This window comes from Schistocerca gregaria, chromosome X (genome assembly GCF_023897955.1).
Source record: "Schistocerca gregaria isolate iqSchGreg1 chromosome X, iqSchGreg1.2, whole genome shotgun sequence".
Taxonomy (NCBI): Eukaryota; Metazoa; Arthropoda; class Insecta; order Orthoptera; family Acrididae; genus Schistocerca; species Schistocerca gregaria.
In genome coordinates, this window is record NC_064931.1 from 140,642,760 (window position 1) to 140,705,126 (window position 62,367).

At 44.3% G+C, this 62,367-nt stretch overlaps 1 protein-coding gene and 1 long non-coding RNA gene across 2 annotated transcripts; one reads left to right on the forward strand and one right to left on the reverse strand.

The window, feature by feature from the left end:
• Nucleotides 1-15,199: 15,199 nt before the first annotated feature.
• Nucleotides 15,200-15,505, forward strand: LOC126297577 (nuclear transcription factor Y subunit beta-like; the record flags this gene model as incomplete). Its single annotated transcript, XM_049988543.1, has 1 exon — nt 15,200-15,505. A coding segment is annotated over one exon (306 nt), but the record flags the coding sequence as incomplete, so codon positions are not given.
• Nucleotides 15,506-21,349: 5,844 nt separating this feature from the next.
• Nucleotides 21,350-59,658, reverse strand: LOC126298795 (uncharacterized). Its single transcript, XR_007552681.1, has 3 exons — nt 59,433-59,658; nt 45,856-46,467; nt 21,350-21,774 (listed from the first exon to the last, which is right to left on the reverse strand). It is a non-coding gene; the product is annotated as an uncharacterized LOC126298795 (long non-coding RNA).
• Nucleotides 59,659-62,367: the final 2,709 nt, after the last annotated feature.

Below are 62,367 nucleotides of genomic sequence, written 5' to 3' on the forward strand. Positions count from 1 at the left end.
ATGCTCGCAAATCAGTCCCCGGTAGGCCAATATCTAGAGATGGTTTACTGATGGCCTGTTTGGCCAGGCGGTCAACATGTTCACTGCCCGGTATCCTGACATGGCCTAAAGTCCAAATGAAGGTTACTGAGCGTCCACTTGTGCAGAAGGCATAGAGAACTCCTATATTAACAGTACCAAAGGATGCCTAGGGAAGCATTGGTCGAGAGCTTGTAGGCTGCTTAAGGAGTCACTACAAATGACGAAGGACACACCAGAGCACAAGCGGAAATGTTAAAGAGCGTGATAAAGGGCAAACAAATCTGCAGTGTAAACGCTGCAGCCATCCAGCAAGGACGGTTGTTCCGTATGGCCAACGTGAGCACAAGCGAAGCCAACAAGGCCGTCGACCAGTGATCCATCTGTGTAGATTATTTCTGAGCCTTCAAACTCGCCAAGAGCAGAAATAAAATGCCGGCGGATGACCTCAGGTGGGACTGAGCCTTTGGGGCGTTGCTATAGCTCCTGCCAAAGCTGTAGCCGAGGTATGGACCATGGAGGTATACGGAAGTGGTCCTGCAGGGAAGGTGGTGAGGGGGAAGCGTCGAGTTCATGAAGAAGTGACCGGACATGGACAACGAAGGGATTCCCAGTTCTTTGCCGCTGTTGTGGGAGATGGGCCACCGTGTCGGGGAAAAGAAGACGGTAATTTGGATCGCGAGGCGAACTATGTTTGAGGGCGGTATAATGTGCGAGTAATATTTGCCGCCGGCGCGCAATGGAGGAACGCCAGCTTATACAAAGAGACTTGTCACGGGGCTAGATTGGAAGGCTCCCATTGCAAGGTGAACTCCACAGTGGTGGACGGGGTCTAGGAGACTCAGTGCAGTGGGGGCAGCTGAACGGTACACCACGCTCCCATAATCGACACGGGACTGTACAAGGCTTGGTACATTTGGAGCAGTGAACGTCGATCAGCACCTCAATCGGTGTGGCTCAGGCATCACATAACATTAAGGTGCCGCCAGCACTTGTCCTTAAGCTGACGAAGATGGGGAAGCAAACTTAAGCGGACGTCGAAGACCAGTTCCAGAATGCGGTAAGTGTCCACTACATCTAGTAGTTGGTCAGCGAGGTAAAGTTCTAGATGGGGATGGGCGAAATACAAAAATTGTTAGAGTATAGGAGGGGAGAGACTGACGATCATACTGCTCATGCGAGGCCATTGACGGCAATTAAAAAGAGTGGGTCACTCAGGACAGAACCCTGTGGGACCCCATTCTCTTGTATATGGGGTCACTATGGGGAGCACCGACACGAACTCTGAAACTGTGGTATGATAAAAAAAATTCTGTATAAAAATCTAGGAGGGGACCCGAAGACCCCACGCATGCACAGTAGCGAGAATGTGGTGTCGCCAAGTGGTGTCATAGGCCTTCGTGAGATCGAAAAAAACGGCAATGACGTGTTTTCGCCGGGATACAACTGAGCGAATGGCAGGCTCCAGGTACACCAAGTTGTTGATGATGAAGCGTCTTCAGCGTAAACCGCCCTGGGACGAAGCCAGAAGGTTCCAAGACTCAAGGAAACAACACAGTCGCCAGCTCACCATAACTTCAAGCAGCTTGCGCAGAACGTTGGTGAGGCTGATGGGACGATAGCTGTCAACATCTAGTGGTTTCTTCCCAGGCTTTAGCACCGGAATGATAACACTTTCCCGCCACTGCCGTGGCAAGTCGCCATTGCACCAAATCCGAAGACAGCAAGGAGGTGGCGTTGGGAATCCACTGACAGATGTTTCAGCTTTTGCGAATGGATGCGATCTGGATCGGGGAATGTGTCATAAGGCTCAGGGCGGCGTGGAGCAAAAGAGAGGAGTTGTCGCTCCACCCTCTGTCTGAGGAGACGAAAGGTGGGAAGATAATTATCCGACGCAGAGATGCGAGCATACGGCTCAGCAAGATCCTCTGCAATTGCGTCGGGATCGGCGGATACAGTTCCACTTTTGTACATTTCAGGTACACCTGCTGGGTCCTGATAGCCAGCAGAGCTTGATCCAAACCTAGGAGTGGGAGGTTCTTGTTCCAATGGTGGAAACATAGTGTTCCCAACACTCCTGCTTCCTTCGTTTGATGAGGAGGCGAAACTGCGCTCAGAGCCGTTTGAAGGCAATAAGGATTTCCGGGGAGGGGTGCCGCTTATGCCGTTCAAGGGCCTACCTTCGATCTCTAATGGCCGAAGCGATTTCAGGTGACCACCAAGGCACTGACTTCCGCTGGGGGCAACCGGATGAGCGAGGGATTGCTGATTCAGCTGTGGAAAAAATGGTATTAGTGACGACATTGATCACTTCATCGATGGTCGTTCAAAAATAGTTCAAAAGGCTCTAAGAACTATGGAACTCAACATTTGAGGTCATTAGTCCCCTAGACTTAGATCTAGTTAAACCTAACTAACCTAATGAAATAACACACATCCATGCACAGTTCATCATTCGAACGTGCGACCGTAGCAGCAGCGCGGATCCAGACTGAAGTGCCTAGAACCTCTTGGCCACATCAGACGCCTATCAATGGTGGCATGCAACGGATATTCTATGTTGATAGCAGATGTGAAAGTGTTCCAGTCAGTCTTGGGAAGAACCCACCTGGGCAGGCGTCGAGATGAGGGATGTGGCTGTAGGGACAGGGAAAGTGGAAAATGGTCACTACCACACAAATCGTCATGTGCTCTCCAGTGTATAGATAGAAGGCCAGGACTGCAAACAGAGGGATCAATGGTCAAAAATGCGCCATGTGCCTCACTGAAATTTGCGGGGGCACCTGTACTTAGGAGGCTAAGGTCGAGGCGAGTGTGTAGGTCCTCAACATCTTTGCCGCAGCCAACCTTGGCTCCATCCCACAAAGGGTTATGGGCGTTAAAATCACCCAGGAGCAGAGAGGTGGTGGAAGATGTGAAATGAGTGTAACCAAAACACGGGGTGGTGATTCACCATCTGGAGGGAGGTAGATGTTACAGTTGGTAATTTCCTGCAGTGTCCTCACCCTGACAGCCACAGCTTCCAAAGGTGCTTGAACGGTCATAAGCTACAGCCAGAGGTGAGGACGAATATACACACTCCACCTGACAGTCTGTCACAGGCAGGACAGTTTTTGTACTGCCCCAGTAGCCGTGAAGGGCAGGGGTCCACATTGCGAGAAACCAGATCTATTCAAGGATAATGCAAGAAGCAGGTGTACTGCTTAAGAGGTGATGTAACTCAGCAAGGTGAGAGAAACAACCGCATCAGTTCCACTGGAGAATTACTCTTTCTCTCGTCTGGGGTGGCATGGAGTGACCAGGGATGCAAATTGGGTCTCAGCATCACCGCTCGCCACTGGTTGAGTGTCGTCATCCAGTACCATTGCATCCGAGGCATCAGCGAGGTCTAGGTCCTCAGGGGACGCCAGAATCTCTACCTAGTCCTCTGACGCAGATCTGTTGGGGTGTGCTGGTGTAGGGGCCAGTGGAGGCTCCCTTTTAGTAGTAGATTACTTCTTTGAAGTTTAGCTGTCTCGCTGATCCTTGGGGGCTTGCCAGGAGGGCTTCTTGGAAGTAACTTCAGGGACAGAGGACGACCTTGAAGCCCTTCGACCAGCAGCCAGTGGCACTTTCAACCCATGGCTGGTGTCCACAGGGCCACAGTTGGGGGGGGGGGGCGACTTTGGAAGGTAGAGGCGTCCCAAGGGAACCCTACTGCATAACAGGAGCTGGAGGAGGCTGTTGCAAGTCGTCCCAAGGGAACCCTACTGCATAACAGAAGCTGGAGGAGGCTGTTGCATACATGGCTTGGGGGAGGGGAAAGATGTCCTCGGCATTTGGGGGGTGAGATGCTCCCAAAATAGATGCTCTGAGAGTAACAGAAGAAGATGTCCCCCCAGCCTGCTGCACGGGGGAAGGAAGGTGAGCAGACCTGAGGGCCAGCTGGAGGACATGTGCCCAAATTTCCAACATTTAAAGCACCACGCAGGGGGAGGGGCATGGGGTTTGACGTCACACTGGTAAACCATAACCTTGACCTTTTCAGGTAATGAATCATCCTCAAAGGCCAAGATAAAGGCACCAGTGGCAAATATATTGTCTTTGGGTTCCTGTAAACGCGATGGACGAAATGAACACCCCCACTGTACTAACTTGGCAAGTAACTCGTCAATCGGACTGTAACAGGAGGTCGCGATGAAAATTAATTCCCTGGATCATATTGAGTCTTTTGTGGGGACTGACCAAAACAGGGATATCACCAAGCTTGTCACAGGCGGTTACCGCTCGGAACTGGGTTGGGGATGCTGTCTGAATCAAAATCGACCCTTGGCGCATTTTGGATAATGCTGTCACTTCCCCAAACTTACGTTCCAGGTGCCCAAACAAAAACAGAGGCTTCGTTTCCATAAAGGAGTATCCATCAGTTCTTCTGCAAACTAAGTAATGTGGCGAATAAGGACCCAGTCGCTCTGAAGACCTACGTCCCTCCCAAGGTGTTGCTAGGAAGAGGAACGATTTAGGGTCATATCTGTCAGTGTTGTAATCAACCTTTCCTTTCTTAGAGACTGCTAGGGCCATTCGGTCTTCAGCAAAAGATGACTTAATCTGCTTCATAATGGGTCATCTGCCCTGATGCCACTCACTCTGATAAGGGGCGCTCCCCACGAGCTCCTACCTAGCCACAACAAAGGCCATCTGGCAACGATGGCCATTGCCGGGAGTCGGGATACCCCAGGTCGACAGGCATCTACTCCTTGACATACATGCCGAGTTTACAGCTCAGGCATCAGCTGTGCGATCCCTGTGTGATTAGGAAGCTATCATTAATTGGCTACATGACGGTCCCAGCACAGCGGGCTGGCTATTGTGCTGCATATTAGGCGCACAGAAATCCACTATTCTCATTGGAGCGAAAGAGGACAGGAGACGACGGAAGAAGATGACATACCACGGAGAGTGTCCTTGCCAAGACAGTTGATTTGCAGGTGGAAATGGAAAGCCATGGCAAGAGGTTCAGGAGAACCAATCTAAGGGCACTATGGATAACTCATGCATTACATTGGGCGTCCTTACATATATGGACCGCACTTCTGTAGAATTTGGAAAAATGGAGGACAAACCCTACAGGGGACCAACACATAAAGGTCGAAAGATGTACGACTCCTTTCAGTCACCTTTTAGGACAGGGAGAAATTCCTCGGGCCTATTCGAAAAACTACACACCAAGACGGAAGTGCAGTATTAATCTCTTGGAGATACGGCAGCAGCGAGTCTTTGTATATAACCGCGAAGCAATTTCTGTGTTTCATCCTCAGTGTGAGGGTGAGAGGATCACCGAAAGGGGCACCAGCTTGTCGATTATAAGCTACTACAGTGTTTAGGGCGGTATTAGTCTTTTGGAGATACGTAGGCAGGGAGTCAGTAGTATGCAATCGCCAAGCAATTTCAGTGTGCCATGGTCAGCGTGAGAGTGCAAGAATAACGGTTACAAGCTACTGGAGTCCTGACGGCGGTATTCGACTCTCTTTACATACGTTAGCAAGAAGCCTGTAGCATGCAATCGCGAAGCGATTTCTACGTCGTTTCGTCAGTGTGAGGATGCAAGGATAACCGTAAAGGGGCAGCAGTTCATCGAGTTCATCGGTTACAAGCTACTACAGTCCCGAGGTCGATATGAGACTCTTTTTAGATACGTCGGCAGGGATCCTGCAGTAATCTATCGGAAAACACTTTCTGTGTCGCATGGTCAGTGTGAGGGTGCGAGAATAACAGTGAAGGGGCAGTGGTCATCGGTTACGAGCTGCTAGAGTCAAGAGGGCATTATTTGTCTCTGATCCTCGCACCCTCATACTGACAATGCGAGACAAAATACTTCGCGATTCCATGCTACAGGCTCGCTGCCGACATACGTTGTTTGACAACTGTAAATTGCATAAAACGTGCACTAAATGTCGAAAATATTCTCGAAATTTGGACTGTGCGTGGAATTTTACTGTATTTCCTTTATCACTTTCGGCGTGATAAATATGAAGTTAGGTCTCATCGTTTATTTTGGTCATGTATAAATATTTTGTCTTAATGTAACGTAAATGTTATGCTTTATTTGTAAAGTATATGTTCTGTTGTCTCATGAACATGTTGACTGGAATGTACCCGTGTATTTACAAATGCAGTGGTACTTTTACGTACACGAATTTCATTTTTCGATGTATAATAAACGTTTCTAACTTACTTTCTCATAAATAAAAATATTAGGAAATTGTGATCAGATTGTGCTAGCTTGTTATCGAGCTCCAGTATTGTTCACTTTCATTTTCCGAAGATGTTTACCGATAAGTATCCACACGTAAGTAAACGCTGCACCTAGTTAACCTACTGCTGGATGGTCAATCTTACGTAAGATTGTTGTGGTAGTTCCAACAGGTGTGAATGTGTCAGGATGTATGTGTGTTATACAGCGTAGGTTGGCGATAAGTACTTTTCCTTCTCAACACAATTTTCTCAGATCAAACTGAACGGTTTCGCCAACTGAGTTAACGACCAACTAGAAAAAAATATTTACTGATTGACGATACTAGATTTTACATACTATATCATCGACTGGGCAATTTTATTGAAATAAAAGCTGGTAATTGAAAGCGTCGAAGCTGTGAGGTCTGCCTTCTACATGTGGTACATTAATATTCAGTCTAGTTACACGTTTGATAAGCAGGTTAGGAATCTTGATTCTCAAAGTACTTACAATTTATCCAATGGAATTTGGGGAAACTGCGTGGAAACTATTATCATTTACTAAGTAACGACACTGATTTAATACGTGATTTATTTTCTACTGTGTTGATTTGTGTACTTGTATGTAGTCATGATCTTTACTGTGTACGGCGAACTGGGTTAGTGTCGGAGCGAACAGCACATTCCTATTCCTCCTCCTCCTCCTCCTCCTCCCCCCAATCACCACCAGGCTTAGGAGGAGGGGAGGGGAAGTGGCATGTACCGGTTGATCTGGATGGTACAGAGCCACACTTTGCGCGCCACTTGCTTCCTGGAGAGACGCATGTCAGGCAGTTCAGTCTTATGTTTTAGTGCTTGGACATCCACAAAACGTCTCTATGGCAAGGAGTATTCCTGAGCAGAATAGCCTGTTTTTCTGAGTTACTCTAGAGAGCAACTTTCAATACTCAAATATATGTACAGTTTCTGGAAATATGTTCACACAGGTCGAACGACAGATTGATGGTTAGTCCACAATTTTCATTTTGTGTTGCCATGCTAGAAAATACACCAGAAGCTCTAAAATGTAAGACACACGTAGGCTGGAACATCGATCTAGACACTATTGCAATAGCCGCTTTTTTCCAGCTTTTGTGAGAGTATAGTACCACCAGTTTAAATACACTCCTGGAAATTGAAGTAAGAACACCGTGAATTCATTGTCCCAGGAAGGGGAAACTTTGACACATTCCTGGGGTCAGATACATCACATGATCACATTGATAGAACCACAGGCACATAGACACAGGCAACAGAGCATGCACAATGTCGGCACTAGTACAGTGTATATCCTCCTTTCGCAGCAATGCAGGCTGCTATTCTCCCATGGAGACGATCGTAGAGATGCTGGATGTAGTCCTGTGGAACGGCTTGCCATGCCATTTCCACCTGGTGCCTCAGTTGGACCAGCGTTCGTGTTGGACGTGCAGACCGCGTGAGACGACGCTTCATCCAGTCCCAAACATGCTCAATGGGGGACAGATCCGGAGATCTTGCTGGCCAGGGTAGTTGACTTACACCTTGTAGAGCACGTTGGGTGGCACGGGATACATGCGGACGTGCATTGTCCTGTTGGAACAGCAAGTTCCCTTGCCGGTCTAGGAATGGTAGAACGATGGGTTCGATGACGGTTTGGATTTACCGTGCACTATTCAGTGTCCCCTCGACGATCACCAGAGGTTACGCCAGTGTAGGAGATCGCTCCCCACACCATGATGCCGGGTGTTGGCCCTGTGTGCCTCGGTCGTATGCAGTCCTGATTGTGGCGCTCACCTGCACGGCGCCAAACACGCATACGACCATCATTGGCACCAAGGCAGAAGCGACTCTCATCGCTGAAGACGACATGTCTCCATTCGTCCCTCCATTCACGCCTGTCACGACACCACTGGAGGCGAGCTGCACGATGTTGGGGCGTGAGCGGAAGACGGCCTAACGGTGTGCGGGACCGTAGCCCAGCTTCATGGAGACGGTTGCGAATGGTCCTCGCCTATACCCCAGGAGCAACAGTGTCCCTAATTTGCTGGGAGGTGGCGGTGCGGTCCACTACGGCACTGCGTACGATCCTACGGTCTTGGCGTGATCCGTGCGTCGCTGCGGTCCGGTCCCAGGTTGACGGGCACGTGCACCTTCCGCCGACCACTGGCGACAACATCGATGTACTGTGGAGACCTCACGCCCCACGTGTTGAGCAATTCGGCGGTACGTCCACCGGGCTTCCCGCATGCCCACTATACGCCCTCGCTCAAAGTCCGTCAACTACACATACGGTTCACGTCCACGCTGTCGCTGCATGCTACCAGTGTTAAAGACTGCGATGGAGCTCCGTATGCCACGGCAAACTGGCTGACACTGACGGCGGCGGTGCACAAATGCTGCGCAGCTAGCGCCATTCGACGGCCAACACCGCGGTTCCTGGTGTGTCCGCTGTGCCGTGCGTGTGATCATTGCTTGTACAGCCCTCTCGCAGTGTCGGGAGCAAGTATGGTGGGTCTGACACACCGGTGTCAATGTGTTCTTTCCATTTCCAGGAGTGTATATCGTAGGGAGGAGACGACATGCAACTTATCTTAGTCGCAATCGCTAACTGGAGGTGGAAAAACGTTCACTCTGAGCTCTGCTTTCAGGTGCAACACAGTTTGGCTCTCAGCAGACACTTTGGATTCTGCTCCGAGTTTGGGCATGTCGGTCAGGATCATTCAGACGGAGACTCAACACGTACTTCTGCTTCAGACCTCGTCCGAAGAAGGCGCAGCAGCTGTGCGCAAACAGGCGTCCTGGAGCGTCACAGACACCACCTGCAGCCAACACATTCGCACTTTAGGGATCTTTAAATTCGCAAGCAGTGCCAGCAGTATACTCACTTATACCGAGCATGATGATTACTTGTCAAGTTGCAGATTTTAGTAAATTTTTAATATGTTCGTGTGTAAGGTGTCAGGCAAATCCAACACCTTACATGAAAACCCTGACGTGATAAGCAAATCCAGTAGTATGTCACATAGCTCCGAATAAATCGTGACATTAAATTAACCAAAGTAATACGAGTAACGAGTGAGCAAATGGAATACCACAGACTAACACAAGAATGCCTAAATGCATGTCGTACCTCCCCACCGTGAGGCAGACGCAGTTCCGAGGGGAGAAACGAGGACAGAAGCCGAGAGCAGAACCGTGTTAAGCTAGGAAAGAGAGGGGCTGGACACCCACGCCGTGAGCCTACCTGTACAACTATACAACCCGCACGTTTTAGCGTCAGGCTTTTTCGCGTCTCAGGTATGTCAAGGACAACCCCCAGCCCATGTTAAAAGCTAGAGCCCTCCAGAAAAGCAGTATAGATCTTACGATAACACAAAAAGGGCCACTACCACCCGCAAGTTTTAGCGTGAGACTTTTGCGCATGTCTGTTACATTAGGATCACTCCCCAGCCCATGTTAAAAGATAGAGCCCTCCAGTAGAGCAGTATAGATCTCACGATAACGCTAAAAGGACCACACTAGCTGCAGGTTTTAGCGTGAGACTTTTTAGCGTCTCTGTTACGTTGCAAACTTTAAAAACATTGCCCCACCACGAAAAGTATAACGTTTCCCATTGGATAGACAGAATTTTTGTAGGCGGAGCGTAAGGTTAACATTGAGACCCTGATTGGTCAGATGAAAACACAGCCAGATAGCTTTTTTAAACTAACTTCGGTAAATTGTAGTAAGGAGAAGTTAGTGGAGAGTTGGTTCCGAGACGGCGAGCTGGATGGCTGCTGCGCCGGCCGCTGCCGCCCTGACGCTGCTTAAACACCGACAAGGTAATGAACGCACGCGATGCCGCATTTTTGAGCGCATAAGGCTTCACTCAGAACTGCAGAAGTCTCATCTGTTACACCCCCTTTTTGCGTAATACTAGTGTCGATCGTTAATTAAAACTCATGGTGTTCACATTTGCCACTTGAGGAACAGATCTGAAACGCGATGATTTTTCTTTTATATAGTTATTGAGAAGCCACATCAGCCACTATAATTTATGACAAGTTAAATAAGTAATGAAAGATAATTGAGGGTCACTGTAGACCATTTTTATAGTTTTCTCTTTTGTGAAACTTAAATTTAAACCTAGATTATAGATGTGATATGGCATAGGTCATCCTTCGGTCGATTGTAGTACTTGGAAACCCATTTAGGGAATATTCGTTCACATTTTTGTTGAACGCTGTTGGTTTTTACCATCCTGTATTAAAGCATTTCCTTTTATCAATAGTGCAATTTGTAAACGATGTTTTGTGATTAGAATAAATTTCCAATGGTAAACTTAACTGCTTTTTCGACGTTATTTTACCAGCTAACTAAAAATAGGAAAGCCTTGAACCCTTTCCACTAAATTTAGTTAGTATTAAGATTCTTTTACAGGGAGTGCAGTGGAGCTGACGCTGAGATCATTTAGTACTTGGTTATATCATCGCTAGTCTCACTGAACTCTTCTGAATTCTACATGTCATGTGTGGTCTGGCGTCTCCTTACCAGCAGCAGGTCCCAGGTTCAAACTAGTTAATTCCCTAAAAAACACGCTCAGAGCGTCGTTGCGCGAAAGTGGTAGGGAGACACGATATAGTACAATCAGACACCACCATGAATGTTTAGACGTGAGCTGAATATACGAAAATTTATCTTTTCCTTGAACTTTGCCCTTCTCAGGTTATCCCAGAATTGCTTTTCTTGGTTTTATTGTGATTGTTACACCAGGAGTAAGCTTTCATTGAATTTGACAATGTTTAAAGTTCAAAGAAAGGCAGCACGTTTTGTATTATTGTGAAATATGGGAGAGAGAGTGGCAGAAATGACTCAGGATTTGGGCTGGGCATCACTAAAAGGAAGGCGTTTTACGTTGTAACGGAATCTTCTCACGAAATTCCAATCACCAACTTTCCATGCGAATGCGAAAATATTTTGTTGACACTGACCTACATAGGGAGGATCGATCACCTCATCAAAATAAGGGAAATCAGAGCTCGTACGGAAAGATATAGGTGTCCACTCTTTCCGAGCGGCCGGTCGAGGTGGCCGAGCGGTTCTAGGCGCTTCAGTCTGGAACCGCGCGACTGCTACGGTCGCAGGTTCGAATCCTGCCTCGGGCATGGATGTGTGTGATACCCTTAGGTTAGTTAGGTTTGAGTAGTTCTAAGTTCTAGGGGACTGATGACCTCAGAAGTTAAGTCCCATAGTGCTTAGAGCCATTTGAGCCTTTCCGAGCGCTATATGAGTTTGGAATAATAGATAATATGGAAGGTGATTCGCTGAACTCCTTGCCAGACACTTAAATGTGATTTGCTGAGCATCTACGTAAATATGGAAGTCAATTATAGTTAAAATTTGGATTTATTATATCTCAGAATTTTGATTTCTTAGTCGTATCTTTTCATAGTTAGCTAAAATTTGTGGTTATGCCCATCCATTAATCTATTGCTGGGACGAAAATTCGTGTAACTCCGCTGCGCAGTGTGTAATTAGCATGTTTGTCAGAAATTAAGTAGGCAACTAGCTAGCGTCTCTCCAACAGCTTTAATTTGACAATGGGTACTTTAGCGGTGGATGGGAATAGTGTGTCCGCTAAGCGTATTTTATTTGATGGGTTGAAACCACACAACGTTGAATCTTTCAGCGCAGACACTGAAGGTCTAAAGACAAAATATTTGTGTTAACGGTTCCTAAAGAGACTGGCTAATGAAGATCCAATGAAGATCTGATTTCAAGGTACTGGTCGGCTTTTCTATTGTGAGAATGTAATTCAGCAGGCTAAAAATGGCTGAATCGATCTTTATCTATGTGGTTAGATCAATATTTTGTTTCATCTGTGCTGATATATTGGTATTTAATACCGTTGTTGGTGTGTCTTCCAGTAAATGACACTCAGGATCCATTCCAGACAGTTAATACCAGTGCGAGTGTGGTGGCAGCCGTGTTGGAAACTACTTCCTATTCTATATAAATCCACGACTTGCCAATCACTCGCTTGGCTAAAATCCTATTCCATATTTTCACCTGTTAGCGCAGTCTTACATTCGGTTATGGATACTGTCTGAAAGCCAAAGTTTGATCACAGAGCCTTATCAATCGGTCTATCACTAGGCGCCTTGATTACAGTTCAGCTGACTCTCATGCAACCAGACAAAGTAATTCCTTCCTAGACTCTCAGCCAATGAGGCTATCTACACGTCCCCTGCATGCTCAGGTTTTTGTAGAAGACCACACTGCATTGTGGATTAGGTAGCCATTTCTTAGCTGCAGCTTACAGAATGTTAGGCGAACATTTGTTTTCTCTACATTTACACAATTACATTTTAACTATTTTCTGGTATAACCGTGTGCCATTTGTAGAAAGTTCGGCCTCAGTAGCATTCAGAGCTATCTAAACATGCAGTAATCAATACTGGTTCTTCATTGTCTGCCGTGCATATAGGTCTACGTCAACATCACTCGTTCGTCGATTAGATTAGTACTTGTTCCATAGATCATGAATACGACACTTTGTAATGATGTGGAACATGTCAGGTTAATAAAAGGTGTCTATACAAGATACATTACACAAAATATTACACGACAATATTTTTAGTTTTTTTGTGGGTTAGGGGAAATTACCCACTTACTACATTCAAAAATTGATGAAATGAGTAGGAGGAGTTGCCATTAAGAAATTCTTTTACTTTCCTTTTAAATGCTATATGGCTATCTGTCAGACTTTTGATGCTATTAGGTAAATTACCACAGACTTTTGTGGCAGCATAATTTACCCCCTTCTGTGCCAAAGTTAGATTTAACCGTGAGTAGTGGATATCATCCTTTCTCCCAGTGTTATAGCCATGTACACTGCTAATACTTTTGAGTTCGTTCGGATTGTTAATTTCGTAAGTGAATATATATACACTATAGCACTGAAAGACCTAAGTCGAAACAAGGCCCCAGGAGTAGACAACATTCCATTAGAACTACTGACAGCCTTGGGAGAGCCAGTCCTGACAAAACTCTACCATATGGTGAGCAAGACGTATGAGACAGGCGAAATACCCTCAGACTTCAAGAAGAATATAATAATTCCGATCCCAAAGAAAGCAGGTGTTGACAGATGTGAAAATTACCGAACTATCAGTTTAATAAGTCACAGCTGCAAATTACTAACACGAATTCTTTACAGAAGAATGGAAAAACTAGTAGAAGCCGACCTCGGGGAAGATCAGTTCGGATTCCGTAGAAATACTGGAACACGTGAGGCAATACTGACCTTACGACTTATCTTAGAGGAAAGATTAAGGAAAGACAAACCTACGTTCCTAGCATTTGTAGACTTAGAGAAAGCTTTTGACAATGTTGACTGGAATACTCTCTTTCAAATTCTAAAGGTGGCAGGGGTAAAATACAGGGAGCGAAAGGCTATTTACAATTTGTACAGAAAGCAGATGGCAGTTATACGAGTCGAGGGGCATGAAAGGGAAGCAGTGGGTGGGAAGTGAGTGAGACAGGGTTGTAGCTTATCTCCGATGTTATTCAATCTGTATATTGAGCAAGCGGTAAAGGAAACAAAAGAAAAATTCGGAGTAGGTATTAAAATCCATGGAGAAGAAATAAAAACTTCATGGTTCGCCGATGACATTGTAATTCTGTCAGAGACAGCAAAGGACTTGGAAGAGCAGTTGAATGGAATGGACAGTGTCTTGAAAGGAGGATATAACATGAACATCAACAAAAGCAAAACGAGGATAATGGAATGTAGTCGAATTAAGGCGGATGATGCTGAGGGAATTAGATTAGGAAATGAAACACTTCAAGTAGTAAAGGAGTTTTGCTATTTGGGGAGCAAAATAACTGATGATGGTCGAAGTAGAGAGGATATAAAATGTAGACTGGCAATGGCAAGGGAAGCGTTTCTGAAGAGGAGAAATTTGTTAACATCGTGTATAGATTTAAGTGTCAGGAAGTCATTTCTGAAAGTATTTGTATGGAGTGTAGCCATGTATGGAAGTGAAACTTGGACGATAAATAGTTTGGACAAGAAGAGAATAGAAGCTTTCGAAATGTGGTGCTACAGAAGAATGCTGAAGATTAGATGGGTAGATCACATAACTAATGAGGAAGTGTTGAACAGGGTTGGGGAGAAGAGAAGTTTGTGGCACAACTTGACCAGAAGAAGGGATCGGTTGGTAGGACGTGTTCTGAGGCATCAAGGGATCACCAATTTAGTATTGGAGGGCAGTGTGGAGGGCAAAAATCGTAGAGGGAGACCAAGAGATGAATACACTAAGCAGATTCAGAAGGATGTAGGTTGCAGTAGGTACTGGGAGATGAAGCTTGCACAGGATAGAGTAGCATGGAGAGCTGCATCAAACCAGTCTCACAACAACCACAACAACAACCACAACCACAACCACAACAACCACAACCACAACCACAACAACCACAACCACAACCACCACAACCACAACCACCACCACCACCACAACAACAACAACAACCACCACCACCACAACAACAACAACAACCACCACCACCACAACAACAACCACCACCACCACCACCACCACCACCACCACCACAACAACAACAACAACAACAACAACAACAACAACAACCACCACAACAACAACAACCACCACAACAACAACAACCACCACAACAACAACAACCACCACAACAACAACAACCACCACAACAACAACAACCACCACAACAACAACAACCACCACCACCACAACAACAACAACAACAACAACCACAACAACAACAACCACAACAACCACCACAACCACAACAACAACAACAACAACAACAACAACAACAACAACCACCACCACCACAACCACAACAACAACAACAACAACAACAACAACAACAACCACCACCACCACCACAACAACAACAACAACAACAACAACAACAACCACCACAACAACAACAACAACAACCACAACAACAACAACAACCACAACAACAACAACAACCACAACAACAACCACAACAACAACAACAACCACAACAACAACAACAACCACAACAACAACAACCACAACAACAACAACAACCACAACAACAACAACAACCACAACAACAACAACAACCACAACAACAACCACAACAACAACCACAACAACAACCACAACAACAACAACAACCACAACAACAACCACAACAACAACAACAACCACAACAACAACAACAACCACAACAACAACAACCACAACAACAACAACCACAACAACAACAACCACAACAACAACAACCACAACAACAACCACAACAACAACCACAACAACAACCACAACAACAACCACAACAACAACCACAACAACAACCACAACAACAACCACAACAACAACATATTGTGAGGCTACAGAGAAGATCTCTAGCTCTTTAAATAAGTGTGTGCAGGATGATCTTGGATGAGCTCCAGCAATTATTCTGATTACACACTTTTGTGCAATGAACACTCTTTTAGTCAGTGATGAGTTACCCCCAGGACATGATGCCATACGAAAACAGAATGAAAATGGTCGTGGTAAGCTAATTTACTGAGATGTCTATCGCCCAAAATTTGCAATGACCCTAATAGCATAAATAGCTTAACTCAAACGTTTCAGCAGATCTTCAGTGTGCTGTTTCCAGTTCAACCCCTCATCAATGCATACACCTAGAAATTTTTAATATTCTGCCTTAGCTACCGGTTTCTCATCAAAGTCTAAATTTATTAATGGTGTCATTTCATTTACTGTGTGGAACTGTATGATTCTGTTTGTCAAAGTTTAATGATTGCCCATTTACAGAGAATCACTTAATGATTTTCTGAAAAATCGCCGTTTACAATTTCACCAGTTAATTCTTGTCTGTTGTGTGATAGCTATACTTTTATCATCGGAAAAAAGTACCAGCTTTGCATCTTCGTGAATATAGAATGGCAAGTCATTAATATATATTAAGAACAGCAGAGGACACAAGACCGAACCTTGTGGCACTCCATTCTTGATTGTTCCTCAGTTTGAGAAATCACCAGTTTATTGCATATTATGTGAACTGCTTATTTGAACTTTCTGCACTCTTCCAGTCGGGTATGATTTAAACCATTTAAGCGCTGTCCCATTCATACCACAGTAATTGATGAGCTTATCTAGAAGTATTCCATGATTTACACAATCAAAAGCCTTTGAGAGATCACAAAAAAAACCTCCCAACAGGTGACTTCCGGTTACTCAGAGCATTTAATATTTCATTACTGAAAGTATATATAGCATTTTCCGTTGATAAACCTTTCTGGAAACCGAAGGGACATTTTGTTAAAATTATTTTTACGAAGTTGTGAAGCTACTCTACAATACATTACTTTTCAAGAATTTTTGATAAGGCAGTCAGAAGAGAGATTGGGCAGTAGTTTTTGACATCAGACGTATCCCCTTTTTTATGGAGTGCTTTAACAATCTGGGAAAATACCCTGCTTCAGAGAGCTATTACATACATGGCTAAGAATCCCACTTATCTCTTGGGAACAAGAGATGTCCTGCTGGAAATGCCATTAATTCCACATGAGCTTTTATTCTTGAATGTGTTACCTTCCTAATCTCAGAAGGAGAGGTGGGTGGAATTTCAATTTTATCAAATTGTGTGGGTAAGGCCTTTTCCATTAACTGCCTTGCATCTTTTAATGAAAATTTAGATCCTATTTTCTCTACACCATTTAAGAAATGATTATTCAAAATGTTTTCGACTTCCAGCTTCTTGATTGTCAAGTTTCCATTTGCTTTGGTGGTAACGCCGTCATCCCGTACTCTTGGTTGCCATGTCTTCCTTGTAATAATATTCCAAATTGTTTTGATTTTGTTATCAGAGGTATGAATCTCAGACATGATGCATATGCTTCTGAACTTTTTTAATAACCTTTCTCAATGTAGCACAGTTTTTGTATGTGGCTGTTTTTGGGTTATTGCTCTTTCTAGTCAGATACCGATCCCTTTTGAGGTTACAAGATATTTTTATTCCTTTAGTAAGCCAAGGTTTTTGCATTGTTTCGTATAATTAGATTTAACTACTTTCTTTGGGAAACAGTTTTTAATTCTCTTACAAATGTATCATAAAATAGCTTCGGGTTCCTTGTACATCTCATCCCAGTCTAACTGCATAATATTTCCCTGAAATTTCCGATTGTTGAGTCATTAATTAAACGCACAACTTTGGATGGTAGTTTTGAGTCACTTAATTGAGATGTCATATACTGTAACTAGCTGAGCACCATGATCAGAAAGGCCATTCTCAACAGGACAAGAATTTAGGTTTTTAAACTTTTCTTGGTCTAAAAAGTATAATCTATCAATGTGCTGCTGTCCTTTACTATCTGAGTAGGAAAATTAATGACATATGAAAATTGAAAGCACCAAGTAATTCTTCCTATTATACTCTTTCAGTGAATCAACATTGATGTCCCCACAAATAATTTGCTTTCTCCTATCCGACTGATAGCACAACAAGGCATCCAAGTTTTCCAGGAATAAATGAAAGTTTCCTGAAGGGGGACCTATATACTGTTACAATTACAAAAGAGCCCTCCTTCAGTTTGACAGGCACATGCTTCTATGTTTCTCTACACAAAACTTGTTTGTATCTAAGCTTTTTACACAGTTTTAACTTTTAACATGTATAGCAACTCCTCCTCTCAACTTATTCGCTACTCTTATGTAGAGATAGTTTATAACCACTGATATTTAACTTTACCGTATCAGACACAATGTGATTCTCAGACTGGCATACTATGTCTACTACATTATCAGATTCAGTGTAATCTAAACAAACCAGGAGCTCGTCTACTTTATTCTTGAATCCCAGAATATTTTGGTGAAAAACTGTTACATTATTTACTTTACTGATGTGAGAGTCTTGAGTTTTGGACCTCTTTAGCACCTGCCTGCCTAAACTTCTCATTGGACACTGATATTAGTCTAAAAAAAGAGGTACAGAGGTACATCAGTGTGTACATGTCCTGTCTCCCCCCCCCCCCCTTATGGATTTCGCTAACAACCCTGCCCGTTTGCCCTTCACTTTCCTATTTAGGTGTAGGCCATGCCTTGCGAAATCCCCAGTATCAATAGCCTCGACAGGAACCAATCCAATGTCAGAGTGGCCGCCCTACACAACTGATCCAACTTCATATTTACCCTCCTGACAGAGGGGTTCGACTGGGGCTGGTCACGCTGCACGAAAGCAGGCACCAGCCCAACGTTGGTAAGGATCGCTGCAGAGGCTATTTTCAGCAGGTCACAATCAATACTGCAGCCCTGATCCCTATGAATACTGTATTCCCCTCCACCCACTATCACATGATCCTGCTTTGTGAAATCCTTGCAGAAGGAACCTATATCCTCTTCCACCTGGCTAAGGCATTCACTTCGATACAGTTTGTGACCTGGTACCTGTCACCTAATTTTTCCTGCAAAATCTGGCCCACCACTTCCATGGCTGTAACCTAGCAACAGAATTCTTACTTTCTATATTTTTTGCAACCGTTGGTTTCCTAGTGAGATTCTGTTGCATCTTAACTAGATTTACTTCTACTGGAGCCTCTTACTTAACTGAGGTAGCGAGGCAAATCTATTGGTCGTGCCAATTGGGAAACTGTCAGACACTGTCCTCTTTCTGTGGCCCCTGTTCCAGCTACCACTTCCCACCACTGTTTACCCTCCTCCCACTTAACCTTTTCAGTTCCTCCCTCGCTCGGTCCAAATTAGCCTGAAGGGTTCTAGTTTTCTCCTCCTGTTCAGCTATAATCCTATGTCTTGAGCAAACCCTGCAAACGAGTTGACGAGTCTCGTTTGCTTCCTCAATTCCCACGCCACTACAATTTCCCCAATGGAACCACTGTCACAACAGCTGCACAAAATGCCTGAAATAACTTTCCTACTGCAGCTCACACACTTTGTATCCATGGTAGTTTCGAAATTAGTCGAGAGACTTACTTAGTGATAACGGTAATATATTAAACACAGGTGCAAAAGGACACTGAATATATTTTGGGAACTACTGTGTAAGTAAACTATTACAAAATGCATTTAAATTTGTGGTATAACGCTAAACATGGATGATCGAAAATTAGGCCTTAACAACCCAAAGTAACCAAAACCAACTTTTCGTGATTACTGGAACAATATGCAAATAAAAGAACTTAATACTGAGCTTGAGGAGTACAATGAAGAACGTATTAAAGCAGTTAAAAGTGTTCAGCTACAATTAATTACAAACTAAATTACTTACCTTTCACGAGAGCTCTTCCTCCGTACGTGCGGCCTTGTGCAGGGCTACCAACAGCAGTTAGTATTACAGGTATTTTAGGGTGTATGTGATTTTCTCCTCTGTTAACGTTATATTTTATTTCCAAATGGTCCATCTGGTGACTTATCCGCTGTATTGGAAACCTTGTGAATATATCAGATTAATATTTTAAATTACTCCCCACTTGCAATGTTTAATTTACGACGTCTTATGAACATGGCAAGTGCTTCTTTGGTCTTCGGTAACAGCAGCGTGGGTGGTAATATGCCATACTACGAATACTTCGACTGCAGCAGAAATCCACCACGAATCGCGTTCAGGCTGCTGTTTCTAACTTTCTCTAGAAATTTAAATCCAGTTTACAGAAGTCTCGAGTTGCAGAGACCAAGACTATACCCAGCGGATCCATCGGAAATATGGTTTAGTGATAAGCAAGCGAAGTCAGTTTTACGATGTTTCTAATTTTGCCGTCTGTGTGTTTGCGTCCTTTAGGAATCCCTTTAACCTATGGTAGTTTCCTCATATTTCGTTCGCTGTGAACATAAGCGTTAAATTTTACAGAGCTATGTTTTATTCATTTTTTACCGGAGTTAAATGCTAGGCGCTCCTATGTTGAATAATAGCGAGAATTATCTACTTTCCTGGGGAATAACCTACGTTCTTTGAAATATCTTATTTCATGGACTGATCTAGTACCGCGCTATAGAACTACCGTAGGTTACCGAAGATCATCGTAAGAGTCACCTACGGTAGTCTTCCTAATAGAACTAGGCAGTTCCGTCGTATCTACGTTCCCCGCATGTTGTGTGATAGATACATATCCAGTAATACCTCTCGTATCAATCCCGTATTCTGTGTATGCGATTAGTGTCAACAGATTTCTCTAAAAACCCTAAGCAAGCGTCTTGGAACAGAGACGATATATAAAGAACGGGGAAACCTACAGAACATTTTTATTCTGCATAGTCATGGGTTACTTGAAAGTGAACAGTATTTGTAGCCAAATTGAGACTTGCCATGTTTAATACATATTTTATTCTAAAACCTTGTTTGTAACGTTAGACTGATGCTTCAAAACTACAGATGTACAACAGCGCTAGGAAATACAGTTCTCTCAACCAAAATTTAAAACTGGGAACTCTGTAAAACAAAATTTTCAAATATCGCTTTAACAACTTTAACTTATGTCAAATATTTTTCTGTTATACCTTTGATCATGGAGAAAGTTCTATTGAGTAATGAACAAAATTTATAGATTGTGTCTGTACGTGTAAGCTGTACCTAATCCAAATAAAATTACTTTTACATCGAAGTGCAAAAGTTACGCTATCCAATTTTTATCATTTATAAAATTCAGTTCATATCCTGTAAGGATATGGACTACACTATTGATTGTCCTGTGCTGTTATAATTATATGAAGAAACGTCACTTAGGTCTTCGGCTGTTTTTTCTCTTACATTCATTTACGTTTCTTCCGATGCTAATGCTACCAATACTACCGGTAATTCTACCGTTTACTGCGTGATCTATGTAGCGCACCGAAACTATCCAACGGTTGTTTTGGTAAAGCTGAACTATTAGCTACATTGTTGAGAGTCGACCACTGAGGAGTTATTAGTTATCTCATTGGGACAATTGGTTATTACAATTTCAGAAGGAAACAGGAGAGTGACTGCCATATAGGTTCTACTTAGCATTGCTCAATCATAATGTAAGAACATTTCGTTTCTTTGAGTATGCACTGAGAAGTATTAGTAATATGGAGTACAGTAAGTTCACACCAAACAACGTAAATAAAATTCTAAGTAACTTTATTGCACTAGAACACTAACAGTAATTAAACACATTGCCTGCAAATGAATTGAGTTTTTATAATATGAAAATCAGAACTAGTGCTTACAGTATCACATCAGAGCTTACAATTTAAATATGCAGAAGTAATTTTTTAAAAAGTAAAAGATCATAAAATTATCACTAATTATTCTCTATTACAGACTTGCCATTTTACTCTTGTCAAAAGAAACTTGGGACCTTTTGTCTAAAGCACATTTAAAAATAAATTTTAATAAACTAGCACTGTTTCACACTGGGCACACGATGTTCGCCAAGGGGTACGAGTCGTCCCCTCTCCTGGCGTTGGTCGGGGTCCACCGCAGGCCGAGGACGTCTCCATACTGCGCAGCAGTGACGTCACTTGTTGCTGGCCTCTGTTTCTGGCGCTGCAGATATGGTATGGGTTAGTATATACCTCTCTCAGTATGAATACCATTCAAACTAACATTCCAAAATTTGAAAGTATTTGTCTTTGCATATGGAATTTTAACAGTTTATTAAACATCTTAAAGACTTAAAAGTGACCTGTTTTTAACGTTAACAGGGTCGTTACGTATGTTCCTTGTTGCGCTGGTATTTCAGTATTTTCCTTATGCAGTGGCTTTTGCATGTATAACGAGTGTTACCTTGCAGGACATGTGCCGCTAAACGATGGCGGCTATGTAACCGTCGGTAGTATGAAGCAGTACACTGTGGGAGAAAGTATCTTATGTGGACTCGTTGGGGATGGTCAGAATTCTAAATGATACAGGAACTGTCAGGGGAAGCGGTAGCGCCTGGTCGTAATTGTCTATTTATTGCAATGCAGTAAATTACGAGTTATGCTAAACTAAAGACGCGTTTAGAGTCCAAGCAACATGAAGGACAGTAAACAGTGCAAGGGGTATCTATGGCGCTTAGATACGATCGAGCCGATGTCTCCCTTGAGGAGAGTGACCACCTCCTGTTTTGGAGCCTATCATGCCGACTGACATCTTAAGTGGATTAGGGTGATGTTCAATGACTATGATGAACAGCACATGACAACCAAATTATGACTACCCACAGTCTAAGAAGACACTCATTATGCAGCATAATGGCACTATCACCAAGGACTAACATTGGAATAAATGCTTGGTCACGATGTTAGTTCCGAGGTGAATTTACGTTAACTTACCTTACACTTAGAAGCAGGTGGACGTGGGGAACTACTTCGTTCTCTCTAACGGAAGTATTGGATATCAACGAGACATACGCAGCAGTGCCACTTCTGACCCAGACAGTGCACACCACTGCTATGGTTTGTCTCACGATTGTTTCGAGTGTGTGTTTGAGGTTTACGGGCGCTAAACAGCGTGGTCATCAGCGCCCAAACGCATAGAAACAGGAACACATGCGGTGAAGGGACGAAGACGGACACCAAACAAGGAGAACGGCTAAAAGACACAGGCCTGACGAAGTTCCAAATGCTCACATACAGAGGCAAAACAAGAGGAGATGAAACACACTAAAAAAGGAAAGTAAACACAAGGAAAAGAGAACAGAAACCGAAGGGAAACAAGGAGGTAATCGTGACTGGCGGACCTCTTACCTAAAACCTGGGTGAGCCAGTCACCCAGCAGCACATTAAAACCCTCTCCCTAAAATCCGAGGCAACAGATTGGCAGGACACAAAACCTTAAGACCATAACCACAGTCGCTGCGTCGTCTTGCAGAATAGAAGACAAATCCGGTGGCAAAGAAACCACCGCCCTCTGGTCAGAGAATAAAAGACAGTCAAGTAAAATGTGGCGGACAGTAATCTGGACGCCACAAGCACTGCAGATTGGGGGTCCTCCCGCCGGAGTAAAAAACCATGCGTTAAGGGACCGTGCCCAATGCGGAGGCGAGTGAGGAGAACCTCATCCCGCGTGTATGACCGGTAGGACGTACGCCATGGTCGCGTAGTGGCCTTCACCAGACGCAGCTTATTGTCAGAAACTGCCAGCCACTCCTCTTCCCATTATGCATAACACAAAAACGCAAAAGGGAGGTTACAGCATGGAGGGGGACGGCACATTCAACAACGTGAGGGAGGGAACATGCATCTTTGGCAGCCACATCCGCCAGTTCGTTTCCCCTAATACCCACGTGCCCCGGCACCCAGCAGAAAGAAACCACCTTCCCCTGCCGTTGCAGGTGGAGTAGGGCATCATGGATGTTCTGGACGACCGTATCCGCTGGGTACAAGTGTTGCATGGTCTGAAGGGCACTCAGGGAGTCAGAACAGACGAGGAACTTGAGACTGGGAACACATCTCATCTGCTCCAATGCCCGCAAGATTGCAAACAATTCGGCATCGAGGATGGTAAACGCCGCAGGAAGCCGTAACTTTACGATCAGGGAAAACAACAGCACAACCAACATAGTCCCCCTGTTTAGAGCCATCTGTGAATACAGGTACATGGTCCAGATGCTGGTTTAAAACATCGTAAAATAAGGAGGTAAGAAACGCCGGAGTACAGTTCCTCCGGTTCTCCGACAAGTCTAGAAGGATGCTGGGCCTCTTGAGCAACCAGGGAGGCAGGCGAGTAAAACCTTGTCGTTGGGGGGCCACACGCTCCACACCAAGGGACTCAAGCAAATGCTTGGCACGAATCCCAAATGGTCTCGTTGCCCTGGGACGACTGGAAAAAGACGTTCCATAGGCGGTCGGGCAACGGTAGGGTACGCAGGGGAGGTAGGACAGGCAAGGAAATGACACACCCGTCGCACCATGAGGAGTTTCCGCCGGATGGCAGGCGGCGGTTCCCCTGCCTCAGCACACAGGCTGGGGATGGGACTGGTACGGAAGGCACCAGTGGCCAGCCTGATACCCTCATGGTGTACTGCGTCAAGGATCTTCAGATACGAAGGCCTTGCTGACCCATACGCGGTGCAAGCATAGTCAAGACGCGATCGGACGAAAGCCCTATAAAACTGCAGCAGACGCGCCCGATCTGCTCCCCAGGACCGATGGATCAGACACTTCAAAATATTCACTGCCTTCAGGGCCCGCACCTTGAGGTCTTTAAGGTGAGGCAACCACGACAACTTGGAATCAAAAGTGAGGCCCAGGAACCTCAGTGTCTCTAAAAGGAAGAACGGTGTCCCTCAGACGCAATTCAGGGGAGGTAATAAGACGCCGAGAACGATTAAAATGAACACACACAGATTTGTCTGCAGAAAAGGTAAAACCCGTCTTTGCAGTCCATGCCTCTAAGCGCTTTATCGTAAGCTGCAACTGCCGACTAGCAGTGACAAGACTGGAGGAAGAACAGAAAACAGCAAAATCGTCCACAAACAAGGAGTATTGGGCAGGACTCCGGATAGTGGACGTGATACTGTTAATAGGGACGGCGAAGAGGGTGACACTTAAAACTCTGCCCTGAGGAACACCATTCTCCTGCACGTAAAAATCCGATAGCACATTACCAACCCGATACCGAAAGAGGCGGTGAGAAAGAAAGGACCGAATGAAGATGGGGAGACGGCCACGAAAGCCCCACTCATGGAGTTGATTGAGGATAAGGCGGCGCCAAGTAGTGTCATACGCCTTATGAATGTCAAAGACCCCTAGACAATGCTGGTTACGTAGAAAGGCCTGCTGGATGGCGGCCTCAATCAGGGTCAAGTTGTCTATAGTGGAACGACATCTCCGAAAGCCACACAGAGGGGCTAAGGACCTGCCTGGTCTCGAGCAGCCAAACCGGGCGGCGGTTGACCATGCGTTCCAACGTCTTCCCAACACAGTTTGTCAAAGCAATACTCCGATAACTACTGGGATGCGTTCGGTCCTTCCCTGGTTTGAGGAGGGGAATCAAAATGCCTCCCTCCACGAGTCAGGGTACGTGCCAGATAACCATATCATATTGAAACAGTTCAGGATAACTTCCTTGGATGGCAGCAACAGGTGCCGCAGCATGCTGTACCGGATTTGATCATGACCAAGCGCAGTATCATGAGCCACAGACAACGCAGAATCCAGTTCCCACATTGTGAAGGGGCAGTTATAGGGTTCAGAATTTAGAGACCGGAAGTCCAAGTGACCCCTTTCGATGGCAGTGCGGTAGCGGCAGAAATCTGGATCACAGTTAATAGTGCCGTTAGAGTCCGCAAAAATGCATGGCCAGTGTCTGGGCAATGTCTCTCGGCGCCGTGAGGAGACATCCCTCATGCAGCAATGCCATGACAGGGAGCTGGCTGAGTTTCCCGGAAATCCTCCTGATGGCTTCCCATACTTTTGTAGAACTAGTGGAGCGAGAGATGGAGTTCAAGAACGATTGCCATGACCGTCGTTTGCTCTCTTTAATCACTCGCCGCGCTCTGGCCCTTGCCACCCGAAAGGACGCAAGATTGTCAGCTGAGGGACGGCACTTGAAGCGGCGCAGTGCTGCACGGCGGGAGCGGATGGCTGAGTGGCACTCAGTGGTCCACCAAGGGACAGGACGCCTCTTGGGATGACCGGATGACCGTGGGATTGACAATTCAGCAGCATGTGAGATCACGGCTGCAACATGGTCTACCCATTCATGGACGCTGGCACGGTGTTCCAAAAAAGGCAGTTGGCTGAAAAGTGTCTAGTCAGCTCTGCAGAGGTGCCACCGGGGCGGCACTGGTAATGTCGCAGCCTCATCCAGGAGGCGAATCCAGAGGGGGAAGTGGTCACTAGAATGGAGGTCAGCTGCAGCCTCCCACAGAGCAGAATCCACGAGTGCTGGAGAGCAAAAGGAAAGGTCAATAGCCGATGACCTGGAAGCAGTACAGAAATGAGTGGGAGCACCAGAGTTGAGGAGGCACAGTTCTTCAGACATCATGACGCTTTCCAGAATGCGACCCCTGGGGAAAGTAGTCAGAGAGCCCCATAAGACATTATGAGCGTTGAAGTCCCCAGAAGAAGAAATGGGCGGGGGAGTTGGCTAATAAGGTCCGTGAGAGCCTCAGTCTATCGCATCCGGAAGTGGTAAATAAACTGAACAGACTGAGCCTCCGACCCACAAGAATGTCAACTGCAACTGCTTGCAAGTCGGTGACGAGAGGGAGCACAGATGACGGGTGCATGTCACGGACAAAAACAGCAACACCACCCTTTGCCCTGTCAGATCATCTTTTCGATATACGGTATAGCCCCGTAAGGAAGGAGAATCAGTGGCCCGAAAATGTCTCTCTTGGAGACATAAGCACAAGGGGCACTCTCGTATAAGGAGTTGTAATTCGGCCACATGCGTCCTGAACCCATTCAGGTTCCACTGTAATATGGGAGCCAGTGATCAGGGTGGCTGAACTTTCACCCTGCCTCTGTGCTTTGGAGGAGAGACCGTACTGGCCGGAGATTTATTCCTGGGGCGAGAAGATCGCCCCCGGTCGACATCAATGTCCATAAGCTCTGATGACGACCCACAGGAGATGTCAGACAGTACGATGGCCTCGTCATCGGACCGACGCTGACTAGTCTCCTCAGGTGGCAGAACCTTCGTCTTCTGAGGATTTGTCTTGGGGGGCTTGGAATGCAGAGCGTTGTCAACAGTTGGAGGTTGACTCGCCTGGGCAGAAGGCGCCATATGGGGAGAGGCAGGAAGTACCTCGATGTCAGCAACCACGGCCTTGTCCGATGTAGCGGGGAGAGCCGCAGATTGCAAAACAACCGCAGCAGCACAAGTGCACTGACAAGTGCAGGTATTAGTGCTTACACTAGCAACCTCCGTTTGCGTAGCAACAGTGGCCAGTTGTACCGGTTTTTTGAGAGCGGAAGCGAAAGATGTTGAAAACACGGAGGTTGCATGGCCTTAAAGAGCTTCTTGGCCTCACCATAGGGGATGCGCTTAGATGTTTTAATGTCCTGTACCTTCCGTTCTTCGAGATAGATGGGGCAGATCCGGCTCCAGACAGGGTGACTCCCAGAGAAATTCACGCACTTCACAGGCGATGAACAATCGGCTCCGTCATGGGCAGGCTGACCACATTTACCACAAGTGGCTATCCCATTGCACCCCAACGTAGTATGCCCAAAGAGCTGACATTTAAAACAGCGCATTGGGTTGGGGAAATATGGCCGTACGGGCAAACTTAAGAACCCCGCTTTAACATGCTCTGGGAGTCTCGGGCAACTGAACGTGAGAATAAACTAGTCAGATTTGACGAGGTCCCCATTGAATCGTTTCATAATGTGCTGCACGTCAACAATTCCTTCGTCAGCCCACTCAGATTTTAACACGTCTATGGGGATATCCACCAAGTCCCTACACGTCACAACACCCTTACTATAATTCAAAGTGGAGTGGAGCTCGGTCTCGACAGCGTACTCTCCTAGACAATTTGCTTTCCGAAGGGCAGCGACTTGACGGGAACTAGAAGTTTCAACTAACAGAGTCCCATTGCGCAGTCGCTTTACAGATTTCAGTGTTCCTGCCATTCCCTCAAGACCCTTGTGGATGTAAAAGGGAGAAACCCTCTCAAAGCTACCCTCCTTCCTTTTAATAATCAAAAACACATTCTCATTATCAGCATGTGCTCCGTTACTACATTCTGTTAAATCTCTAGCAACACCAGGCGCTGGAGGACTCGCAGCGCGTAGCCGCTTTTTCGATGGGGTGTGTTTTCCTACCAGCGGCCCACCCAAGCCACTGGTAGGGGGAAATGTAGAGGTCGAAGGGTCCATTGCGGTCCCACGAGCAGCTAGGGAACTATAAGTCCGCTCAGACAGAGCCCCGCGTGCCTGAGTAAGCCTTATACAACTTGGGTGCGGCAGGTGCCCCAGAGGTTGCCCGCTTGCGACTGTTCCACCCCAACAGCCATGCATCTTCTAGGCGCGGAGCACACCGAAAGATTGAGGGGTTTTTATAGAGGTTTGCCTTCCTCGCAATTCAGGCGGTCAAGCCAAGATTACCATTCCCCGCAGCACACAACATTTCACCGCCGCGCCGTACGGTGGTCGCTGAAGCGTGTCCGGGGTTACGGTGACAGGAGACTGGCGGCGCAGACCAGTCCCCAGCTCAGGACCCCGGGGTCGCCAAGCCCGTACTCACCAAGTGAATGCTGAGCCCCTGGGGGGAACGATTGTTTCGACAATTATGTTCAACAATGATGTTTGCTCTCCGTCTGTTCATTTTAAATAAATGATACCCGCAGAAATATTTAGGAGATGAGTAACAATGTAATGAATACTGAATTAAGAAGCCTGGAGATACAACTTTCAGATAGATAATGGTACGACAGATTTAGGTACCAGGTTTTAAATTTTAAGACATTTCCAGAGGCACATGTGGACTCTTTACCATAATCTATTGGTTATGAACTGTATATAAAAACATTAGAAACTGCAAAAAGTGGGGAATTTAAGGAGATGGAACCTGGATAAACTGACAGAACCAGAGGTTGTAGAGTTTCAGGAAGAGCATAAGGAACAATTGACAGGAACTGGGGAAAGAAATACAGTAGAAGAAGGGGTAGCTTTGAGGGATAAAGTAGTGAAGGCAGCAGAGGATCAAGTAGGTAAAAGGACGAGGGCTAGTAGAAATCCTTGGGTAATAGAAGGAATATTGAATTTAGTTGATGAAAAAATATAAAATGCAGTAAAAGAAGCAGGCAAAAGAGGAATACAAACGTCTCGAAAATGAGATCTACAGGAAGTGCAAAATCGCTAAGCAGGGATGGCCCGAGGACAATGTAAGGCTGTAGAGGCGTACTTCACTAGGAGTAAGATAGATACTGCCTACAGGAAAATTAGAGAGACCTTTGGAAAAAGAACCACCTGTGTGAATATCAAGAGCTAAGATGGAGAAACAGTTCTAAGCAAAGAAGGGAAAGCAGAAAGGTGGAAGGATTATATAGAGGGTCTATACAAGGGCGATGTACTTGACAATATTATGGAAATGTGAGAGGATGAAGATGAAATGGGAGATACGATACTGCGTGAAGAGTTCGACAGAGCACTTTTTTGTGGTTTTAGGGCGCACAACTACAATGGTCATTAGCGCCCTGAGTAAGTTAGGAATGCACCACGAGGCACAACGTTAAAACAGCAACTAAAAGGGACAACACTATAAAAGACATATGAACAGGCATAGCATTAAAAAACAACAGCATAATCAAACGTCCTTAGACTGTGTCAAGTTGATAAAACGAAGAACGCGAGCAGCAGCTCCTGCGTCATCCGCTAAAATGGCATCCACAGTACATGGCAGGCCAAGATCAAGACGCAGTGCAGTAAAATCCGGACAGGACGTTAATGTGGCGGACCGTCAGCAATTGCCCACATGGACAAAACGGCGCCTGCGCAGCCGTCAGCAGATGGCTATGGCTGAACCGGTAGTGTCCAATTCGTAGCCGGGCCAAAACGACCTCCTCCCGCCGAGGAGGACGTCCAAGCCGCAGGAAGAGGTTTCAAGGCCCGAAGCTTGTTCGTAAGTGCAGCCCAATCGGCATGCCAAAGCGATAAAATGCGCCGACAAATGACCGTGCTACAATCTGATGAAAGGACACAAGAAGCCATCAGAGGCTGAAGCACCGCAGCCTTGGCTGCAGCATCTGCAGCTTCGTTCCCAGTGATACCGACATGGCCAGGAACCCACAAAGCTAACTGGAGACCCATCGTCCACCAGATGCTGAAGAGAGCGTTGAATCCGGTGCACGAAAGGGTGAACCGAATACGGATCACTGAGGCACTGGATGGTGCTCAGAGTATCGGAGCAGATGACATAAGCAGAATGTCTGTGGCGGCAGACGTAAAGAACAGCCTGGTAGAGAGCAAAGAGCTCAGCTGTGAAGACCGAACAATGGCCATGTAGCCGGTATTTGAAAATGTGCCCCGACAATAAAAGAACACCCGACCCAGTCATTGGTCTTAGAGCCATCTGTGTAAATGAAGGTCATATTAATGAACTTCGAACGCAGTTCGACAAAACGGGAGTGGTATACCGAACTGGGGGTAACCTCCTTTGGGAGCGAGCGGAGGTCAAGGTGAACGCGAACCTGAGCCTGGAGCCAAGGTAGCGTGTGGTTCTCGCCCACTCTAAAGGTTGCAGGGAGTGAAAAATCAAGGTGTTGGAGGCGACGAAAGCGAACTCCAGGGGGTAGCAGGGCAGAGACATACAACCCGTATTGACGGTCGAGAGAGTCGTCAAAAAAGGAACGATACAATGGGTGGTCGGGCATTGACAGTAGCCGACAGGCGTAACGACAAAGCAGTATATCGCGCCGGTAGGTGAGTGGCAATTCACCGGCTTCAGCATGAAGACTCGACGGGACTAGTATAAAACGCTCCGATCGCAAGACGTAAACCCCGATGTATGGAGTTGAGGCGGCGTAAGATGGACGGCCGTGCAGAGGAGTATACGAAGCTCCCATAATCCAGCTTTGAGCTAACGATCGGCCGATATAGGCGAAGTAGGACAGTTCGATCCGCTCCCCACGACATACCACTGAAAAATCGAAGGACTTTAGAGAACGGGTACAACGGGCAGCCAAATACGACGCATGTGAAGACCAGCTAAGTTTCCTATCAAATGTAAGACCTAAAAATTGTCTCCACGAATGGGAGAGCAACGGGACCGAGTCGTAAGGATGGTGGGAGAAGCTCTGTAGTGCCAGAATTTAATGCAGACCGTCTTCTCGGCAGAAAAACGGAAGCCATTGGCGACACTCCAGGAGTAAAGACAGCCAAGAGAACTCTGAAGACAGCGCTGAAGGAAACATGTACGCTCCGCGCTGCAATCGATGGTAAAATCGTCCACGAAAAGGGAGCCTGATACATCAGCTGGGAGGCAATCCATAATTGGATTGATCGCTATGGCGAAGAGAGCGACGCTCAAAACTGAGCCCTGTGGCACCCCATTCTCCTGGCGAAAGGTGTTACAGGACAGAACCCACACGTACCCTGAACTGTCGATCCATTAAAAAGGAACGAATAAAAAGAGGAAGGCGACCGCAAAGGCCCCATGTATGCATGGTGCGGAGAATGCCCGCCCTCCAACAGGTGTCGTAAGCCTTCTCCAAATCAAAGAACACAGCCGCGGTTGGGCGCTTCCGCAAGAAGTTATTCATAATGAAGGTCGACAAGGTAACCAGACGGTCTACAGCAGAGCGGCACCTACGAAATCCACACTGTGAATTTGTAAGTAGGCGTCGAGATTCGAGCAGCCAAACCAAACGAGAGTTAACCATTCGCTCCATAACCTTACAGAGACAGCTGGTAAGCGAGATGGGTCGATAACTGGAAGGCAAGTGCTTCTCCTTCCCCGGCTTAGGAATCGGTACAACAATAGACTCGCGCCAGCATGCGGGAACATGTCCGTCAATCCAGATGCGATTGTAAGTACGAAGAAGGAAACCTTTACCCGCAGGAGAAAGGTTCTTCAGCATCTGAGTATGAATAGAATCAGGCCCTGGAGCGGAGGACCATGACCGGGCAAGGGCATTTTAGAGTTCCCGCATGGTAAATGGGGCATTATAACTTTCACGATTCGAGGAGCGGAAGTTAGGTGGCCGAGCCTCCTCTGCCTGTTTTCGGGGGAGGAAGGCAGGGCGGTAATGAGCGGAGCTCGAAACCTCTGCGAAAAAGCGGCCGAAGGCATTTGAGACATCCTCAGGGGCCACAAGGACGTCATTCGCGACCATCAAGCCAGACACTGGTGAGTGGACCTTAGTGCCAGATAGCCGGCGCAGGCTACCCCAGACAACAGAAAGAGTGAATCTGTTGAAGGTGCTTGTGAAAGCAGCCCAGCTGGCTTTCTTGCTTTCTTTAATAATACGACACTGCGTACGTAATCGTTTATAATTGATACAATTCGCCACTGTAGGGTGGCGTTTAAAGGTGCGTAAAGCACGTCGACGAGCACGTAAAGCGTCTCTACATGCTGCGGTCCACCAGGGGACCGGTACGCGACGTGGAGAAGTAGTGTGAGGGATTGAATATTCAGCAGCAGTGAGAATGACTTCCGTGAGGTGTGCGACCTGACTATCGCAGCTTGTCAAGGTTTGATCCTGAAAGGTCGCCCTGGAAGAGCAGATCTCCCAGTCTGCTTTGGAGATGGTCCAACTAGTTGAGCACGGAGAGGGGGTATGATGCAGGAGATGGACAACACACGGGAAGTGGTCGCTCGAATATGTATCAAAGTGCATACCACTCAAACCGGCATGCAAATTGGGTAGTACATACAGAGTGGTCTACATGGGAATAGGTGTGAGGTGCCTGAAAGAAAAGTAGGGGCGCCAGTATTGAGGCAGACAAGACTGAGCTGGATGATAACGTCTGCTAACAGGGAGCCCTTCGGACAGGATGCTGGAGAGCCCCGAAGAGGGGTGAGCATCGAAGTCTCCAGTTAACATGGATGGATATGGTCGATATGGGCGCTTAACAGTGTAGTCTTTAGCGCCCGAACGGAAACAACGGACGAGTGTCACTAAAATGCAGCAAGTGCTAAAATAAGACTAAAATTAAAGGTGAAAGGCTACATAGGCAGTTTGCACGTCAACAGTTGCAAAGTGGAATGCAGCACATAAAGAGGATAACTGCAAGAGAACGTAGGTGAAAGGGTTAAAATGAAACAGCACATGTTTGGAACTGGCCTATTTGCAAGTGTAAGAAGGAGTGGTAAGCCACTCGGCAACACACTAAAAATTCCAACCTAAAACTTTTGGCTGAAGGCCAGAAACATCACAGTACCTTAAAACTGACACTCGCCTCGTCATCGGCTAGAATCGAGGGCAGATCCCCACTAATATTAACTTCCGCCCTGACAGAACGATATAAACCACGCGTACAGTGATTCGTACGCCACAGGCATCACACAGCGGGGGTTCCTCTCGCCGTAGTAAGAAGGCATGCGTAAGAGGACAGTGCCCTATGCGAAGACGTAAGGGTCACTTCGTCACACCTAGGTGACAGGCAGGAGGAACACCAGGGCTGGATGGTGGGTTTCACCAATCACAGCTTATTTTCCCTCACCGCCAGCCATTCCTCCCACAATTGCATGAACAGGGTGTTTCAAAAATGACCGGTATATTTGAAATGGCAATAAAAACTAAACGAGCAGCGATAGAAATACACCGTTTGTTGCAATATCCTTGGGACAACAGTACATTTTCAGGTGGACAAACTTTCTGAATTACAGTAGTTACAATTTTCAACAACAGATGGCGCTGCAAGTGATGTGAAATATACAGAAGACAACGCAGTCTGTGGGTGCGCCATTCTGTACGTCGTCTTTCTGCTGTAAGCGTGTGCTGTTCACAACATGCAAGTGTGCTGTGGACAACATGGTTTATTCCTTAAAAAAGAGGATTTTTCTGGTGTTTGAATTCCATCGCCTAGAACACAGTGTTGTTGCAACAAGACGAAGTTTTCAACGGAGGTTTAATGTAACCAAAGGACCGAGAAGAGATACAATAAAGGATCTGTTTGAAAAATTTCAACGGACTGGGAATGTGACGGATGAACATGCTGGAAAGGTAGGGCGACCGCGTATGGCAACCAAAGAGGGCAACGCACAGCTAGTGCAGCAGGTGATCCGACAGGGGCCTCGGGTTTCCGTTCGCCATGTTGCAGCTGCGGTCCAAATGACTCAAAGCTCCACGTATCTTCTCATGCGCCAGAGTTCACACCTCTATCCATACAAAATTCAAACGTGGCAACCCCTCAACGCTGCTACCATTGCTGCACGAGAGACATTCGCTAACGATATAGTGCACAGGATTGAACGGCGATATGCATGTGGGCAGCATTTGGTTTACTGACGAAGCTTATTTTTACCTAAACGGCTTCGTCAAACAGAACTGACGCATATGGAGAACCGAAAAGCCCCATGTTGCAGTCCCATCGTCCCTACATCCTCAAAAAGTACTGGTCTGGGCCGCCATTTCTTCCAAAGGAATCATTGGCCCATTTTTCAGATCCGAAACGATTACTGCATCACGCTATCTGGACATTCTTCGTGAATTTCTGGCGGTACAAACTGCCTTAGACTACACTGCGAACACCTCGTGGTTTATGCAAGATGGTGACCGGCCACATCGCACGGCCGACGTCATTAATTTCCTGAATGAATATTTCGATGATCATTTGATTGCTTTGGGCTATCCGAAACGTACAGGAGGCGGCGTGGATTGGCCTCCCTATTCGCCAGACATGAACCCCTGTGATTTCTTTCTGTGGGGACACTTGAAAGACCAGGTGTACCGCCAGAATCCAGAAACAATTTAACAGCTGAAGCAGTACATCTCATCTGCATGTGAAGCCATTCCGTCAGACACGTTGTAAAAGGTTTCGGGTAATTTCATTCAGAGACTACGCCATATTATTGCTACGCATGGTGGCTATGTGGAAAATATCGTACTATGGAGTTTCCCAGACCGCAGCGCTATCTGTTGACAATTGTAACCACTAATTTCGAAAGTTTGTCTGCCTGAAAATGTACTGTTGTCCCAAGCATATTGCAACAAACGGTTTATTTCTATCGCTGCTCGTTTAGTTTGTACTGCCGTTTCAAATATACCGGTCAGTTTTGAAACACCCTGTACTTCCGCCGCAGCACAGAAACAATACCTTGCAAAGGAATAGAACACTGTCATCTCCGGTAATCTGCAGGCGTCCTTGGCAGCTCTATCAGCTTGTTCATTCCCCTTATGTCCACATGCCATGGCACCCAGCAAAAGGACACTTGCTTGCCCTGTCGGAGGATGTACAGTTGGTCGTAAATCAGCTGTTCCAACTTCTCCGCTGGGTACAGGTTCTGCAGTGACTAATGCGCTCATTGAGTCAGAGCAAATTAGAAAGTTTTTTAGAAAGTTTTTGCCCCGAGTACACCGTATCTGCTCCAATGCCTTCAGGATCGCGTTAAGTTCTGCGGAGAAAACAGTGTATTCCTGGGGAAGGCGAATCCTGATGACACGTTCGGGGAACACTACTGAGCAGCCAAGAAAATCCCCCTGTTGGGATCCATCAGTGTGTACTACTGTAAAATCATGATGCCTATCTAAAATGTTAAAAAATAAAGACTTGAAAGTAGAATCTGATGTACTGTCTTCAGTCTGCGCCCCTGGAGGAGCCAAGGTGGGTAGCTCCAACCTTGACATGAAACATTAAAACCGGCCACACCAATCTCTAAAACGCAATCCTTCGCACGAATCCCATAGGGCCTTGTTGCTCGTTGCCGATTGCAAAAAAGCCTTTCCAGTGGAGGCTGAGCAACAGTGTGGTATGCAGGCGTGTATGGTGTGGATAATGTTTGATAGGCCTGGCGCACCATTAGTAGACGCCGCCGGAGGTGAAGTGGCGGTTCACCTGCCTCTGCACACAGGCTCGGTATGGGGCTCGTTCTGAACGCCCCAGTGGCCAGCCGAATCCCCTCATGGTGCACCACATACAACAGCTTCAATAAGTGGGTCTTGCAGACGCATACACCGTGCATCCATAATCAAGCCGGGACCGCACGAAGGCTCTGTAAAACCGGAGCAGCAAGCCCTGTCTGCTCCCCATGTGAGGTGCCTAAGACATTTTAAAATAGACAGCGCCTTAAGAGACCGTCTTCAGTTCCTTAATGGGTGGCAGCCACGTAAGCTTAGAATCAAAAGTGAGGCTCAGAAACTTCACCGTGTCTTTAAAATTCAGAAGAGTGTCCCTCATACTCAACTCAGGCAAGTCAAAAATGGAACAACGGTTAAAAAGAACACACCGACTTATCAGTTGGAAACTTAAAACCACTCTTCTGTGCCCATTTATCCAAACGTCGGAGAGTGAGTTGCAACTGACGAGTCGTCGTTGCAAGGCTTGACGAGCAAAATACAGAGAAATCGTCCACAAACAAGGAACACTGCATAGGACTTTTCACAACAGACGTGATACTATTAATAGCAATAGCAAAGACCGTCACACTTAAAACACTACCTTGAGGGACACCGTTCGCTTGTTCAAAGCGACTAGACAGCACGTCTCCGACTCGGTACCGAAAATAACGTGGCGACAGGAAGGACCGAATAAAATTGGGAAGACATCCACGAAAACCCCATTCGTGGAGCTGCCTCATAAGATGCCTTCAAGTAGTGTATGCCTTTTTATTGTAAAAAAATATTCAACAGGTGATGCTGGCGCAGGAAAGCCTGTTGTACGGCCGCCTCCAGGAGGGCCAGGTTATCAAAGGTGGAGCGATACCCCCTGAACCCACACTGAAAGCAACTAAGGAGTTGTCTGGATTCTAACATCCAGACAAGGCGGCGGTTGACCATCCGCTCCAAGGTCTTTCCCACGCAGCTAGTGAGGGCAACATTACGGTAACTACCCGGCCACGTGCGGTCTTTCCCAGGTTTTAAAAGAGCAATTGAAATTGCTTCACTCCACGAGTCGGGGAAGTGACTGGACATCCAAACTAGATTAAAAAGTCGGGGAGGATTTCTTTATTTCTCCCTGTGAGGTGCCGCAGCATGCTATTGTGGATTATATCCTGACCAGGGGATATATCACGAGCCCCACACAATACAGAATCCAGTTCCCACATGGAAAACGGGCAGTTTTACTCTTCCGTATTGGGTGAGCGGAAGTCAAAACTGCTCCTCTCAGCAGCCACTCTGTGGGGCTGGAAAGCTGGATTCTGACTGGCGGTTGCAGTAATAGCTGCAAAATGAGCCGCCGTAGACTAGGCAATGTCTTTTGGGGTCGTTTGGAGAGTACCATTCCACATTATAGCAGCCATAGGGCACCTCCCACCTCTCCCAGAAATTCTCCTGATGGTCTCCCATACAATGGAACTTTGTGTAGAACGATTAATGGTGTTAAGGCACTGCTGCCACGACCTCTTCTTGCTCTCTCGTATAATCCGACGACACTTTGTCCTCGCCACCCGAAAAGCTGCAAGGTTCTCTACAGTTGGCCAGCATTTGAACCTACGCAGAGCTGCCCGCCTAGCCCTGATTGCACAGCGGCATTTGTCGCTCCACCAAGGGACAGGCTGCCGCTTCGGTTGTCCCGTGAACTGTGGGATGGACGCTTCACTGGCGCGGTGGATCACTTCAGTAATATGATCCACCCATTCCTGGACACTGACCCGATGTTCAAACTGGGCGAGTAGTCTATACAGTGCCCAGTTGGCTCTACCGAGCACCCATCGAGGCGGTTTCCTTTCCGGTTCCACTGCATGTGGCAAGTGAATCCGGATGGGGAAGTGATCGCTGCCATGTAAGTCATCAACCACTTCCCATGCAGCAATGTGGGCGATGGCTGGAGAGCAAAGCGATAGATCAATGGCAGAGAACGACCCAGTTGCAATGCAAAAATGCGTGCTTTGACCTGTATTTAGCAAATAGGCACTGGTATACAGAGGAGGCCTCCATTGCTCTACCCCTGGGGCAAGTACTCACAGAGCCCCAAAGCATATTGTGTGCATTAAAATCACCACAGAGGATGAAAGGATGGGGGAGCTGTGTAAGAAGATCACTGAGAGCCTCTTCGTCAAGCACATCATGTGGGGGCAGGTAAAGCGAACATACTTTCAGCATATGGCGCACATGTACTAATATTGCAACTGCCTGTATATCCGTAGTGAGGGAGAGGCGAGGAGTGGCAGTCGGTGTTGAAGATACCTACTTCTCCTCTAGCTCTGTCCACTCAGGTCGTCCTTTTTGTGGAGGACATAACCAAGTAGCTCTGGGGTTTATGTTTCACTGAAATTTGTCACACACACACACACACACACACACACACACACACACACACACACACACACACACACACATATATCCTGAATCAATAGACGTAGTTCCTCCACATGTGTCCTGAACCCTTGCAGTTTCCATTGTAGTATGGGAGCCATCACGGTGGTTGTATTTTCTGCCTCTCTTTCCGCCGAGGTGGGGAGACTGCAGCGGGTGGAGGCTCAGTCTTGGGGCGAGATGATTGCCCAATATTCTCAGACCCCATTAGCTCTGGGGAAGAGTGATGAAGCGTCTAGCGGGACCACATTAACATGATCCGAGGGTTTACCAGCCGATTTAATCTGTTGGTGCTGCTTCACATGTGCTTTCCTTTGTTTAGAGGGCTTTTCTGGAACCGGAGCTGGGGTGTTTATGACCATGCTGGGCTTTGGAACAGCCTCAGCAATCTGAGATGCCTGGGGCTCTTCAATGTTAGCTACTATACCTTTCTCTGCTGTTCTAGGAGGGGCTACAGGCTCTGATACAGTTGCTGCCTTGCAAGTGCACTGACATGTGCACGTGTTCGTGCCAACACTAACAACCTCCGTCTGTGTAGATGCATCGACCTTAAAAGGCGGCTTCTGAACAATGGAAGCCAAGGACGTAACGAATGTGGGGGGCTGCATGGTCTTAAAAATCTTTGGCTTCACTGTAGGGGATACGCTTAGTTTTTGTTTCTTTTATTTTACGTTCTCTAGGAAGATTCTACAGTCCCTACTCCAAACAGGGTGGCTTTCAGAACAGTTTATAAATCTGACAGGCGACGAACAGTCAATTCCGTCATGGGCAGCCTTACTAAAGTTGCTACACATCGCTTCTCCCTTACACCCTAGAGTTGTATGCCCAAAACGCTGGCACTTAAAACAGCGCATTAGGTTTGGGACATAAGACCGGACGTTTAGTCGAAGGAATCCTGCCTTGACGTGTTCTGGGAGTTTGGGGGTATTTAAAGTAAGAATGAAGCAGTGATTTCACCAGGTTACCATCCACCCTTTTCGTGATGTTCTGAACGTCAACAACTCCCTCCTGAGCCCACTCACTAATTCTTCTACAGGAATGTCAACGAGATCCCTACAGGTAACAACACCCTTACTGGAGTTCAGGGTGCTGTGAAGCTCTGTATTGATAGTGTATTCCCAAGCTTTTAGCTGTCTGAAGGTTGACTGCTTGCTGAGCAGTTTATGTTTCAACAAGCAGTGTCCCATTCCGTAAACGCTTCACTGATTTTAAAGTCCCAGCTATTCCTTCTAGACCCTTTTGGATATAGAATGGCGAAACCTTTTCAAAGGAACCCTCTTTCCTTTTTATAATTAAAAACACATTCTGGTTTTCAGTATGTGCTCTGTTACTCTGAACTGCAGTACGTTTGCTGACGCCGGAGTCAGGAGGACTGGCTAACCTAGCCCTCTTGTTGGATTGGGCGGTAGTGCCTACCAGCGGTCCACCCATCCCACTGGCCAGCGAAAAATTAGACTGAGGAGAAGAGGAAGAATTCGTGGTATTCATGGTCGTCCCACGAGCTGCTAGGGAAACTTACGTCCATCCAGACAGAGTCCCGCATGCCTGGATAAGCCTTCTACAACTGAGGTGCGGCAGGTTCCCCAGAGGTTGCCCACTAGCGACTGTTTCACCTCAACAGCCATGCATTTTATCGGCGCGCAGCACACCTTAAGATTGAAGGTTTTTTTTTATAGAGGTATGTACCGTCCTCGCGATCCAGGCAACCAAGCCAAGAACCCCGGTCCCTGAGACAACGTTCCACCGTTGCGCCACACGGTGGTCGCTGAAGCATGCCCAGAGCTTACGGTATCAGGAGACTGGCGGCGCACACCAGTCCACAGCTCGAGAACCCCGGGGTAGCCAAGCCCGTACCCAGCTAACGAATGCTGAGCCCCCTGACGGATCCAGTTAAAAATGGTGCAGGTGGCTGAGCAATAATTTGCATCATGTCTGCCCTGGTAACGGCAGACGATGGAGTGTAAACGGTACAAATGGAAAATGTAAAAGTGGGGAGACTAATGCGGACGGCAACTGCCTGCAGGCTGGTGTGCAATGTGATGGGATCATAGTAGATATCATCCCGGACCAACAACATGAGCCAGAATACACGCCACAGGGGTAGGTCAAAACTAACAGAGGTGTAGCGTGCCAAGGCAGTGTGATCGCATGGGTGTAGCTTCGTTTCCTGGAGGGCGACGACGAGCGGACGGTGCAGACGGAGCAGCAATTTCAAGTCCTCTCGGTTGGAGCGAATGCTGCGAATATTCCAGTGAATAAGTGCCATCGTGAGAAGATGCAAGAAGGGGCCATCTCGAAGGCCGCTGAGGGCACGGCTTCGAGCGAGCACTGCCGCCACTAGCAGGAGGCGGACAGTCATCGTCCATTTGTTCTGTAGGTTCATCGGCCATCTTGTTAAGATAGCCGGGAGGGGGAGCTTCCTTCGCTGGTTAACAGCCAGACGTTCGGCTACCAGCGGTGCGGCCAGGCGAAACGGATGACGGCTTGGGGGCGGCAACCGCTGGGTGGCGCAGGAGAAGAAATGCGCCGTGGCGGGGAAGGAGAACTGTGCTTCCTATGAGCCTTCTTGGAAGGTCGTTTTGTGAAAGTATTGGTCGATGGCTGAGAGTTCGAGGTACGGAGGTGGTCTGCACGAGACGGTTCCTTCTTGAAGGCCCGTGCATCTGACTTCTGGGTCTGCGTCCTGGCAGAAGCTGATAAAGGTGCTTGTGTCGGAGGGGCGACGGGAGGAAGAGGAGACGTCGACCGGACGATCTTAGCACTGGCCGAACGGACGACCGTAGTGCTGAAGGTCAGATCGCATGTCTGCGTCGCCACCTCCCTAATAGTCCGAGGAGAGGCGAGGACAGTACTGTATTTCCCCGCTGGAAGCAGCGTGGGCTTCCTACTAGCAAATAGCTTGCGAGCAGCCGAGGTGGACACTTCCTCTTTGACCGGAATTTCTTAGATACAGCGTTCTTCCTTGTAGATGGGACAGTCGCGTGAGGACGCTGCATTATCACCCTGACAGTTCACACAACGAGGAGACGGAGGTGGACAGTCACCCTCATGGGCATCCCTGCCACAAGTCACATGTAGCCGCATTGGAACAAGACTGGCGAGTGTGATTAAAACGCTGACACTGGTAGCAGCGCGTAGGTGTCGGGACATAGGGGCGAACAGAAAACCTCAGAGCCCGCTTTGATGCACGACAGCAGCTGAACACACTCAAAGGTCAAGAGACGTGTATGGATCGGTACAAAGTCATTGTTGACCTTTTTCATGACCCTATGGACAGCCGTCACGCCCTGCTCAGCGAGGAAAGAATCTCGTCGTCAGTCAATCCGTCGAGTGCTCTGGTCTATACCATACCACACCACACCACGAGACGAATTTAAAGTGCGGTGAGCCTCCACCTGGACTCAGAACGTGTCCGGGAGTGTGGCCCGAAGCAGTTTTTGTGCCTGAAAGGCGCTCTCAGTTTCTAGTAACAAGGTACCGTTACGCAACCTGGTACAAGACTTGACCGATGCGGCTATGGCATCTACGCCCTTCTGGATAACTAAAGGGTTGACAGAGGAAAAATCCTTTCTGTCCCCAGATCGAGAAACTACGAGGAACTGTGTGGCAGGCGGTAGTACTTTTGTCACTGGTGGATGGTCAAGTTTCCGTTTGTGGGCAAAAGTCGAGAGAGAAGAGGAAGAGAAATCCATTGCGGAGAAATCCCCGTGATTGCCAGCGTCTCCGATGGCGCGCTCCTTCCTCGTGGGGACCCTCTCAGAGGGCACTCCCGCCTTAGGTGATTGTTCACACCTCAGGTCACACCTCCCGAGAAACGGACGGAGGGACCAATCGGCATGGTCGGAAGGTGTCAGCTCAGGTAATCACCCCTCCCTGGGCCTGGCCTTTACCAGGGGGTACGTGCGTGTCTTGTCTACCCAGAGCGGGAAATTACGCATTACCCCGTCACCGGCTATGCGTATGAACGCGTGGGTCGGCCTACAGCATGCACAGGGACGAGGGACGAAGGAAGAAGAAGAGGCGAGGAGGAGGAGGCAAGAAGAAGAAGGCAAAGGAAAGTAAGTAAGACATTGAGATGGAGAAGAACAAAGAAAGGAACCAACTATAGGAAGGAAGAAACCAAAAGTGAACAAACCAAAATGACCGCAAATATAGGTCGTAGAACCGTCCGTCTCTGGAAGCAGGCACTAAATACCCCCTTGGGTAGGAGGGACTCCTTTTAGTCGCCTCTTACGACAGGCAGGATTACCTCGGCCTATTCTAACCCCCGGACCCGGGGGGGGGGGGGGGACAGAGCACTGAAAGACCTGAGTCGAAACAAGGCCCCAGGAGTAGATAATATTCCATTAGAACTACTGACAGCCTTGGGAGAGCCAGTCCTGACAAAACTACCATCTGGTGAGCAAGATATATGAGTCAGGCGAAATACCCTCAAGCTTCAAGAATATTATAATAACACCAATCCCAAAGAAAGCAGGTTGACAGATGTGAAGATTACCCAACTATCAGTTTAATAAGCCACAGCTGCAAAATACTAACACGAATTCCTTACACGAATGGAAAAACTGGTAGAAGCCGACTTCGGGGAAAATCAGTTTGGATTCCGTATAAATGTTGGAACACTTGAGGCAATAGTGACCTTACGACTTATCTTAGAAAATAGATTAAGGAAAGGCAAACCTACGTTTCTAGCATTTGGAGACTTGGAGAAAGCTTTTGACAATGTTGACTGGAATACTCTCAAATTCTGAAGGTGGCAGGTGTAAAATACAGGGAGCGAAGGGCTATTTACAATTTGTACAGAAATCAGACGGCAGTTATGAGTCGAAGGGTATGAAAGGGAAGCAGTGGTTGGGAAGGGAGTTGGACAGGGTTGTAGCCTATCCCCGATGTTATTTATCTGTATATTGATCAAGTAGTTGAGAAAACAGAATAAAAATTTGGAGTAGGTATTAAAATCCAAGGAGAAGGAATAAAATCTTTGAGGTTCGCCGATTACATTGTAATTCAGTCAGACTGATCTAAGGACCTGGAAGAGCAGTTGAACGGAATGGACAGTGTCTTGAAAGGAGGGCATAAGATGAACACCAACAGAAGCAAAACGAGGATAATGGAATGTAGTCTGATTAAGTAGGGTGTCGCCAAAGAAACTGCATTACTGCCTTACCTGCCGGCCTTTCGTGACAGTTTTGTCAAAGTCGAGCAACTACATCGAAGGTTAAGTTACATCCCTTAAAATTCTTAAAAGGGAAAGAAGTGTTCTGTTCGAATGGTTTGTAGATATTCAGTCCCGTACCATGTGCCACTGTAGGCAGATTTCGAATAAATGTCATACGTTCACAGCCTGGTGGATCCACCGCATCACTTAATCCAGGCGAGGAATTACATTATTAAATGCTGCTTGTGGTTTCTGTAGTGGTTAATCGTGTTCCATGAGCTTATCGGTTCTGTTTCGAGACAGAGGACACGTTTAAATTCAGTACATTTATTGCTACTTTTGCTTCAGCAGCTTTTCACACGAACACCGAGTTAAGGCTGTGTATCACTCCTATGCAACAGTTTATTTTACCATAAAACAAGCACTTATTAATGCGAAGTTCTCTGTACATGCGTGAATAGTCTAAATTTCTGTGGTAGTTTTTTGAACAATTTCCAAAGAATTATCTGTTCGCCACTTTCTACTTGTTAGTCAATAACAAGCAACGATCAGGTCAACTGAGTCATATCGCCACACACAGCATTTAGATCAACCTACGAGTCATGTGGAACAATTTACGGACACTGGTGTGTCCCAAAACTATTTGGTGTATCAACATTTAACTGATTCTCGCTAATTTCTACGTGGAGTTTTGATTTGGACATATCGAGAGAGAAGTGTCATCGTACATTAAATGGAGCTATGTTGCTTTACAAACGAGAGATCATCGCATATAATTTGGTCTAGGCGCCAAAGGTGGGTGTTTGCTATGTTTATTACATAGCGTGGCCTGCAGCATCCACCGATTTGTTACATTTATCTGTACGGGAAATCAGCAGCAGACATTTAAGTAGATGTTTGGCAACTGCTTGCAGTGGAGTGCGGTAATCAATTGGGTTATCTGAATGTGCTGTTCAACCGCAATCTAGCAGAAGGGGGTAGGACGAACGCTGCCCTGAGTTTTTATGACTTCCGAGCGACCGGCACTCACTAGGCTGATATGTAGGAATAACGTATCCCGCCAACCGCTAAGGGAGCGGATGAAAGCTGCACCTGCTGGAATCCAGGAAAGGTGATGTTTTCGTTCCCAGGTTTCCTGTCCGCCAAGGCACCAGTCCTTGCAAACGAAAACTTTCTGTATCAAACTTCCTCTGAAGGAAGGGCTGCTCAGGATGTTAGCGTACACTAGCTAACGCCGGCAGTCTGGAGAAAATTCGATACAACCTATCGAAGGAAGGAACGTTGTCCTCAACAGAGTTCAGTGACCATAAGCTCAGGTAACGAGAGGGTGGAGAACAAAATCTGTCGTGCTCGTGTCCAAGGTGCCACCAAAGAATTTGCCTGCAGAGACTAAGAGGCATCACAGAAATCAAATCTGGATGGGCGCACAAGGGATTCGAAGCGTCGTCCTCCGAAATGCGAGGCCAGTGTGCTAACGACTGCCCTACCTCGCACAGCCAATCTTACCACATATTGGATTCTTGGCTACTGTTCAGTATTTCATTAGACTGGCTTTTTCTTTTTATTCTGATTTTTCTTTGAGAGAAGCAGCATGCTGAGTCATAAAAACATCGAAATGATATTAAAATTTTACACAATTTCATTTTAACTACGTGGTCGGTAATTTGCAGCAGAACACACGAATTTAATTGGGGCGCTTTGCAATATGAGGTCACGCGAGTATTAGCGATAGACGTAGCAATGTATGCTTTAGATGCATTGTCACAACCTATGCCGAGGCGAATGTACTAGTTTACTCATATCGCACTATACTGCACATAGGGCAGCCAAATCTAGAGAAGTCCATTTTTAATATTTACGGCTCTTGAATGTTTTACTAAGAAAGGTCTGATGAACTGATGGGTGTTCCCGTTCTGGTTTAACACCAACCACAGCGAACCATACGAGTAGTATTACTTATTTTACGTGATGAAGGGGACCTCTGCAAAATATACGTTTTAAGTAATTTAACTTTCGCTTTTATGGCAATTGCTCCAAGTTTACCTTAATGATTGGCCATATGTATTTGAAGCGGTTCCTTGACAAAAGTTCATTTTCATCATTTTCCACCACAGAGAATCCCATGACTTGTTTTATAAAATTCGTGAAAAGTGTCTGCCAATGTGCGCTAATAGATCACCAGTAGTTACCCGACCGTAGCATTTGCTTAACAGTCTGAATTTCTCATTTGCTTAATGCTGAGTAATCTTTAAATGTAGCAGTGCTTTTGATAAGTTGCCAATTTATTTCCGTAAAAAGAGCATACCTTACATAACATTAACAATGATAAATGTTTTTTACACGCTCGAGCCATAATTTTTGATGGCTGATTATTTATACCATGTTTGACGTTCACCAACTGGTGGGATCGAAAATTTTACTATTGACTACATCCTGTAATGATTTAATGTTTCAGATTTAAGGTTTTTGAAAATTCAAACACACACACACACACACACACACACACACACACACACACACACACACACACTATTCGCCTAACGCCAAAGCAGACGCGTAGATGCCTGCCACCAACAAAACGCAGTTAAGAAGCGAAACCAACATCATTCATTACCTGCAGAAGCCCAAGAAGTCTGCAGAAATTACATCCACTGCCGCGGCAAAATCTGTACGGAGGTTTGTTCAAACAGCGTCATCATCTGATATTCTGCAGTCATTGTAGTTGTCTTCTCCACTCTGTGCTGCCTCACCACCTGGAATTGAGGGCTGGTAGGGGCGTTGAATCCCATTGCCTGGCACTGTCTACTCGAATTGTTGAGCGGCACGAGAGACATTTGTGGTACTGGTTCGATGCTGAAACGCGACTTCGAGCAACCGCAATGCGAAGGCGGTGCGCGCTGCGAATCGCGACGGGAGGGCGATATCATCGACAGTTCGCACTGAAATGGCGCTGTTCTAGAGCGTCCCTGCTGAGAGAACGAACTGCGCGAATGATCGCGGAGCGAAGGCGATTTCCGCACTGAACGACACTGGCAGCACGAATTCCGCCCTGAATCCGCCTGGGACAGTGCTCTCCACGGCGAATCGCACTGGCAGCACGATTTCCGAATAGGGCTGCACTGAAGGATGGAATCTCTCAGTGTTGATGACAGTGGACTGCAAGCGGCTGAATGCTGCATCTTAGATATCCTGTGGGGCTGACCAGTTGACTCCTGCCGATATGAACCTGGAAATATCGTACTTTTTTAATGGTCGATTCCAATATAACAAATAAGTAATTTTAAGACATTGTCACTGTGCATATTTATGTTACGCCTATCTGCCTACTTATCAAGAAACGGAAGGCATTTTAGGAACACCACATTTTCGTTCGACCCGGACTATTTTATTACACTATCACATACTCGCGAAAACAAACGAGAACGCTGATCAATGTAAAGACCGAGTCCAAAGTTTTTGTGTAAGTCACACTAAGCCACACCAAGCCATATTTCTGATATGCACGCCCGTTACTTTATTTTCGGTGTTACTTAGCTATCACACTAAAACTACTAAGGAGCTGCCTAGCCTCCGCCAATAATTTTTAATGCTGGCCCATACATGCAAATCCTGGATTCGATATTTTTAGCTCCATGATCATTTTCAAATTTCCTGTAATACAGCCACTTAGTAACTTCGCCTACGGCATCAAAATTATCCTTGACTCGCAGTAGTGAGTATCAGGGCCCTGACATTTATGAGTGAACTAAAGTTTTCTGGAAACTATGGAACGAAGTTACGATGTTGCTGAACAATCCAAGCTTATGGGAAAATCCTAACGCTGTGTCTTTAACAGCAGTTTTAATTTATTGTCAGGTTACCTCAAGGTAACAGCATCTAAGTAGCTGCTAGGGTTTATCATTTCTACTCCGTTACAGCAGCAACCGTAATTTTGTATTCACAGGAGTTTATTTAACGCCACTTGTCAACAAGGCATATATTCGAATGCCCGAGAAATTTTACGTCACAGTTACGCGGCTAAGGCTGAGTCTCTTTAGTAATCACTGCAGTCATTTTTGGTGGAAACTCGTTCGATACGATTGTGACACTCGCGTCTGAGTAGTAATGCCCATTCGAAGTGAGAAGTGCTCTCCGTTTTAATGAAAGTGAGAAGCGTGCCATAGTATCTTTTTTTACATTCCACCTTATGAAAATCGAACTAAGCATCTCAGTTGTTCATACCTGAGACTGAGTCCTCAGTATTCCCCAAGTACGTGCGAATATACCTTTCTGTATCTTTTTAATACTGCCACAAAAATGTTAAGCATTACTACAACAATTCATTATGTAACGTGTCAGTGCAGTGCTGTCACCATTTGTCTTTTAGTTAACATAGAGTCTAATAGCAGGAGGACCGCTTTTTAAGTGAATCTTCTCATTACATACACATGAAGTAGCACCACTATGTATGACAAAGACTAGTCCACTCCTTATGGATCCTTTGGACTGCCGAAGTTTGTTCACCAGTAACAACATACTTTGTATCAACGTTAAGTACACTTTTGTTGCAATATTGGTAGTGATCCTGCACCCCTTTGTTTCACATCTATAAGTATAATAACTAATCCCCAAACTTTCGTTCGGATTTGTTTCCAGATGCTGTACCTTCTAAGTCGCCGTGATACCCTATGCATCTATTCGAAGTAGGTATTTGCACAAGAAATTCCTGACCGTCTAGATGCCACCTTACATTAACAACAGACAATCACCAATTCAGAATAATTTATTAACCCTAGGACTCACTCTGGGGTCATAGTTGATCCCACTCATCTGTACTATGGATAAAATAGTATTTCTATTTCTTGTAAAAAATCCTGAATTTTATGACTTACCACACAGTATTTTAGTTCCCCCACAAAAATTTCTAGAGCGCTTGACGCAACATTTAAATCAATAATCAACAAAAAGTACTGTTGGGGTCAATTATGACCCCAGATTATATGTAACATTCATAGAATGTATATATTATAAACTATCAGTCTCTTAGGTATTTTGAGTTGGTAACACTGAATTCGGGTGTTATTCAAAACTAACCTCAAACTGGAAGTTCGTTTGTACGTTTGCGTTGTGTAATTTCAGAATGGATGGAATACGTTTTGCTCCTGGCTATAGTGTAGAACAAGCTATGGAAGACTTATTTCGTAGCAGTAGTGATTCAGAAGGTAGTGACGCCGAAGATGATGGAACAGAGACACAGTTAGACCAAATTGATGAAATTTGTTTACATGAATTAGAAGAAAATGATATTCTTGCTGAAAATGATGACAGTGGAGAAGATGAAAGTGCAGTACTGGTAAGCAGGAGTCGTGATATTGCATGGAGTACAAAAGAACCATCAATTCGTAGATTTCCAATCCGCAACATAAGATTTGCAGCAGGTATTCCTAGTACAGTTAGTGTTAGCTCAGCTGTTGACTGTTTCAGACAGTTTAGTAATAAACAATTGCTAGATATAATAGTTCTGTTCACAAATCAACGAGGAAATGAAAGTGTCTGGAAAATTAGTTGACTGGCGTGCTAGAGACAGATGCGAGCTTCTTTTATTTTTAGGCTTGCTGATTATCATGGCCTACATAAGAGCCGGCGGAAACCTATTGAATTTTGGGACTCTGAATATGGCACTATTCCGTGCTATGTCGAGGAGGCGATATCAGGACATTGTGCGTTCACTTCGTTTTGACGACCGCATCAGAAGACTTTAAAGGAAATAAGGCTGAAGCTGTACAGGAAATCTTTGTTTGCCGTGCAATGTCAAACATTTATACCTTCCAGCAACATTACTGTTGATGAACATCTTTGCGTATACAGAGGTCGGTGCAGTGTCAAGGCCTATATTCCTTTAAAGCCAGGAAAGTATGGCATCAAGATATGGTGTGCAGTAGACTGTGAACATGGTTATCTGACAAATCTTCAAATGTACACTGGAAGGCGTGGTGATGTGAGAGAAGTGGATCAAGGCAAGAGAGTGGTCTTAGATGTGGTGCGTCATCTGGCTGGCAGTTGTAGGAATATTACCACTGTCAATTTTTTCACGAGTTATGACCTTGGCCAAGAATTGTTGAAAATGAAGTTGACACTTGTAGGTACTCTACGTTCTACAAGAAAAGAAGTCCCAAAAGAGTTTCTGCCTTCGAAAACTAGGGAAGAATGCACTACCAGCTTTGCATACAGTGGTAAAACCCTATTAGTTTCGCATGTTCCAAAAAGAAATAAGGCTGTGCTACTCCTGTCAACACAACATCAATCATTTGAAGTGCCAAAGGAAACAACTTGAAACCAAAACCATAAGTAGTGTTGTATTACAACAACAAAATCAGGTGTAGATATGCTAGATCAAATGAGCTCGTACTATTCTCTGAAAAAGAGTACAAAACGTTGGCCATTAGTATTTTATGATACTGTCGATCTAGCTGCACTCAGTGCCTACAGACTCTTTTTCTAATGAAGTTAGCCAAAGAAATGGCAAAGCCCCAAGTGGCACGTCGTTTGAGTTTACCACAGGCAAGGAACAAGCACAATCAAAATATCCACGGGTGTACTGCCGGTCTATAGTGTCCAACGGGCACAATATTTCGGCGATCAAACATGTCGCCAGTATCAAAAGGTGTGGATTTGATCTGTTGGACAATGGACATCCGGACGTAATACCCGACAATCAGAAAGGAAAGCGAGGCAGATGCTGCATTTGCCCCCGATCAAAGGACACAAAATACAGTTCAACATGCAAAAAGAGTAACAAATTTATTTACAAGGAACATTTTGAAATATGTAACTACTCGCAAAATATGTGCAGATGACTATGGTACGGATTTCGGTTAGAATTATGTTTCCTGTTGAGTTGTTCACATTTTCTGTAAATTTGAAGCCATTGTGAAACAAATGACTCAGTAATATTGTAACTTCTGATATGTAATTACTCTGTCATACGTAATTTAATTCTACTATGTACATACCTGTTAAAAAAGCTGTGAAATATGTCTAAATAAATAAAATGTAAACAAACAGTAGTAAACGACAGTACGTTCTCTGAATGATTAGTACACACAGTCAATTATATATTGATTTGAGTCATGTATGACCCCAGATGGGAAATTTTAGAGTGAGTCCTAGGGTTAATTATGCTATCGCGAAATTTACAGAGTGATGTACCGACCAGTGTGTGCCCTGTGTTACTGAATTTTAGTGTTACTTTATTACACAGTTATTTACTACCGAGTAGCTTTAGCAATGATGAAGCATGCTGGGAAGATTAAATTATCTAGGGAAGTGACTTAGTAGTGTTCTGAAGGATGTATGCTGTCTTCAGGTGCATCAGCCTCCAGCTAAGTCGAGTGTCTTGTGTTTAAGTGTTGAAGGCATCACCAACTTTTAGAAACGTTACCCAGAAGTGAAGCTAAAATGCGATTTTTGAAAAACAAATATTTTGTGGCTATTTATGCATTCCATCAGTCTGCCTACTTAGCTATTTCAGAGCAGTGCTCATTTTTTTTTTCCACGGCACATCATTATTCTCTAAGCTTTGTAACACCATTGGGCAGCAGAATGTCCAATTTTGTATAATCACCAAGTTGGAACTATGTCGCTTAAGCACAAAACATTTATTTATATTTATATTTATTTATATTTATTTATATTTATTTATATTTATTTATATTTATTTATATTTATTTATATTTATTTATATTTATTTATATTTATTTATATTTATATTTATTTATATTTATTTATATTTATATTTATTTATATTTATATTTATATTTATATTTATTTATATTTATATTTATTTATATTTATTTATATTTATATTTATTTATATTTATATTTATATTTATATTTATTTATATTTATATTTATTTATATTTATATTTATTTATATTTATTTATATTTATTTATATTTATATTTATTTATATTTATATTTATTTATATTTATATTTATATTTATATTTATATTTATATTTATATTTATTTATATTTATATTTATATTTATATTTATATTTATATTTATATTTATATTTATTTATATTTATATTTATATTTATTTATATTTATATTTATTTATATTTATATTTATATTTATATTTATTTATATTTATATTTATTTATATTTATATTTATTTATATTTATATTTATTTATATTTATATTTATATTTATATTTATATTTATATTTATATTTATATTTATATTTATATTTATATTTATATTTATATTTATATTTATATTTATATTTATATTTATATTTATATTTATATTTATATTTATATTTATATTTATATTTATATTTATATTTATATTTATATTTATATTTATATTTATATTTATATTTATATTTATATTTATATTTATATTTATTTATATTTATATTTATATTTATTTATTTATATTTATTTATATTTAGTCCTGTATTAGAAAAGAAAATTTTCTACATGGTAGTATTAATGTTGAAAAGTAAGTAGTCTTGTGCAACTAGTGCCTAATTTCTTTCATGATCGAGAATAGGTAAGTTTATGAAGATGATGTGCTTATCCTAGTTCGAACTACTCAAAATTATCTTTTCTGTCATTGAAGTTTAATTATTGAACTTGGAGCAATTTCCATTTGAAGTGGTTGGGCTAGCAGACAACGATGATACTTTTCCCTTCCATACTTTCTGGACAGGCCTAAAGTCTAGATTAACCATTCATCCTGTGCAATCTTTTGTACTAACGGTCGCTTTCTAGGTTTGTCAATACCATGTACTTTTAAGAGATATGCAATACGTGGTTCAACTATTGAGCTTTCCTGACTAACTTTAAGAAACCCTTACTTCTGTCACAGCCTTTAAGTAACTACGATAGGAAAGTGATAGCTGCTTCAGTATAGTAACATATTTAAGCCTCTGTATCCAAATGCCAATGAATTGCTAAGCTAGCATTATATATATTATTGCTTCGCAGGAGTTAGGTTTGAGGGAAATAATTTGGAACTGGCAGATTACCCCAACGTTTATAGAAGTCGATGCTGGAATGTTAATGTTTAGACACTGCTCTAAGGTCGAAGGCTGGAGAACGTTTTCGGGGAGAATAAAGCTGACAATTCACAATATTCACAATTTTTGAAGCACTTCGTCATGTTTGTGATCATGGCAGGATTTCACTGATGGAGGGTTATCCACAGAAAAATTTTGCTTTCCGTCACACTGCTGCTGCTGCCGCCGTCTTCGTTTAACTTTGTAGGTACTGGCTGTTTCAGAGCAACACTTTTTGGAAAAAAATACGTACACTTATTTTGGACGAGATGCTAGGGACATACCATCAAGTAAATGAGTAAAGCTACATCTTCCATGGTAATTATTTGCAGCGGATGGAAAATTAAGGCACAGTATCTTTCGCCGAAGTCTACGACACTGATTTATCGCGTTTATACTCTTACTACTCGTTGTGGAATAGTAAACGTTAAAAATTCAGCCTTACCAGAACTTTTCGTAGTCCGCATTTAAAGATGGAACAACTTGGCTGTTATTCCATAATATGGCAGGCTATCAACACTGCTTAAAAAAGCCAGTTGGACATAATATGAAGAGATTGTCAAGTATTAAGAGACCACGGATAAGTTATTATGGACTCATCCAAGCAATGGTGTCATCTGTTTCGCATGTTTGGTTTCACAAATTCCTTTAAAGGGCATTTTCTGCTACGGCAAGCAGATCAAAGCCTTGCTCTTGACAGTGATACCTAATGAAGATCACATACTTGATTTTAAGACTTCACCGTCTAAACCACCACACAATTCACTCCAGTGTTCCTATGGTGTGCCAATATTTTAATGAATTTACAAGCAGAAAAATCATTAATAACACAGAAAATATAACCAATCACTGAATTTAACATCACAAAGTAGTTGTTAAATGAAACATTTTACATTAACTTTTAGAAAGCATGAAAGAATCTGTCCTGATATTTGGACAGAATTAGTCAAACGTAAATACACTTACGATTAAAGTAACCAGTTGATCACCTCTGTGAAACAGTATGAAACAGGCTTTTTTCTCTATTCAGAAACGTTTCAACCAAGAAAGCCAACCAAAGCTTGGTGTTTTGAATTTACAAATTTGACTAAGAATTTTGCATGTGCTCGTGTGCCGCGTTTTTTGTTTCAAAAGAAATTTGTTCTAATTACATATTACTTAAGTTGAAGACTACTTAATTTTAACTGTTCTCGGAGTTCAGTAAACAATGTATAGACGTTTTAACTCTCGATACAACTTCCAAGATTGTGGTAACTAATTTGAGACCGTTGTATTGTGAACTATCACAGCATTCAATACTATCAACTGGAGATTTCCACGTTTCTGTGTATCTCAGACAGTAGCAGGCAGGTAGTCAATTCGGCGGCGTAATCACGTCACAGCACACGCGTTAAGGCTTTCTTTTCTGAATGGCGATGGCTGAACACAGCCGACTCCACAACAGTTCCATGCATCGCGACAGGAGATGGGAAACAAATCTTGTACAACAAACTGCACTGCAACACCCAAAATGTTGCTTTCACAATCACAGAATGTTTTAGATATGCGAAAGGACCGTCATAACCGACAAAGCCGTTATTGGTGAATTGTACAGAAGACGACAGCTGATTTAGTGTTGAGCCGTGAAACAATCTGTTACTAGACAGTGGAGCCGTCTGGTAGCTATATACATATCTGGAGTAGCCGTCAAGTTTTTTTTTAAATTCCTATGTTAATTGAGTTACTGCGTATTTCGAGAACGTAGAAGCTACGATAATATGGAAATAACATTACAGGCTAAGTTGTCACTATCTACATTCATTTCGATATTTCTTAATATTTAGCACAATCGCCAACTACGTCGATAGTGTTTCATGGACCTGAATAGCATCGTGCACTGAGGCTACATCTTATTCCAGCAGTGACTACGGGAAATACTGGCCCTGTAACAGACTTCTGTCCTCACAGAAGTCTCCCTGCAGACATCACGAACGCTGGTCTCCATCTGGGGCCAGGTAGGAGGTGTGTCAATGAATGGCATCCGTAACTGCGTGTGTAAACGTGCAGCTATGAAGCACTGAATTATTCACGAATACAAACACTTCCTGCTCAAGACGGTGGCAGCAGCTCCCAACCCTGTAATGCGACGCGCTGTGACGTACGCAGCACAGTCTGAATCGTGGGCCTCTCGTTCCAGGTGATTACTCCCCTTGCAATACGCGACACCTTGAGACGCATGGCGTCACCAAGCAATAGAGACTTACAATGCACGTGAATCAGTGCCACAATAACCAAGTCTATTCGAGGGCACTCATTACTGGAACATCACAATAACTCTTGACAAATTATTAAGGGGATTGATAATATTTCAGACAAAATATCAGTAAGAATTTCATACAGTTTATGTACCCTGCTACGTTTGGGCTGTTTCACCTTCACGTTCTATCTTAACGAACATACCAACATATGGCATTCTCAGATGCCAGAGGAAGGTAGTGTAAAATACGCAAGTATCGACCCATTTCACAATGAAGTTTCATAAATGTTGAAGGTAAAAATTTAGAATGGCGTAGCCTTAGCGCAAGCTGAAATTCGTAGTTGGTTTGGCGGGTTTCTCTAGAACATGCCATTCACTGTTCTACCCGCTCTGTATTAAGATTCCGGAGTAATTGCTCACTTACCGAGAATTTTATGATCAGTGATGCACTCTGCTTTTGAAATTGTAAAATTCGTTTAGAGGCACAAACTGTCTTTGGAGGCATCAACAGTAATTCGTTTTCCAAGTGCGCCTTGTGAGTGGGGACAGATTCCTACTGCCGTTTCACAGTGTTTAATAGACTACTTGTGTCCTTTCTGTTTATGTACGACTTCTATTAGGGAAGTCTTTTCCCTCCTGATTCTCTAACTGTAATAGCAACAAATACAAGGCACAGAACTACACAAAGAATGAATTGTCTGCCACTGAGTTGTTCGCAATGTAGACTTAACTTGCCCATTCAGTTCTGTGCAGTGAGGACCATCATTAGCAGCGTAGTATGGGGTAAAGGAAATTAGTAAGAGAATCGAAATGTGTGTATTCTTACCAGATATAGATAGATTATTGCACTTAAACCTGTATTACCGTTATTTGCTCTACGTGTAATAGCTGATTTTAGTATGTTGGCTTACTCTGCGCAATTAGGGATTAAGTGCCTCTGAGTTTTGCAATGTTACGCGTTACTCATCCTTTATGTAGCCCATTAAGCAAATAACGTATCAGCGACTTTTCCAGTAACAGGAGCCATAAACGTTAGGGGCAAATAGCGACGACTATTACACGAAAATTAGATTATACAGGCACAACGCCGTCAGCCTCTTTAGGGAAGTTCTGGCAGACAAAAACGCATCAAAGTATCAATTTTCCTTGGTTGACATTACTTACCTCATTTCGCATCTAGTATCAGTATAGTGCTAGATCAACATTATTGTTAACATTTTAAGCGTAGGTTTTAACTTCACTAAAACATTACCGTAATGGTAACCTACTAATAGTCTCATACGGAATTCTGCATATCCGTAGAACAGCAAAGTATACAACGCAGAACGTACTTCAATCTTTTTATTGCGTCACCAGCACTAAATAGATGGCTCAACACCACTTAACTGTGCGCTCGTTCTACATCCCTGTTCATTTACTGTACCGAGCAACACCACTGCTCCGTTATCAGTAACCTCATTTCTGTTACTATTGACAAAATTAATGCTTACTAATGCGATGCATTTGCACATGCTGAGCAGAAAGGCAGTGAAAATATATTCATAGCTACAACCTCCGACAGAGGCACACTACGTCACTTCTACATAGTGGGGTTGTCTAGGTCAAGTGCCATATGACGAAGGCGATGTTTTAAATTCCTTTACACGAAGTGGTTTTGCAGGAGTTGGCGGTAGGTTGTGTGTTCCTTAATATAGTAACGGCCCATGTCTTACTCAACCAAGCTCCGGTAATCACATAGTGACTTATGTCAAACGCGGAGAAACAAACTTGCGCGTTTGCAGAAACGAACCACGATTAAAAACCAAATCAGCATTGCTACACTGCGTCTTATCACCGTGTTGCTACCCGAAAATCAAGGGAAACAGCCTTCTCTGAAGTATTACCGATCAATAATAGAATTTTAACACTATTTAAACTTTTAGATACTAAGTTCCCTGGGTGTTCCCGCCCTGCCAGTGGCCCTAAATTGTTTCCTAGAATTCAATCTATCATTTACCGTCCTATAATACCTAACGAAGACTCTCCAGGCTCCCTCAGGTACGTTTTATATATAGTGATACACGTTCCTCAGTTGCAAATTACCAGGGAATTGCTTTATACGGAATATTTTATGGGGTTGCCAAATCTGAAATGGAAAAAGTGGAAAGCCATCTCGTTGATTTTTCTATTTGTCTTCTGTCCAATTTAAATTTATTTAAATAACTTAAATAATCTCCAACCGAAGAAGTAGACAGCTCTTCTAGGGAATAGCGGTGAAGGACATTTTAAACGGCAACCACACGCTAATAGCTATGTGCAAGCCAGATGGGACACGCAGTTTCCCAGTGTTTGAACAGTTTAAGAAAACGAGTTAGTTATGATTGATTCTACTTCGGATGTAAGATTATGCGCCCCACGGAAGCTGTTGTGTTTACTACAGAAACCAGTTGCAGTGTTGGAAGAACGGAAGCCCTTCCTTGAACTATCTCTTCCTAATACAAAAAGATTTGCAGAGTTCGTTAGAAAGCAAATAAGGTCTTTTACCAACAAAAGGCTCTAATGAATGAATAGCGTTATCTTTCTGGGATAACGTGAATGAAAATTAGAGGAATATCTGTATTCCTGGAGACAACGTCCTCCGAAATGCTTCTGTTAGCAAGAAGTAGAGCTAATCGTTTCGGCATCTATTATCACATTAACTACCATGTATTCGTAAGTATTTGTCTAGGAAACAGTTCACCGAAGCTGCTTGGTTTGGGCACCGGGAGCAGCAAAAATTTCCCATCCGCGAAAATGCTGCGTAGATGTGTACATGCTAACCACGGCAATTAGAAAGCAGTGTCAGTATCTGAAATATTTTCATGTCCTCAGTGCCCGTTCCATTGGAGAATGGAGATCGCTTATTGGTTCCACCTAACGCGGTCTTTGGCCTCTTCTAGCCGGAGATGAAATACAGGTAGCGCAAGTGCTTCTAATTAGTTGACCATTACTACATATGGACCAAAATCCCATTAATACAATTTATGACAATATAAGCAGAAACTAATCAGCTTACGTGGTACAGCTGATCTAGTCTGAAACGTTCTTTTAACGATTTTCTCCCCACATAGCTAGGAAAGGATTGTGGCTGTAACGATTGATTTCTGAACACTTCATGGAGGTAATGAAAATACTGATAAATCAGTTCACAAGAAACTAGTGTTCATATTAATCTTAAAATTGTGTATGCATTAAAACAGTCAACTAACTAACGTTACTAGTGCTCTAACTGGAATAGTTGCTAAAGGCCGTAGTATACGTAAACGCTAGTTTTCTACCACATGAAGTTCGTGAAACGTTTGAAGCCTCAGCTCTTTTCTGAATAGTCATGCTATCCGAGCTGCTTCACGATATTTGTCGGCTCCGCCAACAACCAATCTTCCACCTTTGTACAACCTCTACCCCAGACTGCGATAACTACACCACGTCCTACATTCTAAACACAAGCGAAATTAATGTTTATGTCTGGTCTATTCACTCTCATATGTCTTAAAAACAATATCAAGTTTACTGTTATTTGAAAGTTTAGTGAGAATGCTCCAACGTTGCAACCTAGTTTCTCGAATTTAAATCCAGTTAAGTCAACGAGACAGCTAAATCAACGAAGAAAAATTAACTGTATTACAGTTAGTGGAAAACTTCAGTTGGCACTGTGTCCGAGAACTACGGCACAAATTTGTAACTCCAACTGTAGATACCATCAGTTCCACTGAACACCGCCTGTCGGAAAATTAACAGGTTAATATGACGAGCAGAACAGCAAGCGCCGCTTTGGATCCTTCCATTGTGATCTGTCATTACGCTACAGGGGATTCTAATTTAATTTGCATTTAAGTAGGATTAAAAAGTGATTAAGCGAATCATTTACGGAACAGTTACGACTTAATGTACGAGTTTGGTGACTCAACAACAGTGACCTTAATGTGGGTATTACAGTGATTTGGGTAACGTTAATTCATATTTACTTACTCTACGGTTACAGTAACTACGCGTCCATATGTCTGGTACAACCGAAAAAAAAGTATAGTCCTGGCCAGATGAGTTTATTTACGGTCCCTTAAAAATCACTGCCAACGAAGCAGAACAAGCCAAGAAATTCTAACTATCAAATCTTTTTCTAGAACAGACCCCCGTTAGTTGCTTGTAACTCAAAAATAACACCTGTATTTTATTGCCTTTATGGAATGGTATTACTGCAGGCCCTCTTGCTGCATGCCATGCAAAAATTACGTCTTCACGAAGTACAGAAAACAATGAAACCTGAAAAACTACACTGCTTTACTTTCACATCATAATCTGCAGCTTCAATCAAACTTGGAAATAGACACTACAGCGACGCTTTCCATTTCACGACCTAGGAACAACAACATATATACTGCTTAATTTAAAATGCCTTTGAAATCTTTCAAGGTTGTCTTAATACAGGGCTTCCTCTTCTTACTAGGATTCGCAGCAATCATTGAAGGAACAAAAACCAGTTTCCATGATTGTTACTATAATATTCCACACTACATTAAGATTTCGTTAAATTGAACGCTGTTTTACCTCTGGTATTAAAATAAGTGTATGTTGGTTAAACATTTAAGCTACGCTACTTAATTTTCTGCATAACAGTTGGTACATCATGATACGTAATGTACGCTTGCAATTCATTTTTTCATTTAATGCTCGTTCAAATAATCCACGCAATTACCATGTATCAGCGTGAAGGGCAACATTTCCATCGTTAACCAAAATAGAGAGATTAGTGGGGGAAATAACGCCGTCACTTAATGAGATACAAGTTTGTCCCCGTCGCATTCCAAAGGAATTACACAGCCTTAAAATGAACAGCGAAAACTTTCTACCTGGAATAACATTTCACCCATTTTCCTGTAAATAGGACTTACCAATACAAGAACTAACTTCCTCACAAGTAAGACGAGTCTCCAACTCCGCCTCTGCAGCAACTGACAACGTCTGCCTTGTTGACTAAATGAAGGTATTGCCAAAGATTACCTTAAGGAGATGCCCTTGAGGCAAAGTTTATAGTCTATCTTTTCGACACACCTGCTTTCATAGTTTAGTTTATCTTAGGGACCATGATCTAATTCGTAATTACAAACAACGTAACTACTGACAAACGTACGTAAGTCAGATTACTTATTACTTCTGTATTACGGACTCGATAATATTTATCACAACCACACTTATATACCAAGTTCCCATCAAAAGATTTTAAAAAGTCACAGGGAATTTCAGGAAAGGTGTAAAGCTTTAAAAAATCCATACAGTATTTCAGATTATTTACAGAAGTCATTGTGACATTATTTCTTATAAAGTATAGTCTTCTTTCTACCGATAGGTGATGACAGCTGTGCTTCCGGCCCAGAGGTGTTAGTAGGGCCAACCGACCGACCGAAAAATTGAACGTGTGTACGCTATTTGATCGACTGGCCTACCGACGGACGTTCCTTAACCACCCGCTCCACGCAACAAAGTGTAGTGTGTGTAGATCTGTCGTGCCAATCGCCCGACAAAAATTCATCTTCTGTGCCTACGCGCGTGATTAAATGGCTGTTCTACTATAGGCCTACAGTACATGACAAGGTGTGAGGCGGATGAAACTTGTAGGACAGAATTTCTGGAGAAATTTAAAGACTGCAGATATTTGTGTGACATGTCACGAGAGGAGTATAACAGGAGCTTAACAATGTAGATGCAAGATATCAAGCACATTTTTATAATTTTGTAGCGCATCCATAAACGTTTCGTGTGGCACATAGAGAGAATTGAAGTCCGTTGATCTTCTGTATTTCTATTTCTACGTTTTATTTCCGATACTTATCAAAAACTAAATTTAGAAAGCGAAATATCGACATTCAATGGACATTAATTATAAAACATACTTGCTTCTCTGTTATAAGTGTTAAAAAAAGTCCAGCCTATTCAAAGTCCTCTACTAAGAGGAGCAAAGTGTGGCATTTAATTACAGCTCGAACAGTTGTTAAATGCTTCATTACTTATATATCTGTAGTTCTATTTATTAGATGATGTGCAATGCGACTGTGTGGTCTTTCTTCTCCGAATCCGAAATGCATTCCTTAAACTTACAGGTCATCTTTTATGCTACATACAAAAATAAATTGGTTACGTTTACATGAATGTCTGTTTTATTTATTTTGTTTAGCATGACATATTTCCTCAATGTACTAGAAATCATGTTGCAGGTTTCAGGAATCACTTTAGTTAATAATGTGGGGATATGGCTCTGAGCACTGTGGGACTTATCATCTATGGTCATCAGTCCCCTAGAAACTTAGAACTACTTAAACCTAACTAACCTAAGGACAGCCGGCCGCGGTGGTCTCGCGGTTCTAGGCGCGCAGTCCGGAACCGTGCGACTGCTACGGTCGCAGGTTCGAATCTTGCCTCGGGCATGGATGTGTGTGATGTCCTTAGGTTAGCTAGGTTTAAGTAGTTGTAAGTTCTAGGGGACTAATGACCACAGCGGTTGAGTCCCATAGTGCTCAGAGCCATTTGAACCATATGAACCTAAGGACATCACACAACACCCAGTTATCACAAGGCAGAGAAAATCCCTGACCCCGCCAGGAATCGAACCCGGGAACAATGTGAAGATACAACTCCAGTGAATTTGAGGTCCTCTTAGCTTTTGCCATCCTGAAAAAAGAAGAAACCGCAGGACAGCTGCTGAATTCACAATCTTTTATAGTGTACACGACAAGTTTCACAACACTTTAAGTTCAACCACCTGATTTAAAACATAAAATCACTTAATCACCTCAGGTTATCTTCACCCCAATGTTGTCATGGAACCAAAGGTACTGTGTCAGATTTCTGCCAGTGGTTAGAAATCATAATGTAGCTATCAGCCTATCCTCGCAGCTTACAGCCTCCGTCATGACAGCACTCTTTTTCGCTAAGAATGATATAATGATGTTCAGCAGCTCCGAAATGCATGATTCATCCAATCCTAGATAATTACGAAAATCGTCCGATCCCACCTGCTTAAACAACAGCATGTGGGTCAATTTCTTTCCTTTCATTTGCCACATCTTTGCCCACAGATTATTCTCGGCATTTTTTGGCCTAGTTACCTCCAGAACAGTCAAGGAAAACCCGTTTTTGTTTCTGCCTAAAAACCAAGCAGGATCTCGTAGAATATAAACACAATGAACGTAAGATGAACAAAATGACAACAGAAGGGCGGCGCTCTAATCGCTGAGAAAACAGTCGGTTGGCCGGTAAACTGAAGGGGCCTTATGAGTTTAATTCCCATCGACGAAAACGTTATTAGAGATGGAGCAGACGCTCACATAGGACAATAATAGGGAAGGGATCAGGTCGTCCCATTTCAATAAATAACTTCACCGAAGTCTCATTAACAGGTTTAGAAATACCATGGAAAAATCTAAATATGTATGGCCACATCCGGATTTGAAATCAACTCCTCATGAAAGTGATCACAGCACAACCTATTCTGCTGTCTCGTTAGCGGAAGACAGAATGATTATTCACGGTGGAGGGAATGTCCTGGGTCGAAGAATGTGTAGCTGCAGGTGGCATCTGCATTTACATATGAATCCCATAAGCCATTACTTACTGCGTGGTGGAGGTACTTCGCACAAATATTAACCAATTTCTTTCCTGTTAAACTGTCGTACGGCGCGAGGAATCATTGACTGTATGCTTCCGTATGCACCTTAATCCTCACTACCTTAACATGATTCTGATACGGAGTAATCGCTGAGGGTAGTCTGATCAGTTCACAGTGTACATCGATTAGCGGTTTTCTGTTTATCATACAAATCTTCATTGTAC